Here is a 72,089-nt window from a genome sequence, read left to right as displayed (position 1 = left end):
ATGGTGGTTGTCAATCCTAAAAGGTCCAGTAAGCTACATAAGTATTTTGATGTACCTTCCATGGTGGAAGTTTTTCCTGTACCAGATTGAGCTACTGAGATTATTGCTAAAGAATGGGAGAGACTGGGTATCCCTTTTCTTTCATGTAATTAGCAAGAGTCCATGAGCTAGTGACGTATGGGATATACATTCCTACCAGGAGGGGCAAAGTTTCCCAAACCTCAAAATGCCTATAAATACACCCCTCATCACACCCACAAATCAGTTTTACAAACTTTGCCTCCCATGGAGGTGGTGAAGTAAGTTTGTGCTAGATTCTACGTTGATATGCACTCCGCAGCAGGTTGGAGCCCGGTTTTCCTCTCAGTGTGCAGTGAATGTCAGAGGGATGTAAAGAGAGTATTGCCTATTTGAATTCAATGATCTCCTACGGGGTCTATTTCATAGGTTCTCTGTTATAGGTCGTAGAGATTCATCTCTTACCTCCCTTTTCAGATCGACGATGTACTCTTATATATACCATTACCTCTACTGATTCTCGTTTCAGTACTGGTTTGGCTTTCTACTACATGTAGATGAGTGTCCTGGGGTAAGTAAGTCTTATTTTCTGTTACACTCTAAGCTATGGTTGGGCTATGGTTGGGCACTTTTATATAAAGTTCTAAATATATGTGTTTAAACATTTATTTGCCTTGATTCAGGATGTTCAACGTTCCTTATTTTCAGACAGTCAGTTTCATATTTGGGATAATGCATATGAATAATTGAAATTTTCTCTTACCTTAAAATTTGACTTTTTTTCCTGTGGGCTGTTAGGCTCGCGGGGGCTGAAAATGCTTAATTTTATTGCGTCATTCTTGGCGTGGACTTTCTTGGCGCAAACATTTTCTTGTCATTTTCGGCGTCATACGTGTCGCCGGAAGTTGCGTCATTTTTTTGACGTTTTTGCGCCAAAAAATGGCGGCTTTTTTGGCGCTAAAAAATTTGAGCGTCATTGTTGTCTCCACAATATTTAAGTCTCATTATTTATTGCTTCTGGTTGCTAGAAGCTTGTTCATTGGCATTTTTTTCCCATTCCTGAAACTGTCATTTAAGGAATTTGATCAATTTTGCTTTATATGTTGTTTTTTCTATTACATATTGCAAGATGTCTCAGATTGACTCTGAATCAGAAGCCACTTCTGGAAAAACGCTTAACTGAGTTTCAGTTCTACCAAAGCTAAGTTCATTTATTTTAAATGTTATAAATGTTTATCTTTAGCTATGGTTTGTAATAAGTTATTATGTTATACTTTTACATGCGGAATCCATTAGTATTTATGCTTTATATATTTCCTTTCTTACAAGAAATATTTAGAAGATTTTTAAGAAATATTTTTCTGATTCTATTTTAAAGGCTTTGTCTGACTTCGTGCCTTCTAATAAAAATTTTTAGGTCTTTTTTCACTTCTTTTTTAATTATTGAAGTTTCAAATGACCAACATACTGATTTATCCTTCTCTGATGATATTTTTTTCTTTTTCAGAAATTTTCTTCATCAGATATTGACACTAACAAATCTACTTTTTTATTATTTTTCCATTATTAAAGTACATTTGTTCTTTGTTGAAAAGGTGTTGATTATTTTGGATATTAAGGTAACTAGTTCTTTAAGACTAGCTGACATTATTTCTGCCTATTTATTTCTTCTGTGTTTTCAGAGGTTTTCTTTCCAATTCCCCATACTAGGGAATGGAATAGGCTGAGAATTTTCTTTTATTTCCTCTTCAAAGGTTTTAAACTATATTCTTTGCCAGCAGTTAAACTCAATTTGGAGGGTTCTCCAATTTATTGGGGCTATCTCTAATTCTACTAATTATGCTATTGTTTCTATAGCAAAATAGTATTTATTTTCCTTTAGATAGTTGTATCTTATTTATGGAAAATTATTTAGTTTCAGGTACTTTTCTTGGTCCTGTGATTTATTTGGATATTGCAATTGCTTCATTTTCTCTGTTTACTTTAAGATCAAGTATCAGATTATGATTTATTTTAGCATTGTTAAAGGGACAACATTTACTAGACTAGGTGCTGTTGCATTTGTCTTGTTGTTTTGCATTTATTGATTATGCAAGTCCACTGTATTGGCTGATCCTTTAAACTGGACTATCATGCTAATAATTTCATTTGTGTCTTCATTTTATTGAATATTTTCGCAAATGAGGGTTAATCTATGTCTTTAGCTTTTTTTTAGCTAGAAGAATTTTGTGATTTAAAAAAAAAATAAAAAAATCCATATTTCTTTTTTTCTAAGATAATCAGTTATTTGTTTTATAATTGGATTCAATTCTTAACTGTTACTCTGGGCTTCAAGATTGAGTTCTAAGACTAAAACTTTATGCTTATACTGGTTTGGTTGTTTTTATTAAGGAACGTATTCCTGAATTCTTTCCCAAGTAACATGTCTATAATTGGAGTTCGAAATCAGCTCCCTAATATTGCGATGTACGTGCCGTATTCCAGCTTGGCTGGTAAGGGGCAGGTTAAGGTTTCTTTGAAATTTATTTTGTCCAAATTTCTTTGATTTTATTCCAGTAAGGCTAACACTTTCTTTAACTGTGTTTTTGTCCTATATATTTTGGGTACTGTTGAAGCATGGCTGGGCACCCATGGGGTTCAAGCGCTGCTCAGACCTGGAATCTTCTGGGGTATTTCTTCCAGTTCCTTTTTGAGGAACCGGGTTTTGGAGTTTTATTCAAACTATTTTGCCTTTTTATGGTCATTGATAGCATTATTTGTTTTCATTAGATACAATAAATGCATATTTTCATTTTTCTGTTTTCATTCAGATTATTTTCTGAGGATGCGGAATCTCATATGATTTACTTGCTCTTCAGGTCATAGTTAGAGGATCTTTTTTTCAAAAGCTCTTGATTCCTCACACAAGGGTCACCTTTTTTAGGTTTCCAGATAGTTTGTGTCACTGTCCTTGTCTCTATCAGACAAGGGATAATTTTATAGGGTTCCGTCTATCGGTTCCTTTAGTCTCTATTATTTCCTTCAGTTGCTATATATGCATAGAAGTTTTAGGTCTTATGGCCACAGCATTGGATTCAATTCCCTTTGCTCATTTTCACTAGAAAGAACCTTTCCAGTCTTTTATAAGTGTTGTTTCTTCAAGAACATGGTTGGAGGTTCAATTTACCAAAAAGTTCGTTTGATTCCTCAGACAAGGGTAACCTTTTTAGGTTTCCTGATAGATTCAGTGTCCTTGATTCTGTCTCTGACGGACAAGAGGCGTCTGAAATTGGTTTCAGCTTGTCGAAACCTTCAGTCTCAATCTTTCCCTTCGGTAGCCTTATGCATGGAAATTTTAGGTCTTATGACTGCTGCATTGGACGCGATCCCCTTTGCTCGTTTTCACATGCGACCTCTTCAGCTCTGTATGCCGAACCAGTGGTGCAGGGATTATACAAAGATATCTCAATTAATATCTTTAAAACCGATTGTTCGACACTCTCTGATGTGGTGGACAGACCACCATCGTTTAGTTCAGGGGGCTTCTTTTGTTCTTCCGACCTAGACTGTGATCTCAACAGATGCAAGTCTGACAGGTTGGGGAGCTGTATGGGGGTTTCTGACAGCACAAGGGGTTTGGGAATCTCAGGAGGTGAGATTACCAATCAACATTTTGGAACTCCGTGCAATTTTCAGAGCTCTTCAGTCGTGGCCTCTTCTAAAGAGAGAGTCGTTCATTTGTTTCCAGACGGACAATGTCACAACCGTGGCATATGTCAATCATCAAGGAGGAACTCACAGTCCTCTGACTATGAAAGAAGTCTCTCGAATACTTGTATGGGCGGAATCCAGCTCCTGTCTAATTTCTGCGGTTCGTATCCCAGGTATAGACAATTGGGAAGCGGATTATCTCAGTCGCCAAACGCTACATCCGGGCGAATGGTTTCTTCACCCAGAGGTATTTCTTCAGATTGTTCAAATATGGGGACTTCCAGAAATAGATCTGATGGCTTCTCATCTAAACAAGAAGCTTCCCAGGTATCTGTCCAGATCCAGGGATCCTCAGGCGGAAGCAGTGGATGCATTGTCACTTCCTTGGAAGTATCATCCTGCTTATATCTTTCCGCCTCTAGTTCTTTTTCCAAGATTCTAAAGGAGCGTTCGTTTATTCTGCTGGTGGCTCCAGCATGGCCTCTCAGGTTTTGGTATGCGGATCTTGTCCGGATGGCCACTTGCCAACCGTGGACTCTTCCGTTAAGACCAGACCTTCTATCGCAAGGTCCTTTTTTTTTTTCCATCAGGTTTCTCAAATCCTTAAATTTGAAGGCATGGAGATTGAACGCTTGATTCTCAGTCATAGAGGTTTCTCTGACTCTGTGATTAATAATATGTTACAGGCTCGTAAAACTGTATCTAGGAAGATATATTATCGAGTCTGGAAGATTTACATTTCTTGGTGTTTTTCTCATAATTTTTTCTTGGCATTCTTTTAGAATTCCTAGAATTTTACAGTTTCTTCAGGATGGTTTGGATAAGGTTTGTCTGCAAGTTCCTTGGAAGGTCAAATCTCTGCTCTTTCTGTTCTTTTTCCCAGAAAGATTGCTAGTCTTCCTGATATTCATTGTTTTGTACAAGCTTTGGCTCGTATAAAACCCGTTATTAAGTCAATTTCTCCTCCTTGGAGTTTGAATTTGGTTCTGGGGGCTCTTCAAGCTCCTCCGTTTGAACCTATGCATTCGCTGGACATTAAATGACTTTCTTGGAAAGTTTTGTTTCTTTTGGCCATCTCTTCTGCTAGAAGAGTTTCTGAATTATCTGCTTTTTCTTGTGAGTCTCCTTTTCTGATTTTTCATCAGGATAAGGCGGTGTTGCGAACTTCTTTTAAATTTTTTCCTAAGGTTGTGAATTCTAACAACATTAGTAGAGAAATTGTGGTTCCTTCATTGTGTCCTAATCCTAAGAATTCTAAGGAAAAGTCGTTGCATTCTTTGGATGTAGTTAGAGCTTTGAAATATTATGTTGAAGCTACTAAGGATTTCCGAAAGACTTCTAGTCTATTTGTTATCTTTTCCGGTTCTAGGAAAGGTCAGAAGGCTTCTGCCATTTCTTTGGCATCTTGGTTAAAATTTTTGTTTCATCATGCCTATGTCGAGTTGGGTAAAACTCCGCCTCAAAGGATTACAGCTCATTCTACCAGGTCAGTTTCTACTTCCTGGGCGTATATAGGAATGAAGCTTCAGTTGATCAGATTTACAAAGTTGGTCTTCTTTGCATACTTTTACTAAATTCTACCATTTTGATGTGTTTTCTTCTTCTGTAGCAGTTTTTGGTAGAAAAGTACTTCAGGCAGCTGTTTCAGTTTGATTCTTCTGCTTATAATTTCAGTTTTTTTCATTATAAGATTTAAACTTTATTTTGGGTGTGGATTTTTTTCAGCGGAATTGGCTGTCTTTATTTTATCCCTCCCTCTCTAGTGACTCTTGCGTGGAAGATCCACATCTTGGGTAGTCATTATCCCATACGTCACTAGCTCATGGACTCTTGCTAATTACATGAAAGAAAACATAATTTATGTAAGAACTTACCTGATAAATTCATTTCTTTCATATTAGCAAGAGTCCATGAGGCCCACCCTTTTTTGTGGTGGTTATGATTTTTTTGTATAAAGCACAATTATTCCAATTCCTTATTTTTTATGCTTTCGCACTTTTTTCTTATCACCCCACTTCTTGGCTATACGTTAAACTGATTTGTGGGTGTGGTGAGGGGTGTATTTATAGGCATTTTGAGGTTTTGGAAACTTTGCCCCTCCTGGTAGGAATGTATATCCCATACGTCACTAGCTCATGGACTGATAAATTCATTTCTTGCTAATATGAAAGAAATGAATTTATCAGGTAAGTTCTTACATAAATTATGTTTTTCTCCATCCCCTGTATTTAAAAGGTTTCCTATAGCAGATTCTATCATGGAATCTTGGCAGACGGTATCCAAGGTGGAATTTCCATGCTGGCCAAGAAAACTACTATTCCTATAGAGTATAGTTGCTTCTTTAAGGATCCTATGGATAAGAAGTTACAGGATATGTACACCATGGTTTACAATGACATCCCGCAGTTTGTATGGCTTCTGTCACTACTGCGGTAGCATACTGTTTGATGCCTTTTCTGAATCTATTAAAAACAGACTCTTCCCTTGAAGAAATCCAGGGTAGGATAAAGGCCCTTAAGTTGGCCAACTCCTTTACCACGGATGCTTCCCTTCAGGTTATTAAGCTGGTAGCTACAATTTTGTTTTTTTCCATACTGGCCCGCTGATCTTGGTCTGCGGATGTGTCATCTAAGTCTAAACTTTTGGCGATTCCTTACAAAGGAAAGACTTTGTTTGGGCCGTGGTTGATGGAAATAATTGCTGACATCACGGGAGGAAAGGGACTTTTCCTCCTTCAGGATAAGATAAATAATCAATAGGGATGTCAGAGTAATTTTCGTTCCTTTCGAAATTTAAATGGAAATCCTTTCACTTCCTCCTCCAAGAAGGAGCAGTCCAAGCCTTCCTGGAGTCCCGATCAGTCTTGGAACATGGGAAAACAATCCAAAAAGCCTGCTATTGCATCAAAAGCAGCATGAGGGGTCTTGTAGGAATGCAGACTTTCATTTTTCGTTCAGGCTTGGGTATGAGATGTTCAGGATCCCTGGGCGGTGGACATCGTGCCCCAGGGATACAAACTAGAGTCAAGACCTTTCCTCCCGGGGCAGTTTTCTGCTTTCAAGATTATCTGTAGACCAGACACAGAGAGAGGCATTCTTACACTGTGTTCGGGACCTCTCCGACCTGGGAGTAATGGTTCCTGTTACAACGCACGAACAAGGTCTGGGGTTCTATTCCAATCTGTTCGTGGTTCCCAAAAACTGGAACCTTCAGACCGATTTTAGATCTTAAGAGTCTAAACAAATTCCTCAGAGTGCCATCCTTCAAGATGGAAACTATTCGTTCCATTCTTCCTTTGGTCCAGGAGGGTCAATTTATGACAATGGTGGATTTAAAGGACGCGTACCTGCATGTTCCCCGACACAGGGACCATCACAAGTTTCAAAGGTTTGCTTTTTCTAGTTAAACACTTTCAGTTTGTGGCTCTTCCATTTGGTCTTACCACAGTTACCAGAATTTTCTCAAAGGTCCTGGGATCCCTGCTAGCGGTGCTCCGATTGTGGGGCATTGCAGTGGCACCTTATCTGACCGACATTCTAGTTCAGACGTCTTCCTTTCAACAAGCAAGATCTCACACGGAAATGTTGTTCTCTTTCCTGCGGGCTCACGGATGGAAGGTGAATTTGGAAGAGAGTTCCTTAGTTCCAAATACAAAGGTGTTTTTCTTGGGAACCATAATAGATTCCTTATCAATGAAGATTTTCGATTCTTGCTTAGCACTTCAGTCCTCTCCTCAGCCATCAGTGACTCAGTGTATGGAGGTAATCGGGCTGATGGTAGCAGTGTTAATTTCGTTGACTAAAACTAGACTAAAATGACTATAAAACTAAAGAAATTCTGATGACTAAAATACGACTAAAACTAAAATGACATTTTAGTCAAAAGACTGACTAAAACTAAATCAAAATTACATTTTAGTCAAAAGACTATGACTAAAACTAAATCAAAATTTGCTGACAAAAACATTTTATGCAAGGTGTTATAATCAATCCATATCCAATTACTTCTCTTTTGTAAAATTTACGAAACTTAATTTTATTAAATTTTAAGATAAATAAAGACATGTTATATACCACAACAGTTAAATCTGTTATATCTGTATTGCATGTTGAAACCTTAATACCATAAAAAAACAGGTTAATAAACCTTTACTCCAGGAGTATATAATGAGTTTGGAAGTTCTAGAGCAGTGCTAATATCTTTGCCGAAAATTTTACGAATCTGTAAACAATCAATTGATTCTTCCTATAGAAATAAGCATAACCCACGAATATGGGTTTGTTATGCTGTGCCTGTGCTAGCTGCAGAAACTTTTTGTTGTGTTGAGTTACTTGATACTTGTTTTAATTATTAACAGAGAACTGTTAACGTTTTTATATTAGGTAATATGTGCAATACAGCCAATACAGTTCAGTTTTGTTTTTTTTATATTTTAAAGTTGCACTTCTGTTTGTTTATGAAACTTGGTTTTATTTAATTTTAAGTTTAATAAAGATGTTACATATCACAACGGCTAAATCTGTTTCTGTATTGCATGTTTAAACCTTAATACCATAAATATTAACAGGTGTTATGTTTACTCCTGGAGTATGTCATCAGTTTGCAAATGATAGAGAAATGCTTAAATAATGCATTACACTTTAACTAAAATCTACTGGAGATTCAGTCGACTAAAACTAGACTAAAACTAAAACAATTCAGATGACTAAAATACGACTAAAACTAAAATGGCATTTTAGTCAAAAGACTAAAACTAAGACTAAATTGAAATTTGCCGTCAAAATTAACACTGGATGGTAGCGGCAATGGACATCATCCCGGTCGTCCGTTTCCATCTCAGACCACTGCAGTTAAGGTGCAGGCAGTGGAACAGAGATTAGGCAGATCTGTCTCCGTGATTACTGCTGGAGCATGAGGCAAGGGATTCTCTATTTTTGGTGGTTGTCTCTGGATCATCTTTCCCAGGGAACCTGCTTTCGCAGAACCTCTTGGGTGATTGTGACAACAGATGCCAGCCTTCTGGGAGGCTCTCTAAAGGCTCAGAGAACAGGGACTCAGTCGGAGTGTGTTCTTCCCATAAACATTCTGGAACTGAGAGCAATCTTCAATGCTCTCCTGGCCTGGTCTGTTAACTTCGGCCCGGTTCTTCAGGTTCCAGTTGGACAATTTAGCCTCAGTGGTTTTCATCAACCATCAGGGAGGAGCTAGGAGTTCCTTGGCCATGATAGAGGTAGCAAAGATCATTCAGTGGGCAGAGACCTACAATTGCTGTGGCGGACTTCCTGAGCAGGCAGACCCTTCACCCGGGGGAGTGGGAGCTCCATCCGGAAGTGTTTTCCAGCCTGATTCTTAAATGGGGTCAGCTGGAATTGGATCTCATGGCATCTCAGCAGAATGCCAAGCTCCCGAGGTACAGTACTGAGAGACGCTCTAGCGGTACCTTGGAATTTCAGTCTCGCATATCTATTGTCTCTGTTCGCTTTTTTTCATCAAGTCATTGCTCGAATCAAGCAGGAGAGGGCGTTGGTGTCCCTCATTGCACCGGTGTGGCCTCACAGGATTTGCTATGCAGACCTGGTGGACATGTCATCTCTTCCACCTTGGAGACTTCATTTGGGGAAGGACCTTCTATTTCAAGGGGCCTTCCTTCATACTAATTTAGTTTCTCAGAGTCTGACTGATTGGAGATTGAACGCTTAAATTTATCCAAGTGTGGATTTTGGACTCAGTCATTGAGACCTTGATTCACGTAAACCTGTGACTAGAAAGATTTACCATAAGATATCTATATCGGTGTGAATCCAAAGGATACTCTTGGAGTAAAGTTGGGATTCCTAGAATTCTGTTTTTTTCTCCAAGAAGGTTTGGAGAAGGGTTTATTGGCAAGTTCCCTAAAGGGTCAAATATCTGCCTTCTCTATTTTGTTACTTAAGTGTCTGGGGATATCCCAGACATGCAATCTTTTTGTTAGGCCTTGGTCAGGCTCAGACCTGTGTTTAAACCAGTTACGCCTTCCTGGAGTCTTATTTTAGTTCTTAAGGTTCTTTAAGGGGCTCCATTGGAGCCTAGGCATTCCTTAGATATTAAGTTGTTATCTTGGGAAGTTTTGTTTCTTGTTGCTATTCTTCTGCTCGTAGAGTGTCAGAGCTCTCGGCATTACAGTATGAGTTCCCTTACCTTATTTTTCATCAGATAAGGTGGCTTTTTGTACTAAATTAGGGTTTCTCCCTAAAGTAGTTGCAGATTGGAACATTAATCAGGAGATTGCTGTTCCTTCCTTGTGTCCTAATCCTCCTTCTCAGGAGGAACGGCTTCTACACAATCTGGACGTGGTATGTGCACTAAAATTCTATTTACAGGCGACTAAGGATTTTCGTCAGTCTTCTGTTTAACGTAAGGGACAGGAAGCTACGGCTGCTTCTCTTTCTTTGTGGCTGAAGAGTATCATTTGCTTTGCCTATGAATCTGCTGGACAGCAGCCTCCTGAGGGAGTAACGGCTCTTTCTACGAGGGTTGTTTCCTCTTCCTGGGCATTCAAAGATGAAGCCTCTATGGAACAGATTTGCAAGGCTGCAACTTGGTCCTCTTTTCACACTTTTTCAAACTTCTATAAATTTGACTATTTTGCCTCGGCTGAGGCCACTTTTGGGAGAAAGGTTCTTCAAGCAGTGGTGCCTTCCGTTTAGGTTTCCTGTCTTATCCCTCCCTTATCATCTGTGTACTCTAGCTTGGGTATTGATTCTCAACAGTAATTAATGATGATCCGTGGACTCGTGTCATTAGAAAGAAAACAAAATTTATGCTTACCTGATAAATGTATTTATTTCTTGACACGAGTCCACGGCCCGCCCTGTTATTTAGACAGGTTGTTAGTATTTTATAAACTTCAGATACCTCTGCACCTTGTTGCTTCCTTTCTCTCCTTTACTTTGGTCGAATGACTGGGGTGGGAGGGAAGGGAGGTGAAATTTAACAGCTTTGCTGTGGTGCTTTTTGCCGCCTCCTGCTGGGCAGGAGTGATATTCCCAACAGTAATTAATGATGATCTGTGGACTCATCGTGTCAAGAAAGAAATACATTTATCAGGTAAGCATAAATTTTGTTTTTGGACTAGATTGTCCCTTTAATATAACAATAGTTAGTAAAGGTGTTACTATGTCAGCCAATAGGAATGAGAGCTTCTTAAAGGGACAGTCAAGTCCAAAAAAAACCTCATGTTTCAAATAGGGCATGCAATTTTAAACAACTTTCCAATTTACTTTTATCACCAATTTTGCTTTATTCTCTTGGTATTCTTAAAAGCTAAACCTTGGAAGTTCATATGCTAATTTCTTAGATCTTGAAGGCCGCCTCTAATCTAAATGCATTTTAATAGTTTTTCACCACTAGAGGGCATTAGTTCACGTGTTTCATAGATAACATTGGCTAAAATGCAAGTCTGTCAAAAGAACTGAAATAAGGGGGCAGTCTGCTGAGGCTTAGATACAAGGTATTTACAGAGGTAAAACGTGTATAATTATAACTGTGTTGGTTATGCGAAACTGGGGAATTGGTAATTAAGGGATTATCTATCTTTTAAAACAACAAAAATTCAATACAATTTTTTTACAGACAAATACAGGGGGAATTGAGGGCCCTATTCCCGTGGGAACTTACAATCTAGATGGGTAGGAGGATGGGAAACAGGAGGTGGGGACTGCAAAGGTGAGAATGATATTAGTGAGGAGATAGATGAGGGCAACTGTTAGTTAAGTGAAGTTAGTTTGTTAATAAGTTGGGGCGATAAGCTTCCCTAAACAGAAAGGGTCTTTAGGGAACGTTTGAAAGAGGAGAGGTTAGGGGCAAGTCGAGGAAGTGCGTTCCAGAGGGTTGGTATTATAGATTTGGGTGTTTTTATTTTAGGGTGTTTTTTGTTTGTTTTTTATTTAAACGGGGTATTAGAATAGGAATATTTTTTTTATTTTTTTGGATAATTTCGTTTGTTATTTTTTGTAATGGTAATTTTTTTATTTTTAGTAATGTTAGGTTTTATTAGTGTAAGCTTAGGTTTTTAACTAGGTAGTTAGTAAATAGTTATATTGTAGCTAGCTTAGGTTTTATTTTTATTTCACAGGTAAATTTGTATTTATTTTTGAATAGGTAGTTAGTTAATAATTGTTACTTTAATTTAGGTCTATTTTAATTATGTTAAAATTAGGGGGTGTTAGGTTTAGGGGTTAATATAGTTTAATTTATGTTGTTGCAATGTGGGGGCCGGCGGTTTAGGGTTTATTAGGTTTAGTTAGTGTTGGCGATGTGGGTGTATGGCGGTTTAGGGGTTAATAACTTCAGTTAGTGTCGGTGAACTGCGGTTTAGGGGTTAAAGGGACATTATACACTCAAAAAAATATGCGCTAGTTAAATAAAGCATTAAAAGAAAATAAAGTTTTTAATTAACTTGTATTATCAATTTTGCTGCTTAAGGTCCTAAAAATGATGTTAAAGTTTGAAGTCCTCTGACTTCATGAGAATACGTTCGTAATACCCAGTAGCTACAGAACAAGGCTTTTTTCCACACTCTCTAAATAGTGTTTACAGACAGCCCTCCTGCTGGAATGGTCTGTGTAATGTGCTTTGTGCTATGTTCAAAGGCAGAAACAATGCAGATATACACAGAAGCTGCAGAATTCCACTTCCCTTTCCCCCTCCCAGTTACCACAGATCTCCTCCAGTCTCTGCACAACCTAATTAAATGCTGTGGTAACCAGGAGAGAGGAAGGGAAGTGGAATTCCTGCAGTGTTAGAACGGACAGAAAGGAAAATATGCTGCTGAGTTTAGCAACTTCTGTGTATATCTGCAGCTGCTGGTTTCACACACACAGAAAGGGTTCTGCTGAAATGGGGGCACCTTCACATCCTTTGCCCAGTAAGGTCCATCCAATTCCCTTCCCCTCTCCCGGTTACCACGGCATTGCAGAGACCGGGGGGGAGATCTGTGGTAACCGGGAGGGGGGAAGGGAAGTGGAATTCCTGCAGAGTTAGAAGGGACAGAAGGGAAAATAAGCTGTTGAGTTTAGCAGCTTCTGTGTATATCTGCATCGTTTCTGCCTTTGAACATAGTACTGCACAAAGCACATTACACAGACCGTTCCAGCAGGAGGGCTGTCTGTAAACACCATTTAGGGAGTGTGGAAAAAAACCTTGTTCTGTAGCTACTGGGTATTACGAACGTATTCTCATGAAGTCAGAGGACTACAAACTTTAACATCATTTTTAGGACCTTAAGCAGCAAAATTGATAATACATCTTAAATAAAAACTATTTTCTTTTAATGCTTTATTTAATTAGCGCATATTTTTTGAGTGTATAATGTCCCTTTAATATGTTTAGTTAGTGTTGGCGATGTCGGCGAACTGCGGTTTAGGGGTTAATAGGGGTTTAGTTAGTGTCGGGGGAACTGCGGTTTAGGGGTTAATAGGTTTAGTTTGTGTTGGCGATGTCGAAACTGCGGTTTAGGGGTTAATAGGTTTAGCTAATGTTGACTATGAGGGGGGGAAAGCAGTTTAGGGGTTAATAGCTTTATTTAGTGTCGGCGATGTGGGTGGTGGCGGTTTTAGATAATTTTGTTTCCGGCAATTGCCGACATATTAGTTATGTTAAGTTAAATCGTTTTTTCCAATCTTTTTGTTTTTTAAATTTCAGAATAGAATAATGAATATAAATAAAGAATGGATCCGAGAAAACAAACGGATTCGAAAAAATACAGATTAACAGCTCACCATACACTTATACGCATGTTTGTCAACATTAGCGATTGGGTTTAGGCTTTGTCCGCCGCAGGAGTGACGTCTTGCTCCTCCAGATTAATCCACAGCACATCCAGATATTACTCGATTATACCACTCACTGGACCATTAAGATTAACATCAGGGTGACTCCAAAGGATCATACAGCACACCGCCACACTCACGGAGCTCCAGTGGGCGTGGTTAACAATGCTACACGTGTTTCACTCAACAACCAATCAGATTGGGCTTTCTCAGGCATATGATGCAATAGTCCAATCCTATGCCTTTATATATTCAACCCAGGTGAAACAAATATTCTTGAAGTTTAACACAACCTCAATAATTTACATGAAACTTCTTTTTAAAGGGAGATCAAAGTATAGAGTACAAGCATGCCATAAGTATACTTTTTAATTATTAACATGAATAGGTTAAGCTTTTAATAAGATTATTAATGTTATATACACTGACAATTTAGAGGTAATGCACGTCAAATTTGTATATTAATGAAAGCCCTTAAAAGAAATCCTTTTGGCCTTGATATTAAAATCCAAATTAAAGGAAAACCTTTATGTCATTCACACCCTATCTTCTCTTAAAGGGGCAGTGTTGAAGTACACAAAGAACATATATCTACTTATAATAAGGGGGCATAATTCAATTCCTTGTTTCAACCACCTGGTTAGACTGTCTAAATTGAAAATCCATTTGCACTCTGCTTTAAGGAGTGTCTTATCACAATCACCACCTCTCTCTCACTGATATATTCAGCACCCATAAAGCGTAGATCTTTGTTACTGCTAGACTGATAATCAAAGAAGTGGTGAGCAATACCACTTGTTTTAATCCGTTTATTTACAATATCCCTTCTATGTGCTTTATCCTTTCTTTAAACTCCTGATACGTTTTCCCAACATATTGTATGGGGCAAGAGCAGGAAAGAACAGACCACCCCCAAGCTTTTACAGGTAATATATCCTTTCCCATTATGAGTGCCACCTTTGACATCTTCAATTTTGTAGACAACACAAAAGAACAGAAGCACCACATGGCTTAATATTGTTTGACAAATGAAAACAAGTATCAGTGTAATGACACACTCACATTTGGTGAGCCACCCCTAGTGGTGTAGAGGAAGCAGCCTGGGATCACATACAGTCACCCAGCAGACTGATCTCCAATGGCTGATCAATGCCCTGTGGAAGGTATAAACAAATACAGCGCCAATATGGCCTAGTATTGTATGGACAAATAATAGCAGCAGTATGTGGTAATGGATATACCCACATTTAGAAAAGCACCTCCCTTGGTGCACTAGAGGCAAACTGGGATCAAACAGTCACCCAGTAGACTGATATCTGGTAAGACAGGAACTCCCAGTAATCCAGAAAGGAGCCAATGTGAAGTAAAAAGGTCTGGCAGCAAGTGGTAAGTATAATCAAAAACTTACTTTATTAAAATATTTAAAAAATACTAGCAACGTGTTTCTCATCCAACGCGTTTTTAACTCAGATCTAACTCGCCACCCCTGCTCTCTCTCCTTCTGTCCTTTCTCACATCAGCGACTGCTTATCTGGCATTTCTTCCTGGATAGCCTCTAACCAGTTAAAAATTAACATGTCCAAGACTGAGCTCCAAATCCTTCCCCCTATAACTCTGCTCCGGTTTCTAACTTTTCTATCACTGTTGGTGGCAACACTATCTCCCCATAACCCCAGGTCCACTGCCTCAGAGTTGCACTTGACTCCAATCTGTCCTTAATACCTCCCATCCAATTACTTTCTTCATCCTCCACAACCACCTACACAGTATCTCCAAAATATGTCCATCTATGAGTGCTGCCACCACTAAGCTGCTAATCCACTCCCTGGTAATTTCCTGACTTCACTACTCAACCTTCTAAGTAGCCTAGCTTCCCCCCTTCAATCCATCCTAAATGCCTCTGCCAGGCTAATCCACATTTCCCGACGCTCTGTATCTGCTGCACCTCTCTGTGAGTCCCTTTACTGGCTCTTTAGTCACAGCAGAATTCAATTAAAAATTCTCACCCTGACCTACAACGCCCTTGCCAACATTGCCCCCCACCCATACTAGACTGCAGGACTGCTCTCGTGTGGGTCCAAACCTCTAGCACTTACTCACAGTGCCAGACTTTCCCCTAATGTGTCCTCCTTTAAACACTCCCTAAAGACATTTTTGTACAGGGAAACCTATTACCCAATTCAGTAACAAATTAATTTCACTTGCCTAATAGTTGCCCTCATCTAACCGCACTAACATCATTCTCACCTTTGTAGTCCCCACCTCCTGTTTCTCACCCTCCTACCTGTGTAGCTTGTAAATTCCCACAGGAATAGTGCCCTCAATTCCTCCTGTATTCATTGTTGAACTTTTATCTTTTGTACCCATGGACAGCACTGCAGAATTTGTTGGCGCTTTATAAATAAAGAAAAGAATAATAATAATAAAACGACATCATGTTGCCTTCTGACCCCAGTCACAAGGATCCAATGACCAGTCAGCTAATGGATTGACAGAAGGTGTAGTGCTCTGAAATCAAGGGTTCCAAAGAAGAAGAGAAAGCCAGGGTAGAAGAGCCGAGGTTGAGTGGACACAACTGTAGTGTGAATATTTACTTTTGCTCATAATGTGATGAATGACTGTATCTGCACATCAGACTTTGTGTGACCACACAGGTTAAATTTAATGGCTGCAAAACTACTTGAATACACTATAACGCAGCACAATGTTGCCTGTAAATAGTTTTAAACATTAAACCACTGTGAGTTGTGGATTTTTGGGAAATTTAGGCAGATGCCTTTGAGTGATACTAGTGTTCTGGGACTAAATTCAATGGCTGCAAAACTACTTGAATCCACTATATAATTCTGTAGTGAACTGGCATGTCTAAATTGCACATCAACCAATTTTTGGTGACATGTTTTGGCTACTTTGTCCTTTTAATTTGCTGGCTAAATTGTTTGAACTCTAGAAATGGCACTGTGTCACTTTTATTACTGTAAACCTATCAGAATATGCCTGAGCAAATATTTAGATATTAAACTGTTTGTAGAAAATATTGATGTTGTTTTCTGCAGTGAACTGGCATGTGTAACTTGCACCCATTTTTTTTTTTTGGTGCTACTATGACCTGTTAACCCTTTAAGGACACAGCTCTCAGTTTGCTCAATTGTTTTATGACGGAAAAATTCCGTCATATGTCCTTAAGAGGTTAAATTGAACTCTAGTAGTGGCAAATCTGTTTATAGAACACATTTTTCAATGTAAACCTGGCAGCATGGAGTATGTATTAAACTGTAGAAATTGTTATGTTTGTTTACTGCCGTGAACATGTGTACAAGAGTGTTCCATTAACCAATACTTGTTGATTGGTGTTGTCTTAGGATTTTTTTTTTTTTTTTTTATTTTAAATTCTTTTATTGAGGTTTCAAAAGGAAAATTACAAAATGGAAAAAAGAAAAGCAGTATACACAATTAGTCATTGCAGAGAATGTCAAGTACAATACAGCGTTAAATGCATACAGACAATCGAGAGAGGACAAGCATCAATGAACAACTGTAGTTTGTAATTAAAATTTGCCAGTTTAAATATAAACCTTCTAATGAACTCTAAGGGCCTCTTTTGGGCCTCAAACATAAACAAAATAAGACAGCTAGTGAAGGTTGGTATGGGGTAACAGAGACCACATATGGGCCACAAAACAAACCTCTTTTTCTATATCAATTATAGGGTTGGGTATGAATCTATGGATGTATCACTTCTAGTAAGATATGTTGTATAGATGGTTACTGTAGTAAGGTATGCGAGAATGCACCGCTGAATAGTGTAACTTAGCAAGTGGTATAAATAGATATTATGGTAGGAGTGATATAAATAGTAATTATATCAATTATAGGATTGGGTGCAAATCTGTGGGTATATTTCTTCTAGCAAGATATGTTATGTGGGAGGTTATTGAAGTTAGATATGCGAGAATGCACCACTGAATAGTATAACTCAACGAGTGATATAAATAAATGTTATGATAGAAGTGATATAAATAGTATGGTAAAATATGTGGGAACGAATAGGTAGGTTACGGCATAAGCGAGATAAGCCGTGTAGTTAACCCTCCTACCGAAGGAGGTGTGGTGTAGAGGGGGGGGGGGGGGAGGAGGTGGTAAATTAACTAATGGACTTATTGACACTTAGGCACTGCTTCCAACAAATATATACTGATTTGGAACATAAATATGTCTCTTATGTGCAACCTGGACTCTGGCCTATAGGAGATGAGAACATATAAACTGACATGCAATAATAAAAATCTCAAAGTGCTGGTTATCTGAGCAGTATTCTAAACAAGGACCAGCCTCATGTTGTGTATGGAAGCCTAACAGCTTCTAAAATATGAATAGGGATTCTAGGAGGAAATGAAGATTGCCAACGGGCAAGGGCCCTTTGCCCATCGGCAGTAGATGTAAGACTACTTAATCCTATTCAGACACTATGTATAAGCAGTAGGCATATAAGTTACTTAGCCCTAAGCATGCAATTGCTATTCGCATTTGGTAAGACTCTAATTAAATGGTATCCTATAGGAAGAGTGTGTTAGAGAGGTGATGCTACTGTTGGTGTGTACCCCCATCTTAGTATCATGTCAAATACTATGGTTAGGCTTTACGCGTTAGTTACAGAGCTTCTGGGATTTCTGCCAGTATCTATGTGTCTATTTCTTTAAACTATTAAGGTACTTTGCAGTCTCAAGTGAACAGTGCAAAGAAGCTGTGCTTCAGTGGGGGATTCAATATGCCAGGGTGCAAGCAGTGTACAAGATTAAGAAGATGCAAGGCTTTATAAAGCTATATTAAGGAAAACAGCCATGTGTGGTTACAGGCAGCAGTCTGGCAGACACATTGTCACATCTCAATGATCAGATATGGTGTACAAGCTAGGGTAACAAGCCTATAGGAGCTTTTTATACATCAAACTAAAGAACTTCACTTTTGCAGAGTGAGAGAGGAGTGAATAAGTTGTATCTAAATTACATCTTTAAACCAACATAAAGGCCAGGACCATTGGTATTAAGCAGAACAGGTTATGTTAAATAAACAAAGATCCAGCCTCTATCCCTCTAACAAGGCATACTGTGGCTAAAACTCATTTTCATTGATAACCTTAAATTAATACTATGCACTACAGTATAACTTATTTTCGTGTATAGCTCTCAAGCGCCATATATTTATAATAGTTAATGGGGCGCGCAAAATTCCATAACTGTGCAGAAGGGAAGAGTGAGTACTTAAGCATAGGGGACAGAGAAAAAATAGACAACAACATCAACTGTTAAACGCAAAAGGAAGGACATAATCAATATAGTCTGTCTTAAACTGTAATTTTTAAACTTACAAACTGGGGTAATTACGCATAGGGGACAGCAAGACAGTGTATTAGTGTCCAGTATATTATGCAGCTCCTTGAAGCGCAAAACCTTCTAATGACCATTTCATCCCATTTCATAGTAGTTCAGATTCACATCAGAGCTAGACCCTTCCCATACATGCTGCGTGAAACTCCACAGAGTGAAAGCCGGTGCTACTTTGGGCAAGGACCGCTTTGTAAGGGAGTCCCCTCTGTCCAACCAATCTCTCAGATTATCTCCAGGCAGATCGGATATAATTAGGGAGTCAGCAGGTCCGTCAAGGTAGTCTGCAGGTCGTTCTGCTGTGTGAGAAGGCTTGGTAACCCGACATACCCGTGAGTCATTCTGCGGCAGTTGAGGCTTTAGCTGGGATATACCTCCCGACTCATAAGGCAGGATCACCGCTGTCTTAGCCTCATGATCTCCTCTATCCAGAGTCCGCTCCAACCTGTGATATTTGTTAAGCAGTACCCTCTTGTCAGCTGTGGCCATTCGTTGCGTAACTGGTGTCACTGTCCCCAGGGGCTTAGTGTTAAGATCACATAGAGGTGCGTGCGCTGGAGACTGCCCCGTAGTTTGCAGTGAAGCTAACACAGAGGAGTGTTCAGACGCTGATCGGCAGTATTCAAGAAAGCAAAAGATCTTGTCCATGATGCGATCCGGAGTCTCCATAGTTAAGCAGCGTGGTTTGTTTGAGGGTAGAGCGGCAGCCTTTAGGTAGTTTCGTTCCGTGCTCCAGATTGTACAAAGGCCGCAAGATGGCTGCTCCCGGGATGTGTCTGCAGTCGCAGATACTTCAAGGCCTTGGCGACTCAGCAAGCATGAATCTCTCTAAAAAGCAGGCTTTATGAGACCTCTAGGCTTTCTGGCACACAAAATTATTAAGGTTACTAGGCGAAAATGGTCGGTAGTTTTACAGATAGTTATCTCATGATCAGAGCTGTAAAGATGTACGGCCGCTCAGCTTTAGAGTTGGCTCCTCCCCCGGATTTTTTTTTTTTTTTTTTTTAACCATAGGCATGAGAGCTTTTAAGAAAAATCTAAACATTGCAAGAATCAAGAAGAGTACTTGTTGCTATTGACTGGAAGCAGGCTTACGGTGAATGAAAATTAAAACTAAAATAAAAGAAGGGGAGGGGAGGAAAGTGAAACTAAGAGGAAAAAAAATAGGAGTGTATTATTTTGAAGATCACTCTTTTATTCAATTAGTCCTGACTAACTTTGGAGGACAATACTTGTATTTAATCTGGAAACATCTCATTCCACAGAGTCCAGATTTTATAATAAAGGTGTAGCCTATCTTTGAATCTAAAGATGTATTCTTCAATTTTCTTGATATATTTCATATGGCTTAGTACTGCCTGGAGTGTATGTGGTATTGACTGTTTAAACTGTCTGGCTATAATCAATTTGTCTGACGTAAAAAAATAGGTGAGAAACATTTTTCTAGTCAATGCCATTTTGGGGGAGAAACAGGTGTAACGGGTCTAATTCTGGAGTACGTGGTAAGTTAAAGTTCATGTCTTCCAGTAGTCTAAAGCACTCTCTCCAAAAAGGTCTGATCATAGTGCAATCCCACCAGATGTGTACCCAGCTACATAATTTTCCACAATTTCTCAAGCATAAAGGCGACACATTTTGAAATATCTTATATGAAGATGTGTTGGTACTAAGTGCCATCTGACATCTACCTTGTAGTGTAATTCCCATAATGTGGCACTGTGCAGAGTCTTCCTAGCAAAAACTAGTTCCCTATTCCAAATGTTAGTGTCCACTGATAGGCCAAGGTCTTTTTCTTATGCTCTTTGAGGATTGGAAATAAGTTCAGCTTGTACGTCTGTAATGGTGTAATAATTAGAAGAAAGAATACCCACAGTCCTGTGAGCCAGTAATTTTCCCATCTCATTGTCGTGAGTGAGCTTGTCTCAGGTGCAGTAATAAAGAGGTCCAGACCAGATATTTATCAAATAAGGGCTCACCTCAGGAGAGGTAATCTTTATTACACTGTTGCAACAGTGTCCCAGCACAAAACACAGCAATGCAAGACTAATACATTTTCATCTACATGCATTTTTATACTATTACAGTTCCTTACAAAGCAGAGAGCTAATTGGCTGATAATAATTGGCTAATAAATCTCATGTGATTAGTGGTTGCTAAAAAAAAACAGGTTCTCGATGTTAGAATTAGTATGATATGCTTTCTTGGAATTAGGCCAGAGGCTAATTGGGTTGGAAAAATAATACTAGACAAAGAGGCCTTGAGCTTAAGATATTTAGAAAACAATCTATGAGAAAAAGCCAAAACAAAGTTATTTGTCGGTGTAACTTATTAGGTTAGAAGAAAGTTGTTAGAAAAATGCAGATACGTAGCTTATTAGGTTATAAGTGAATTGCTGGAAAATACAGAAGTAATATTTCTGCAGTTTCAGAGAAGAGTTCAGTAAAAGAAAAGGAAAAGTTTGGTTAAACATATAAAATAAAGAAAATTGAATAAGCAGCTCATAACATTCCCCCCTTTGAGGGATAATGTCAAAGTGCCGCAATCACAAAAAGTCAATGCGACTCATGGCGGTTTGACAATCACAATGCTATTAGCACATGGATTCTCCCTTGCAAGATGGTTCACAGGACTACAAGAGGGTAACCAAAAGCAAGGTAGGAGTGAAGTTAGGTAGTAGACGATTCCGCTATTACCGGACGCTAAGCGCCGGCGGGTGGAGTAGGCAACTACCTAAACATTCCTATATATATATATATATATATATATATATATATATATATATATATATATATATATATATATATATATATATATATATATATATATGCGGTGTGACATGACATAGTGCAGAAACATCCCCTCCCAGATTCATTAACAACAATTAACAATCCCCATCATTCTTGCAGAGTTGATGGCGAATAGTGCCATGATACTGTCAGGCAGTATCATTTCATGTTTGGGAGGTGAAGGAATTCTGCACCTGTGAAGGAAATATAGAGAGTGTAAGTATAAGGTAATGCAATATGAAAGCAAAAATTAAAACAACACAGAAAGACAGAAGAGATAGGGACCACCAGGGAGCAAAAAAGGAGTGGGGTATGGGTATACAGGTTATGACCGGGGTGGCCATCAAGGTAGATAATGCTCCATGGTCTGTCAAGTGGCCAGTTTCCCAATGTATGAAAGTTCTAGACGATCCTAGGGACGTAGTGCATCCTGCATAGGGATAAGACAGGGACATTTAGGGCACAGCTGGTGGTTAGGCAATAACATTGTAAGATCAAGAGGTCAAAAGAGACATAGAGCAGGAGAGAAGTAGGTGAACTCAGAACAAGTCAGGGTCAAGAGAGATTTAAGTATTTGGGGGAAGAATGAGACACAGAGAAAACACTCTTGCATGTAGAAATTAAACCAAGTACACATTGTATACAGCAACACATCAGGATAAGGCATACTATAATAACAATGCCATACAGAAAAAGGGAGCGTAACCATCCCAAATTAGTTAGCCAATAAAAGAGATGGTCAAAAATACCTCCAAGGCAAAATTTGTCATCAATCACATCTTGTGTGATTGGCTATAGTTTGGAGTAGGACCACATGTAATTTTAGTCCCTATTCACCTAAGGGACCGTTCTCTGAGGACAATTGGGCATTAGGTAAATTATCATTACGGGGAAAAGAATAATGGGGGTAAAATGGATTGTGGCAAAGGTAGTTATATGGGAACACAAAGAAAGGAGGGGTGACTTTTGTTTCTCAGCTACCCACTCCATATTTTTCAAACCACATTCAGTAGTGGGGGCTATGCAAATAGACTGGATAACAAAACCCTTAGGACTTTTATTGTGAACTTTGAGTATAATTGCTTGTTGGGGCAGCTAGTAGTGGGAGGGAAAACTGCCACAGATACAAGGTTACCAGAACAAGATTATTTAGTAAAGGGGTTAGAACAAACACACTGACCAGGAGACACATATTGGGAAATAGAGTAAGAGAGCATGGTCAAAAGTGTGACACAAAACAAAGGAGACATATTGAGGAATGTTACTCAAGATATCAACAGAGGAGTGAGACAATGAAAATAAGAGTAAGGAAGACAAATCTTTCAGTTTCACTCATTCAGTTAGTGAGATCTCACTATTTCTGGTTAGTTGGAGTTTCAAACCAGCAAGGGTCTTAATTAACCACTCGTTGTTAGGGGTCTTGGTTACCCCTTCTTCAGAGGCCTTGGTTGCCCCAGCTTCTTCTTTCTTTGGTCCGTTGCATGCTGCTTCTTTGTCTGGGCTGTATCATTTACACCTGGAGTAATGGATCCAAGAGTTGACCTCGGCAACTTTGATAATTGTTGGAGTAGTCAGCAAAACCAGTAAGGACCTGTAAGGACCAGAGAGGCTGCAGTGGCTTCTTTTGATAGGTCTTGACTAAAATAAAGTCACCTGACTGGAAGGGATGTGCAGTCACATCCAATGGCAAAGGCTGAGAGAGAGAGGCCTGTCTGTGGAGAGAATGTAATTGCTTTTGCAGTTGCAAAAGATAGGCAGTTAGTTGTACATCACCCACCACAAGGTCAGGCAGGTGTAAGGTGTTGGCACTATACACTATACAAAAGAGGTGGCCTACCAAACAACAGTTCATATGGTGAAAGTTTGAGGGTCCCCCTATAGTTTGTGCGAGTGCTAGGGGCAAAGCATCTACACATTTAAGGCTTGCTTGAGAACAAATTTTAGCAATAGTCTGTTTTAGGGTCTGGTTCTTTCTTTCCACTTGGCCTGAGCTTTCTGGATGCCAAGGGATATGGAGATGCCAAGTAAAGCCTAAGGCTAATGTCAGTTGCTGAGTAATATTACTTGTAAAATGTGTTCCTCTGTCAGATTCAATTTTCTGGGGAGGCCAAACCTGGGTATAAGTTCTTTTAGCATCCACTTGGCAACTTCTTGGGCTTTCACAGTTATAGTAGGAAAGGCCTCAACCCATCCAGTAAGTTGGTCCACAATCACAAGTAAATGTTTGAAACCCCTACAGGGAGGTATGTCAGAAAAGTCAATTTGTAAACGTTCAAAAGGTTGAAATGTCCATGGGCGTCCGCCTGGTGGGCCTTTAGGTTCCCCCCTTGGATTGAATTGAGCACAAGTCACACAATTCAATACAACTCATTTTGCAGCTTGATGGATACTGGGGGGCAAACTAGTATCTGTTAAGGGTTTCAGCAAGTTGTGTGGTACCTCAGTTTATGCAGAAAGGATAGCATAAGAGAGAGGTGTGGTTGAGGTAGAGCAGGGCGTCCATCTGGAGTGAACCAGATACCAAAAGAGTCACAGGTAAGACCAAGACTAGTCCAGAGGTGAACAATTTGTTCAGTAAGGTAAGTGTCAAGAGAACACAATGTATTGTCAAGAGGGTGAGGTTTGTGAGTGGGGGTGACTGAGAGAAGGATAAGTGGCAGAGAATCTGCATGCTAAGCAATTCGATCAGCATAATTATTACAAAGTGAAATGGGGTCCTATGAGTAGGTGTGTGCTTTGTAATGCATGATAGAGATGGAAGTGGGTAAATGGATTGAGACAAGGAGTGCATAAACTTGTAGTGCATTGGCAATTTGGATACCAGCAGAAGTTAGAAAACCCCTTAATTTCCATAATTGACCAGTGGTGTGTACAATCCCAAAGGCATATTTACAATCAGTGTAAATGTTTACTAACCTGTCCTTTGAGAGTTGACAAGCATGTGTGAGTGCATGTAGCTCAGCCGCTTGGGCACTGTAGTGAGATGGGAGGGGCTCGGCCTCTATAACAGAATCTGTCAAAACTACAGCATAGCCAGATTGACGAGAACCATTCACCATCCTTGAATTTCCATCACAGAACAGTGTCTGATCCAAGCCAGGTAGAGGTACATCAGAGAAGTCATCCCTTGGTTTGGAGGAAAAGAGAGATACAGATAAACATGGTGTGGGGGAACCATCATCGAGCAGAGGTAACAAAGTTGCTGGGTTGAGAGAGATACAGCAGAGGATAGTGATATTAGAAGTTACAAGGAGCAATGTCTCATACCTAGTGAGACGTTGATTTGAGAAATGTTGTGTAATTTTCTGATTGTGTAAGAGGTGTACTGTGTGTGGCACATAAATGTGTAAAGGATGTCCCTGTACAAGCTCCTTTCCTCTATTTTGGCATTTGAAATAGCTGATTTAGTCTGTGGCATACCCACCTATAGTAAAAGTTTTATACTGGAGTCTCAGCTATCAATCAGCCTAAGTAAACAAGCCAGCATAAGAAACCACAATCACAGTGGGGTGCAGAATAGTTAAAGGGACAGTTTACCCAAATTAAAAATATTTTTAATTGAAACTGCTGACATAGTTAAATATACTAGTGCTGAGCATACAATAAACTTCATTTTCTTTCTTTGTAAATATTTTTTTTAAATCTCAGATTTCTCTTGTTAAGTGTATCCAGTCCACGGATCATCCATTACTTATGGAATATATTCTCCTTCCCAACAGGAAGCTGCAAGAGTCCACCCACAGCAAAGCTGCTATATAGCTCCTCCCCTAACTGCCATATTCAGTCATTCTCTTGCAAGCCTCAACATAGGGATTCTGTCGAGGGGAAAGTTATGCCGACTAACTCTCCCCACGTGTCAGACCCTTCGACTCCCGCTTCAGGGACTCACGCTCAAATGGCGCCAAGTACATCAAGGGCGCCCATAGCGTTTATTTTACAAGACATGGCAAAGGTGGTGAATAATATTCTGGCAGCAGTATTAGTCAGACTACCTGAAATTAAAGGAAAGCAGTTAGCTCTGGGGGTAGATACAGAGCATACAGACGCTTTAAGAACCATGTATGATACTACCTCACAATATGCTTAGTCTGTGGGTGATTTTTTTTTTTGACTCAGGGAAGATGATTTAACCTGATTCTGATATTTCTACATTTAAAATTTATGCTTGAGAACCTCCACTTGTTGCTCAGGGAGGCTTTGGCTGCTCTGAATGAATGTGTACAATCGCAGGGCCAGAGAAATTGTGTAGACTGGATAAATAATATGCAGTGCCGGTGTGTACTGATGTTTTTCCAATACCTAAAGAGGTTTACTAAAATTTTTTTTAATAAGGAATGGGATAGACCAGGTGTGCCGTTCTCTTCCCCTCCTATTTTTTAGAAGAATGTTTTCTAATAGTTACCACCACACGGGACTTCTGGCAGACAGTTCCTAAGGTGGAGAGAAGAGTTTCTACTCTAGCTAAGCGTACCACTACCTCTGACGAGGACAGTTGTGCTTTTTAGATCCAATGGATAAAAAATGTTTATTCAACAGGGTTTTATCCTGCAGCCCCTTGCATACATTGCTTCTGTCACTGCTGCTGCGGCGTTCTGGGTTGAGTCTCTTGATGAGGCTTTACAGTTAAGCGACTCCATTGGATGAATATATTTGACAAGCTTATGCTAGCCAATTCCTTTGTTTTCTGATGCCTTGTTCATTTGACTAGACTAACGGCTAAGAATTCTGTTTTTTACTATACTGGCGCGCAGAGCGCTATGGCTTATATCATGGTCAGCTGTCGTGACTTTAATAAATAAGCTACTTAACTTCCCTTCAAGGGGCAGACCCTATTCGGGCCTGGTTTGAAGGAGATTATTGCTTATATCACTGGAGGAAAAGGTCATGCCCTTCCTCAGGATAGGTCTAAATCAAGGGCAAAAAAAAAAAAAAAAAAAAAAGTCTAATTTTCGTACCTTTTAAAAACTTCAGGGCAGGTGTGGCATCCTCTTCCTCTAAGGCAAAACAAGAGGGAATTTTTGCTCAGTCCAAGGCGGTCTGGAGACAATCGGACCTGGAACAAAGATAAGCAGGCCAAGGAGCCTGCTGCTGCCTCTAAGGCAGCATGAAGGAACGGACCCCTATCCGGTAGCGGATCCTATAGGGGGCAGACTTTCATTCTTTGCCCAGACGTGGGCAAGAGATGCCCAGGATTCCTAGGCATTGGAATTTATATCCCAGAGATATCTTCTGGATTTCAAAGATTCCCCCCCCAAAAAAAGGGGAGATTTCGCCTTTCACAATTATCTGCAAACCAGATAAAGAAGGAGGCATTCTTACATTGTGTACGAGATCCATCCAGTTCCAAGAGAGGAACAGGGACAGAGTTTTTACTCAAATCTGTTTGTGGTTCCCAAGGAAAGGGAACCTTCAGACCTATTTTGGATCTAAAGATCTTAAACAAATTCCTCAGAATTCCGTCATTTAAGATGGAAACTATTCGTACCATCTTAACTATGATCCAGGAGAGTCAATAGAGGACTACAATGGATTTGAAGGATGCTTATCCTCACATTGTGATGCATAAAGATCACCATCGTTTTTCAGGTTTGCCTTTCTAGACAGGCATTACCAGTTTGTAGCTCTTTCCTTTGGGATATCTACAGCCCCAAGAATCTTTATGGAGGTTCTGGGGTCGCTTTGGCGGTCCTTAGACCGCGGGGCATAGAAGTGGCCCCTTATTTAGACGACATCCTGATACAGGCGTCAAACATCCAAATTGCCCAGTCTCATACGGACGTAGTACTGGCATTTCTGAGATCACATGGGTGGAAAGTGAACAAGGAAAGAGTTCTCTATCCCCAATCTCAAGGGTTTCCCTCCTAGGGACTCTGATAGATTCTGTAGAAATGAAAATTTACCTGACGGAGTCCAGGTTGTCAAAGTTTCTAAATTTCTGCCGTGTTTTTTTCATCCCATCCGCGCCCTTCGGTGGCTCAGTACATGAATTAAATCGGCTTAATGGTAGCGGCAAGGGACATAGTACCGTTTGCACGTCTACATTTCAGACCGCTGCAACTATGCATGCTCAGTCAGAGGAACGGGGATTACACAGATTTGTCCCCCTGTTAAACCTGGACCAAGAGACCAGAGATTCTCTTCTCTGGTGACTATGTCGGGTCCATCTGTCCAAGGGTATGACCTTCCGCAGGTCAGATGGGACAATTGTTACAATAGATGCCAGCCTTTTAGGTTGGGATGCAGTCTGGAACTCCCTGAAGGCTCAGGGATAGTGGACTTAGGAGGAGACCCTCCTTCTAATAAATATTCTGGAACTGGGAGTGATATTCCATGCTCTTCAGACTTGGCCTCAGTTAGCAACTCTGAGGTACATCATACTCAGTCGGACAATATACACGACTGTGGCTTACATCAGCCATCAAGGGGGAACAGAAGTTCCCTAGCGATGTTAGAAGTCTTACAATAATTCACTGGACAGAGACTCACTCTTGTCTATCAGCTATCCATATCCCAGGTGTTGAGAACTGGGAGGTGGATTTTCTAAGTCGTCAGACTTTTCTTCCGGGGGAGTGGGATTTCCTCCGGAGGTCAAGACCAAGCAGGAGAGGGCTTTGGTGTTTTTGACAGCGCCTGCGTAGCCACGCAGGACCTGGTATGCAGATCTGGTGGACATGTCATCCTTTCCATCACGGTCTCTGCTTCAGAGACAGGTCCCTCTACCTCAGGGTCCTTTCAACCATCTAAATAGAATCAATCTGAGATGGACTGCCTGGAGACTGAACGCTTGATGTTATCAAAGCATGGCTTCTCCGAGTCAGTCATTGATACCTTAATACAGACATGAAAGCCTGTCTCTAGGAAAATTGAACATAGATATGGTGTAAATATCTGATTGTTATGAATCCAAGGGTTACTCATGGAGTAAAGTCTGGATTCCCAGGATATTATCTTTTCTCCAAGATGTTTTTGAGAAAAGGGTTGTCCGCTAATTCCTTAAAAGGGGACAGATTTTTACTCTGTCTATTTTTTTTGCACAAGCGTCTGGCAGGTATTCTAGACGTTCAGGCATTTGGTCAGGCTTTGGTTAGATCCAAGCCTGTGTTTAAAACTGTTGCTCCGCCATGGAGCTTAAACCTTATTCTTAAGGTTCTTCAAGAAGTTCCGTTTGAACCTTTTTTGTTCCATAGATATCAATCTTTATCTTGGAAAGTTCCTTTTGGGTAGCTAATTCCTCGACTCGTAGAGTCTCCAAGTTATCTGTGTTACAATGTGATTCTCCTTATCTGGTCCTTCGTACGGATAAGGTAGTCCTGCGTACCAACCTGGGTTTTTTCCTAAGGTGGTATCTAACAAGTACATCACTCAAGAGATAGTTGTTCCATGCTTGTATCCTAATCCTTCCTCAAAGAAGGAACGTCTATTACACAATATTGGACGTGGTTTGTGCTTTAAAGTTTTACTTACAAGCTACTACAATTTTCATCAAACGTTCACCTTGTTTGTTGTCTATTCTGGACAGAGGAGAGGTCAAAAGACTTCAGCAGCCTCTCTGTCTTTTTGGTTAAAAAGCATAATTCATTTAGCTTATGAGACTGCTGGACAGCAGCCTCCTGAAGGGATTACAGCTCATTCTACTAGAGCTGTGGTTTTCACTTGGGCCTTTTTTAAATGTGGCTTCTGTTGAACAGATTTACAAGACGGAGTCTTGGTCTGCGCTTCATACTTTTCAAATTTAACAAATTTGATACCTTGCTTCTTCGGAGGCTATTTTTGGGAGAAAGGGTTTTTTACAGGCAGTGGTAACTTCCGTTTAAGTACCTGCCTTGTCCCTCCCATCATCCGTGTACTTTAGCTTTGGTATTGGTATTCCATAAGTAATGGATGATCCGTGGACTGGATACACTTAACAAGAGAAAACATAATTTATGCTTACCTGATAAATTTATTTCTCTTGTAGTGTATCCAGTCCACGGCCCGCCCTGTCACTTTAAGGCAGGTAATTTTTTCATTTGAACTACAGTCACCACTGCACCCTATGGTTTTTCCTTTCTCTGCATGTTTTCGGTCGAATGACTGAATATGGCAGTTAGGGGAGGAGCTATATAGCAGCTTTGCTGTGGGTGGACTCTTGCAGCTTCCTGTTGGGAAGGAGAATATATTCCATAAGTAATGGATGATCCGTGGACTGGATACACTACAAGAGAAATAAATTTATCAGGTAAGCATAAATTATGTTTTTATATCAGTTTGCCTGTACCCCTTTAAATATTTTTTTGGTTTCCCTGCCTTCAGTGCATAGCACATGCTCCACCCCCTGACTCCGTGTTGAGCAGCGAGCAGTTTTTATTTAGAGCTTGAATACATTCAGGTCAGTGATATCTCTCAGTTTGTGACTTATTTGAAGAGAAAAAAAACAAAACGTTTGCAACATGCAATTCCACTCTTGTATTAGAACACACTTTTACACAAACCTGTATCTATTCAACTCAGAAGTCAAATCCACATCGGCATGAAGCCTCAATCAGCTGGAAAGCAAATGTAACTTTTCCCCCACTGCTAGTCTCACAGATCGCAGCACAAAGACTGCAGGCAGCTGTCATTAGTTCAGTTTGCATTACAGAGAGGATTGATTTACACTGCCTAAATGTCTGCTATCTAAACGGCAGGTTTTATATTATTTATATATATATATATATATATATATATATATATATATATATATATATATATATATATACATACAAGGAAGGATCTGTGCACAAGGTGGTTATGTAACCAAACTATTGTAAAACAAACTAAAAAAAATATATAAAAAAATCATCCAGGTCTTATGCAATTATTATGCTTTCAGGGAAAGTTAAATGTAAAGTGTGGGGAGTGATATTTTAATTTTTTTTTGTTAGCTGCTGATTGTGTGTGCACATTGGAGGTTTACTGTCTTTAGCATATCATTTACTAAAGCACTTTGAATGGCCATGGGGCAGGGTAATAGAGCATTATAGCACTGCCCTTTTATCAGGGCATTCCAGGGACATTTAGCTGAACTGCAAAGAAGACAAAAAATGTAAAAAATATATAAATTTTACAAACTACTACATTTATGTATTATCTCCTTTACTTGTTAATACAGTATTATTGCTGCTCATGAACCCCTTTCCCATGAGTGAACTGGTCCTTTAAAGTGAATGTAAATTTTGATGCTAAAGTGAATTTGATTAAAAACAGGGGCACTTTAATTCATCAAAATTTACATTTCACTCCTGTTGTGAAAAAAAACCTTACCTTTAAAACTTGACAGCAGCTCCAGCTTCCTCCACCCGTCGCAAAGCCTCTTCCTGGGTCTAAAATGATGAATCCGGCTTCCTCCAATCACGGCATTGAATCAGACACTGATTCCCCCGGTGGGGGGAGGGGAGCCGTGATTGGAGGATGACCCATCCATCATTTTTGACATCAGAAATGGCTTGCGACGACCGGAGGAAGCTGGAGCTGCTGTCAAATTTAAAAGGAAAGTATTTCTTCACAACGAGTGAAATGTAAATTTTGATGAATTAAAGTGCCCCTGTTTTTAATCAAATTTTTAAAAACCGGGCACTTTAGCATTAAAATTTACATTCACTTTAAGTAATAAAATGACAATTTTCCATTGCTCTGTCTAAGCACTGAGCTCCGGTTTTACAGACAAATATAAGATAAGGAACACAATGAGATATGCTTATTATCTGAAATTCAACCCATTACAATAACTGTGTTTTGAAAGCACAAAACCAGCTACTTCATATATACAAATAAACTTGCAAATTAAATTTCTCCTACATTTTATACTATGCAGCTTGTATAAAAAGTCATTGAAAATACATTAATATAAAAAACAATTTTACAGTGTACTGTCCCCATAAGGGCTTACCATTTATCATGCGTATATTACATATATAACCTAGCTATGATTAGAAAACTTGTCCAATTTACCATCACAACAACCTGTATATACTTAAAAATGTATTGCAAAAGAAACAGACCCACATACTTTAGATATATTTAATGATATACAGTCCACAATACAGCAAAGAAGCAGAATTCCAATGGCAAACAAGACACAGTTTTTACCTTATTTTATCTTTTCCACAAACTCTTGCAAATACAACATCAACCTATTCACATGCCAGAAAAACTCTCATATTTACTAGAGTGTGACCGAAAATCACACACACCATCGCACTTACAAAGTCCTTAGTTACTTCACTTGCAAAAACAATATATTTTATATGCCGCAAACAGGTGAAAACACATTAAATCTCTCATCAGCCCATGCATAAAACAAATATCACTTAAAACTAAAAAAAAAAAATCTATTATTGGCACAAAAAATTAAGAACATACATATGACTTTAAAACCAAGTTACAGCAATGGATGAAGGAACAATGGATGTTCTAGAGCCGGTTTTAAAACTATTTAATTCTGGGAAATATGCAATATCCCTATTCTATAAGATAGTTATATCTTCATTGAGGAGGGAGAGGATATATATATTGAGGAGGGAGAGGATATATATATTTTTTTCTTCTTTTTTTTTTTGTTTGTTTTATTTTGTTTTGTGCTTTTGTGTTTGTTCGGTTTTACAAAATCTAATAAAATAGTCAACAGTATAAGAATGTATCAAGAGTAGAGGGTCTAGTGCCCGACAAGTCTTAAGTTCAGTACTTGAAGAGTGTGTCTTAAACTAAGATCCTTTGTTGTGAGTTTTCTCTACTATATGTTTATTCTCGTGGAAACTTTCTTAAGGGAAAATTTATGGTATTATTTTGTATATGTAATTCCATGATGTTAGTGGAACAGAAATATTTGATTTCAATGTAACTTACGAATGCTGTAAGAATTTGTTCTGTTTTTGTTTTGACAATCTTGTTATACTGTTGAATTATAAATAAAAATATGAAAAAAAAAACAAAACAAGTTACAGCAATAACAAGCAGATCATTACAGCGTCAAATTTCTTAACTAAGAATCCCTGATACACACACACACACAGCTCTAGCCTGCATCAAACATCAAGACCAGCTTTGTTTTGCAGCGATTGTATACAAAAATCATATCATCTCACATACCGCAAATATTTCACTCCCAGCATTTATTCTAAAGCAATTTTAACATACATGAAACTTTTAGTGACACAGAAAACACATTTTCATTTGGGTTTTGATGTCCGCAACCCTACTATTCTCAAAAAGATAATAGTAGTCCATCTGGCCAGTGCATATATCAACCAGAAGATTGCAGAGGGCAATTAATTTAGAGAGCTCAAAGGACCCAAATCTCGGCCACCTTAATTCAGGATCAAGGCCGAGAGTATAGGAGACCCAGAGCTCTGTGCACAAAGTATAAAGTCTATTTTTTTTTTTATAACCAAGCAGTACTGAGTTTTTCCTAATTTTCATATACTTTAGCAAGGGAAGAGTCTTTGTCTACTTTAGACAGCCGGGATCCCATTATTATATCCCTGTTCCTTAAAGTGAATGTAAATTTTGATGACAAAGTGCCCAGTCTTCAAAAATTTGATCAAAAACAGGGGCACTTCAACCCATCAAAATCCACACCCCACTTTAATCCCTAATCAAGTCCCTGCAGTTACCGGACGGACACTTCCTCAACGTCCCTGCCTAGCGGGAGGGATTAGCACTATAGTCTCAAGTCACAATATGTCTTGGATCACTATTTCTGGCTCTGTAAAAATCCCTATCACCTGAAACATTATTTTATAGTGGGCTCGCACCCTAAGGGTGTTTAACTGCCAGACAGGTGTCCCATTGAATTTAATAGTGATCCAGTATATAAAAACAGGGTAAAAGACCCACAACATATATTACACATACATGAACACAAAAGACAAGAAGAAAGACACTCACAGACTGGTCCAAGGGGTAGATTGTGTCCTTTGTTTGTGGTCTGTTCCTCAGGACGTACTCCCTTATCGCCCCCCAGGACTCCCAAGCCAACAAGACAAAATCTCCAACAAGTAATCAGATGGGTGCGCGCAGATGTTGGTTTCCAGCCAGGGAGGCACGGAAGGTCGACCTGAAACACATCCCACCAGAGTCACCAAGTTACTGTCGTGAGTGAGCTCATCTCAAGTGCAGTAATAAAGAGGGCCTGACCAGATATTTATCAAACAAGGGCTCACCTCAGGAGAGGTAATCTTTATTACACTGTTGCAACAGTGTCCCAGCACAAAACACAGCAACGCAAGACTAATACATTTTCATCTACATGCATTTTATACTATTACAGTTCCTTACAAAGCAGAGAGCTAATTGGCTTATAATAATTGGCTAATAAATCTCACGTGATTAGTGGTTGCTAAAAAAAACAGGTTCTCTATGTTAGAATTAGTATGATATGCTTTCTTGGAATTTGGCCAGAGGCTAATTGGGTTGGAAAAATAATACTAGACAAAGAGGCCTTGAGTTTAAGATATTTAGAAAACATTCTATGAGAAAAAGCCAAAACAGTTATATGTCGGTGTAACTTATCAGTTAAACACATGCGTAAAGTAGTGTGCGCTGAGTAAAACACCAAACTCCCCAAAACCTATGTGTCCCTCACAATAGGCAAAGACAAGTAGTAACAAGAGATATAACTATAGAGGTGTAACTTATTAGGTTAGAAGCAAGTTGTTAGACAAATACAGATACGTAGCTTATTAGGTTATAAGTGAATTGCTGGAAAATACAGAAGTAATATATCTGCAGTTTCAGAGAAGAGTTCAGTAAAAGAAAAGGAAAAGTTTGGTTAAACATAAAATAGTTTAAATAGAATAAGCAGCTCATAACATTGTCAACTCTCTCTGGAATCCCCAATGTCTTGCAAGACTAAAGAATCTAAAAGTCTTGAATTGGAATTTTGGGGGTACTGTATACTTTTCAATAAAGGTGGTGCGAGTCTCTTGTAGACATCCTACTATACTCCTGACTGATTGGCGTGGTGAAGGGTGGGGAGCTAAAGTATGGGGATGTTTTATTCTGTCCCAAAAATTCAAGTTGTCTAATAGTATAGGGTGTTCAATTCCTAAACGCTTTCTATAATAAGATGGGGTCCATATAAAGTCTGGCAGCTGTATAGTTTCCAGAATTAGAGCCCGTTCCACATATTGCCATCGTGGAGGGTTTGAGGTATTACCCCACCCTAGGTTGTGGGAGAGTTGTGCTGCTTTGTGGTATAATATTATGTTAGGTAGGGCTAGTCCACCTTTTCTAGTTAATTTCTTTAGTATAAGCCTAGATGTGCATGGTTTCTTACCCTTCCATATGTAAGTAGTAATAATACCTTGCAGTTTGTTAAGAATTGTTCTTGGGATTTGTACTGATTACAGCTAAACAAGTAAGTGAGCTTTGGGAGAAATTACATCTTAATTGCTGCAATCCTCCCTGTCCAAGATATTTCTGAAAACTTCCAGGATTCTATTAGGGATCTAAACTAGACTTGTGCAGGTTCGGAACTATTCGAATTCGGAAAAATTTGAATGAATTCGTTTCGGATTCATTTGGATTCATTCGGATTCGGAAAAAATTTGGTTCGGTTCGAATCGATTCGGAAATTTGGAATTTCGGTAAGTGTTAGGTGGGATGTGCTGTGTATTACACTAGTATTATGTACTGTATATTAGGTTTAACCCATAGCAGAGTGATAAAACCTAATATACTGTACAATACTAGTGTAATGCACGGCCATCCGAATCTACCGAATACATCCAAATCGATTCGGATGTATTCGAATCGATTCGGATGTATTCGATTCGGATTTATTCGGTAGATTGGGCAGTATTTTAATTCGGAAATTCGAATCGATCCGAATTTTCCGAATTTCCAAATCGATCCGAAACGAATCGCACATGTCTAATCTAAACTCAGGGAGCCTATCTAAGAAGAGAAGGAGATACTCCAGATCTTCTTTTATGATATTAAAGGGACAGTCAAGTCCAAAAAAATCTTTCATGATTCAAACAGGGCATGTTATTTTAAACAACTTTCCAATTTACTTTTATCACTAATTTTGCTTTGTTCTTTTGGTATTCTTAGTTGAAAGATAAACCTAGGAGGTTCATATGCTATTGCCTTAGACCTTGAAGGCTGACTCTAATCTGAAAGCACTTTGACAGTTTTTCACCACTAGAGGGCATTAGTTCCTGTGTTTCACATAGATAACATTGCGCTCACGCACGTGAATTTACCGAGGAGTGAGCACTGATTGGCTAAAATACAAGTCTGTCAAAAGAACTGAAATAAGGGGGCAGTCTGCAGAGGCTTAAATAAAAGGTAATTACAGAAGTAAAATGTGTATTATTATAACTTTGTTTGTTATGCAAAACTAGGGGATGGGTAATAAAGGGATTATCTTTCTTTTTAAACAACAACAATTCTGGTGTTGACTGTCCCTTTAATGTACATGACTTCCGTCTTGGTCTCATTTAATTTTTTAATGCCTAATATCTCCAAAAAATGTAAGGAGTTCCATTACAGCTGGTATAGAGGTTCTAGGGGACGTAAATAATAGAGGGATGTCATCCGCAAACAGGGCTATTTTGTACTGGGATTTGCCTATCTCAATTCTTTTGAAATTGTCTGCTTTCCTTATGGCCTGCGCCAAGGGTTTTAACAGCAAGAGCAAAAAGCAGAGGAGATAGGGGACATTTGTTATTGTGAACTTGTCTGATGTGAAGCCTATTCCTCTCACTCTAGCTGTGGGGCATGAGTATAGGGCCTGTACTGCTACCAAGAATGACCTAGGGAACTGAAATACCCCCATAGTCTCCCACAAGTACTTGCACTTCACCCTGTCAAAGGACTTCTCGGCGTCTAACAACAGGGCGAGGAGGGGGATCTCCCTTCTCTTAGCCTCAGTGAATATGTGAAGTAACCTCCTGGTGTTATCAGGACCCAGGATAAAACCTACTTGGTCTCCATGTATTAGTGAAGGAATAACTTTAGCTAAACTATTTGCCCATATTTTTGAATACATTTTTGTGTCAATGTTTATAAAGGGAGATTGGTCTCCACCTAGCTCCATTAGAATCCATAATGAATGCCTCTGCCAGACTCATCTTCCTTACACGTCGCTCTTCATCTGCTGCTCCTCTCTGCCAACCCCTTCACTGGCTTCCTCTTGCCTCTAGGATCAAACACAAAATTCTCACTCTGACATACAAAGCCCTCAACTGTACTGCTCCCCCCTATATCTCAGACCTCGTCTCTAGATACTCTCCCTCCCGTCCCCTTCGCTCTGCTCATGACCTCCTACTCTCCTCCTCTCTGGTTACCTCATCGCACTCCCGTTTACAGGACTAAGCACCACCACATTCGATATTTCTTGTTTCCGGTGATGTCCTATGCTGTAGGCAGTTGAAGGTCCTGGGGTAATACTTTAAACCCTTTGTTTAGTTGCAATTTAGCCACTTTGAGACCTAACTTGTTCAGGAGCTCTTAGTTTTCATGTCTGTTCTCTTCCTCAGTTAGCTCCCACAGCATACATGTTTTAAACAACTTTTCATTTTATTTCTGTTATATAATTTGTTTTCTTATCTTGGTTTCATTTGTTGAAAAACATATCTAGGTAGCATCAGGAGCAGTATTGCACTACTGGGAGCTAACTGTTGATTGGTGGATACACATGTATTCCTCTTGTCATTGGCTTCCCAATGTGTTTAGCTAGCTCACAGGAGGGCATTGCTGCTCTGTCAACCAAGAATACCAATAGAATGCAGCAATTTTTTTAATAGAAATAAACTGGAAAGTTGTTTAAAATTGTATACTTTATCTTAATATGAAAGAAACAAAAACAGTTTCATGTCGTTTTAAGGGTCACATTATTATTTTTAACTTTTTTTTTCCAAGATTGGGGGATTATGTTTTGCAATAGTGGATAGGTGTCAAGGGTAGTATTTGTGATGGGGGGTTATATAGAGGGGTTACCAAGGGGAGCATTATGTAGAATAGTGTGTTTTCAATAGGCAGGATTGTGTAGATAGGGATGATTGCAGAGGTGGGGTACATTGAGTGTTATGGAGCAGGTCATGCATACAGTTAATGGTGCTCAGAAACAAAAGTTATATTGAATTCCAGTGAGAACTGCGTCGATGCTGGAGAGTTTGTAGCAAAGTGTCAGATTCATGGCTAAGGTTAATTGTAGTGGGAGAAGCACAGTTTTCCTTTATTTGATGTGCTAACTCAATAAGGAGTGTGAATTCTCGTTTGATTCTCCATATTTTATCTGCTTAAATGTTGTAATAAAATTACTAAAAATAATTGCCCAACAGCCAACATGTTGTGAAAAATGGGTTTAGGTAGTATTGTAAGTTACCCCATATAACAGCAGAAGTCATACAATACTGACACTAATGTGATAGTGGCTTCTATAGAAAATAACAGCTCTTGTTGTTTCTTAGGAACTGATGCAGAGTTTCAGCCTCTCAACTTTTTAAAGAACAAAAAAAGAATATGCAAGTGCATATTGAAAAGGCTGATAAAGAACTAGCTGATTGTAAGAGTAAAAAATATGTCAGAGACAAAGAGGACTATGATAATAATCAGGTTTATCACTGGCCGAATCATCAAATGAGATTTAGGAGACAAGGACACATAACTCCAAATAAGGGGACAGGCTGATACCCAACCTAAGCCAATTCTCATAAATAAAAAGAAGAATTAACAGGACAGAAAAGTGGGTTTTTCATCCACTGAACCTGAATCTTCCGATCAAGGATAACCTGATGACCAAGATGATTCCTCTCCCTCGGCCACCTATTCCCCTCTTTTGTCTTCACAGGTTGCCTCAAAGGATGATTCAAGAGGAGCAAGACCCAAAATGAAGACTGGCAAGGCTGTCCCTTTAGGAAAAGAACCCTGAGGGCAGGCCAGTGAAGAAGAAAGAAGATCCACAAGGCACCACAGAGTGCAAAAGAGGGACTAACGTTATCTGTTATAAATCTATCTGATTTTTCTTTCACTGATGATCAAATTTCTGTATTACAAAGGGGTATGGGATTTGCTCTGCTTTATGTGAACAAATTTGTTTGCAAGCTTACATTAAAGCGTTATTTTGCATCTGCAAAAAATTAGTCACATGCTTCTTCTTCAGTTACAATGAATACATTACCAAGTGTAACTCACTATGTTGATGACAAATTAGAATTTAAAGATTTTTGTGCAATTGAAGCTTTGAGAGGCCTGGATAACTGTATGGATGACAATGATGGTGACTGGGCATCGATAATCCCATCACCCGGAAAAAAACATTCTGATTTTTATGCCATACAGTATCGTGGTCCCTTAATTAACTCTTTCCAGAAAAAAAGTTGAGGAAAATTTGTTATCCATGGAAAAAAACTTGGATAAAACCTCATATCATGATAACCTTTCACACTCTAAGAGGACAGCATTGCGCCAATTACAAACTATTAAAGATATTGTCATAAGGGCTTCTGACAAGGGGGGCAATGTTGTCATTTCTTTCATGTAATTGGCAAGAGTCCATGGGTTAGTGACGTATGGGATATACAATCCTACCAGGAGGGGCAAAGTTTCCCAAACCTAAAAATACCTATAAATACACCCCTCACCACACCCACAATTCAGTTTTACAAACTTTGCCTCCTATGGAGGTGGTGAAGTAAGTTTGTGCTTGATTTTCTTCGATGATATGTGCTTCTCAGCATTTTGAAGCCCGATTCCTCTCAGAGTACAGTGTTTGTCAGAGGGATGTGAAGGCAGTATCACCTATTGATTCTATGTTATGTGTTATCGGTCGTAGAGATTCATCTCCTACCTCCCTTTTCAGATCAACGATATACTCTCATATTCCATTACCTCTACTGATACTGTTTCAATACTGGTTTGGCTATCTGTAATATGTGGATGGGTGTCTTTCGGTAAGTATGTTTTCATTACTTAAGACACTCACAGCTATGGTTTGGCACTTTATGTATTAATATAAAGTTTTAAATATATGTATTGTACTTATATTTGCCATGAGTCAGGTTTATGTATATTTTCTTTTGCACACTATCAGTTTCAAAATTGGGAAACATATTTAGGAAGTAATTTTTTCTTACCTGGGGTATAGTCTTTTCTTCAAATTGACTGCTTTTTCATGAATTTTTGTGGGCAAAATTAGGCTCGCGAGGTCGCAAAATGCTGATATTTATTGCGTTATTCTTGGCGCGAGAATTTTTTAGCGCGAAGGTACGTGCGATGATGCAATTCGTCATTTCTGGCATCTTAGTTGACGCCAGGTTTCCTTGCACAAGGTTGTGTCTGCCATGACGTGAGTTGCGTCATTTCTGGATGTTGTTATCGCCAAAAAAATTTCATTTTGCGTTACGCATCATACTTGGCGCCAAATAATTTAATTATTTAAACCCCACTTCCTATATGCCTCTTGACTCTTTTTATGCTCAGAGGGCTATGCTGTTAAAATTTTTTCCCCATTCCTGAAACTGCCATATAAGGAAATTGAATTTTGCTTTATATGTTGTTTTTTTCTCTTACATTTGCAAGATGTCTCAATCTGATCCTGTCTCAAAAACCACTGTTGGAACCCTGCTGCCTGATAACAGTTCTACCAAAGCTAAGTGTATCTGTTGTTAGTTATCGGAGATTATATCTCCAGCTGTAGTATGTACCAGTTGTCATGATAAGCATTTACATGCAGAGAATGTATCCATCAGTACTAGTACAATGCCTATTGTTCCTTCAACATCTAATGTACATGATATCCCTGTGAATATAAAAGATTTTATTGCTGCTGCAATACAGAAGGCTTTGTCTGCTATTCTGCCTTCTAATAAACGTAAAAGGTATTTTAAAGGGGCGGATGGCTGGTTGCTGAAAGAGCTCCTAATCCTGAAAGTGGATAACGCAATCTAAAGACACAACTAGACCCCTATAAGTTCCCAAAACCTTCATAAAGTAATGGTGAATGACCTGGCTAAATAAGACACCGGATCGCAAACAGCCTCACGCAGGTTTACCTGCTACACGGATATGAGTCACGCTGAGAGCGGCCTGAGACATTGATAGGCGCCGGGAAGACTGACAGCCACTCTACTGGAAGAACACTGAAGCGCATCTTCACGGGACCGGACACACGATAAATGCCCAGCTGGTAATAGAAAACCCCACACCAAACACGCTGCGGTCGGCTGTATACCCTGCACGGTCTGCACATCTAAGCCACAAAAAACTACACACCAGAGCGGCAGGCCACGCGGTGACATCACCATCTAACCGGAGATCCTCGGGAGGGTAAGAGGGGAGCTGATGCGCCAGCAGGCTCTGGCAAATAAGTATAAAAAACACCTATACACTGTGGTTTTCACGCTCACACTATTATCTGATCCCCAATACTGACTAAGGCTATCACGCAGCGCATCGCAGACCCCCTGTTGGGCCTGTCACACTGCCCTAGTTGCACGCAGTGTAGCAGTGAGCCTTACAAACTTAATTCAGGCTAATGGCGGAAAGTGGACATAAAGCTGAATAAAAGGGAATACATTTACAAATATTAACAAACAGAAGAGTTACACAGAAAGGAAGAGGCGCTAATATAATAAGGCACCTCAGATATTACAGAGACTATAAAGTTTTAGGTGACAATATACACATGCCTGAACAGACACTCCCTCTGCAGTGGGGATGCCTAATAAAAAAGTCAACAAAACTGACAAAAACAAAGCTACCAGACCACTAAGCAGATATCTTAAACAGTTAGACACCAGCCCTGACACACAAACAGGAGAAATGGCCAGTAGCCAACATACACAAGCCAGCAGGGAGCAAACCCCACAAACTGAAGGGCAGTCACAACCTTTAACTAAAGGGGATCTTCGCTACCTGTCTTCAAAAGAGGACATAAAGGGAGTGCTCCAAGAAATGAGGAGCCTTTTTGGAGATTTGAAAAAAGATATTGTAGCTCTGGAAAATAGAGTGGCCAAAACAGAAGCAGAACAGGTAACAATAGCTAATACAGTGCAACATAACAGCACAGATATACAGCAACAGCAGGCTGACATGCAGGCCCTCTCTGACAAACTAGAGGACCTTGAAAATCGATGTAGCAGAAATAACATAAGAGTCAGAGGGGTCTCTGAATCAATACACCCTCCGGCAATCGAAGGTTATCTGCAGAGTCTTTTCTGCACGATAAAGGGTACACCTAGCTCCCCTGAAGTTGTAATGGAGCGGGCACATAGGGCCCTGCGACCTAAGCCACTGCCTAAAGGTCCACCCAGGGACATAATAATCAAGTTCCTGAATTTCAGGTATAAAGAGGAAATCCTTAAATGTGCCAGGGTCAAACAATCTATACTGCATGCGGGAGAAAAAAATCCAGCTTTTCTCGGATCTATCGCCTGTAACACTCCAAAAAAGAAAAGAGCTCAGTCACATCACTCTGACTCTTAGAGAACATAAAGTACAATATCGTTGGGGCTTCCCAGTCTCATTGGTGGCGACACATAACAACAAGACGGCGGTCTACAGGCCTGGTGGGGACCCGCAGGCCTTCTATGCAGCCCTAGCAATTAGCAGAGAGGAGACCACTTCAACACAACGGGAGAGCTCAGAGGACATAAACATAACATAGCAGGGTTAATAAGTACCCAAGAACTTGCTCTGCCTTTTCTCATGCTAATCAGTAGGAGACAAAGAGGTCTCATTTGAACTAGAGGACTATTGGAAGATGCGGCACGTAAAGGGACTGGACTTAGATGCCCTCTAAGGCCAATGATCATCTCAGACAAACCCAATTTGTGCTAGGGTTGAAGATGTGTCCGCTCACACTCTTTCTCTGTATCCTCTAAACTATAGAAGGTTTTGTGCTAAAATATTGTTTGGTTTTAGTCTTATAATGAGTTTAATGATCTAGCTATGTAATCGCAAGCTACTCATCCCCTCCGCAACTCCTCCCTTGCCCTCCATCTCATACCCATCCCATTTTTGCTCCTCCTTTCCCGTTCTATCCTCACCTACCAACTCTCACATTCCCTCCCTTCCCATCCCATCCCTACAATTCACAACTAGATACTGCTGTGGGTTTCGCAAGTAGATATAACTAGCCACAAAAGAACCCACCATGTGGAAGCGCAAGTCAGCCCCCAGAGCCCATTGCGGACTCTGAAGCATGTATAGCCCTGCAAAGACATGCTCTCGCTTCTTCTTTACTATACTAACCCCCCACCCTCTCCTCATACATAGCTTGATCCTGATTGCTATAAAATAATTCTCCACCTAGCAGCAGACTAAACCATTAGGGTTTATACATATTGTTTAAAAAGTTATCCACTTTAGGGTTACTACCCCAACAGACACTAGTTTGATTGTCTTGTTTTTTCTGTCTCATTTACTTTGAAGTTTAAACAGTATCTTTTTGACAGGGAAAGCTGTACTTAAACAAACACAGTATACTCATTTTGCCCTTGGTGTCGGGCAATTGTTTACCTAAGAAAAATCTTGGTTACTTCTCTTCCTAATCACTAACTTCGTTCCTTCTCCTTTGTACATTATATAGTTCTTCTTTTCTTTCTACTCTTCTTAACCTCCCTTCCTTCCCTTTTTTTTTCTTCTCATCAGTATGGACCTAAAGAAAAGCAGATTCCAGTCCCACAGCCTCACATTTACCTCAATAAATGCGAAGGGATTAAACAACCCAGGTAAGAGGTCGATTGCCCTAAAAGAATTTAAATGCTTAAATAGCCAAATAATCTTTATACAAGAAACGCATTTCCGTAAGGGAAAAGAACCAAAATGGTTCGACAACACATACACTACAGCCATTTTTTCATCAGGTTCTGAAAAGAAAGGAGGGGTGGGAATATTGCTCCACAAAACAGTACCAATTAAGATAGTACATGTCGAGAAAGATCCAGAAGGACGATATTTACTAGCGCAAGGTACACTGTACAGTCACCCAATCACACTAGTCTGCATATATGCCCCAAATACAGCACAACATCAATATGTAAAACGAGTAATTAGGGTATTACTGGACCACTCCAAAGGTCCAATATTTCTGGCCGGAGATCTAAATCTCCCCTTAGACCCACATCTTGATACTTCTAATGGGGTGTCTAATGTTCCTTACAGGACTATCAAAAGTGCAAGAGCCTCCTTCGCTGGCATCCAGCTTCACGATATATGGAGAACATTGCACCCGACGGATCGTGACTATACATATTTCTCTCCCCCGCATGACAAATACTCACGTATAGACTACTTTTTTACAGACTCTATAGGACTAGACATGACAGTTGACTGTAAGTTAGGCTCCATTACATAGTCCGATCATGCGCCTGTGACCTGTACAGTGGTATGGCCTGACATCCCTCCCACAATGTACATCTGGAGACTAGATGACTCCATGTTAGAATCACCCCCTATAGCTGAGGACATTAGTAAATCTTTGACAGAATATTTTTCGATCAATGACCCTTCAAATACTTCACTAACAAACACATGGGAAGCACATAAGTGTGTTATACGTGGAATCTTCCTCAAACATAAGGCCAGGCAGGTCAGATCGTATAGGGAGAAACATACACAACTACTGAAGACAATCTCTGACCTTGAAGCTAAACACAAGCAAAATCCGACCCAAAGAACAATCAAAGCTTTCATCACTAAGGCCAGGAATGATCTTAAAAACCATCTACTGACAGCCTACCAAAGACGACTGTTTTGGACCAAACAGCAATACTATGAGGGGGGCAATAAGCCCGGCAGATTGCTAGCTAGATCGATCCGAAGGTCGCAGCTCAAAACATATATACATCACCTAAAAATGGGATGGCACCAAATTTAAAAGCTGCGGACAGATAGCGGACGCCTTCCACACATACTATAGTAAACTATATAACTTGTCCAACACAACTGACATGACACACACTGAAGATTCACTGTCTAGCAAAGAGGAACAAATCGACGCATACTTGTCGGGTTTAGAGTTACCCCGGCTAGATGACGCAGACGTAGATGTGCTGGACGCTCATATTACCCTAGAGGAACTGACTGATGCAATTAGAGATCTTCCTAAAGGGAAATGCCCGGGTCCCGATGGACTTACACCCAGATACTACAAGACATTTCTTCCCCTACTAGCCCCACACATGCTCCAATTATTCAATAGCTTAAGGGATTGTCCTAGGATGCTGGAGTCCATGCTAGAGGCACACATATCAATTATTCCCAAACCGGGAAAAGAACCCACTGCTCCGGAAAATTTTAGACCTATATCTTTATTAAACACAGACATCAAACTGTTGGCTAAAATTTTAGCAAAACGACTAAATAAATTTCTCCCGAATTTGATTTCCCAGGAGCAAGTGGGCTTCATCCCGGGCAGAGAGGCACGGGACAACACCCCTAAAGTCCTACAATTGGTCAACTATGCAAGAGTTGAAGGAGTGCCGTTGGCCCTCTTCTCGACCGACGTGGAGAAGGCCTTCGGCCGCGTCGGCTGGCCTTTTCTGCGCCGGTTGATGAAATCGATGAACTTTGGAGAGAGTTTCCTAAATATGGTGTTTGCTCTGTACTCGAACCCGGGAGCCCGTGTTAGAGTGAACGGCTTGCTTTCAGAGCCGTTTAGAATAACAAACGGAACCAGACAGGTGTGCCCCCTGTCCCCGCTTTTGTTTGCCTTAACTATAGAGGCCTTAGCACAAAAGATTCGACATAACGACAAGATCACAGGGATCACACTGGGTGACACAGTACATAAACAGGCACTATACGCAGACGACATCCTGTATACTCTGACGAATATAAACACATCGGTACCCAAGCTTCTTAGGGAAATAGATCTATACGGTGTAGTCTCAAACTTTCACTTAAACTTAGGGAAATCTGAACTTCTGAACATTAATGCTCCTCAGGAACACGTAGATATGCTCCGAGACAAGTACCGGGTCCCAGTTTCAACATCGAAACTCCGATACTTGGGCATTTATATACCACAAAAACACCAAGATATATTTAAAGACAATTACTTAAAGTTAAAACATGAAATCATTAGTGATCTTTCGTCGTGGAAAAATAAACCGCTGTCGTGGCTCGGCAAAATAGGGGTTATCAAGATGAACATATTACCGCGAATCCTGTACATTATGCAAACTATCCCGATCTCCTTGCCGGGGGATTATCTCCCCCAGTTACAGAGAATATTAGAACAATTTGTATGGACGGGTACTAAACCCAGAATTCCACGGAAGACCATGTACCTTCCTAGAGATAAGGGAGGGTTGGGTTTCCCAGACTTGAAAACATACAAACAAGCTATAGCTCTACAACACATTGTGGAATGGTCACAAAACACGAGCCACAAACTGTGGGTTAGAGTGGACAGCCAGATCCTGGGATTCAACAATGTGGGCACACTGGCTTGGATACCCGCAGCACAACGCCCCAAGGTCCTAAACAAATATCTTATTTTAAAAGATGTGTTGACTGAGTGGGACAGGACAGCCTCCTCCTATGTCCATATTACATATGGACTTTCACTGTTGTTACCAATATTAGAAAACCCTGCATTACCCTACTACAAATTAGGAACCAGACTACACATACCATACTCCCTTAAAGAGGGATGTCTTTATAGCGCTGTAGAAAATGGGGGATTTAAATCACAACCTCAAATGATAGAGCTGAGTGACTCTATCTTCTCCTTATGGTTGAGATACAATCAATTGTTGCACTACATAACACACCTCAGATGCAGAGATCAATTAGCCAGAGACCCCACTCCATTTGAGCGACTATGCATTGCGAGTAAGCCACAAAGACGACTGATATCCCTTATCTATAAACTTTTATTGGACAATCCTGACACGCCCCTCCCCACATATATATAGACTTGGCACAGAGAACTTAGCAGAGAATACGACCAGGAGGAGTGGTTCAGAGCATTCTCCCTGGTCAGACGATCCTCAATATCAGCCACCGTACAAGAAATTCAACTAAAACTACAATGTAGATGGTATCTCACACAGGCCAGGTTGCATCGCCTTTTTCCCGCTGCCAGCCCTCTGTGCTGGAGAGGATGTGGTGAACTTGGCACACTTTCACATATATGGTGGTCGTACCCGAAGTTGGGGAATTTTTGGGCGGTAATAATCAGGAAAATCTCGGAAATCTTACAAATAGAGATACCTGAAGCCCCAGAAACTGTACTTTTCCTAAACCTTCCTAAACTTAAAAGCGTGTGCGCTCGATCTCTTTTGTTACTAATGCTCACAGGAGCAAAACGACTGATCCCTAAAAACTGGAAATCGCCTGATGTCCCTTCATTTGACGATTGGCAATCCTCAGTAACTGACCTCCTTGCCTTAGAAAGACTGCACTTCCTTAAAACAAGCCAAATAACAATCTATGTGTCATGTCTCCAGGAAAATAAAAATAGAATTGTAGCTTTTTTCCAATATTTAACAAATATAGCTTTGAATAAGTTAAACTCATGGAATAAAGCAACTTAATATTAGTAATTGATAAGTGATTTGTGTAAATAAAAAATAATACAGAGTGGAAAATCTGAGGAATAAGATCCTTAAAGTAAACTCACTCAGAAATAAGATTTGTCTTACCAGAGACAGGCTGTATTAATGACAAAAAATAATACACTCTGTGCGCACAAGAGAAAAATAGGAGACAAAAATGGTGAGCAAAAAGATAGAAAAAAATATGTATCCGATAATAATAATATGTAAACTTGAATTGACAAAAATATAGTTTGTAAGTTATAAGATAATCTTAGTTGAGGCAAAAACAGTTTATGAGCTTGAGGATGTTTGTACCTTATCGGAGACTGAAAAGTATCGAAGACACAGCTGGGAAGCAGCGTTAATGATTAGGCAGCGTTCACTGAACAGGTCAGAGAGGAGGAGGCTGCAAGATGTGAGAGCTGTACGATCCTGTGATACAGCGTGTGAGATGACGTCACAGATTCAGGCTATAGATTACGGCAAGGGATAAATACCTTGGAGAAGTAAGTTTTGTAAGATATAATCAGTAGAGATACTCTTTGAAAGAGAAAACTTGATCCAATGTAGATGATTCTCAGAAATTAGTTAAAGGCTTGAGAGAGTAGAAACGGAGGAACAGGAAGTTCTTCAGAAACACAACTTCAATAATCAAGCATTAGACAGGTGTGTCTGGTATCCTTTTATAGGTGAATAGTAAAGGTGGACAAAGGGATTTAAGGTGGAATCATGACAGATCCCCCGTCTCCAGGCGGACCTCCTGGGAGCAGAGACCCAGGTTTGGAAGGGTTGCGAAGATGAAATTCACGTAAGAGCTCTGGAGCCTGAATATCACGTAAGGGAATCCAAGAGTCATCTTCAGGACCATATCCCAACCAACGGACCAGATATTCAACTCGTCTCCAACGGTTGCGGGAATCCAAGATCTTTTCCACCTCGAAGTCAGACTGATCTGCACACAAATCCGTATCAGAGGAATCAGTCCCGGGTAGTGAGTCTAATGTACCAGAATAAGGTTTCAAGAAAGACACATGGAAGGAAGGATGAATCCGTAGATGAGCTGGCAAATGGAGAACGACTGCATTAGGATTTAGGATTTTCTTAATTTTGAAGGGACCTATAAATTGGGTCGCCAATTTTTTGCAGGGAACTTTCAGTTTTATATTTTTCGTGGATAACCATACACGATCTCCAGGTTTATATGAAGGGGGTGGTATATGTTTCTTGTCAAAATAAAACTTTTGTTTATCTTTTGCATTCTCCAGATGTTTTTTCAATAAAGGTATAGAGTTTTTCAGTTCAGTAATATATTCGACAGCATAGGGAGAAGATGAGGTAAAGTTAGAAGTGGGTATTGTTCTCGGATGATAACCATAAGAAGCAAAAAATGGTGTCATTTTAGTAGAAGTGTTAATCGAATTATTATAAGCGAATTCCGCCATTGGTAGCCAGTCTGACCAATCATCTTGAACTTGAGATATATAACACCGAAGATACTGCTCTAACGTTTGATTTAGTCGTTCTGTCAAACCGTTAGATTGCGGATGAAAAGCTGTTGTGAATCTGGGGGTGATCTTCAATAGACGACACAATTCCCTCCAGAATCTGGAGGTGAACTGAGTCCCCCTATCTGTAACTATTGAAAGTGGTAGACCATGTAATTTTACGATATGGTTGATGAAACAGGTAGCAGTGGTTGTTGCAGAGGGTATCTTCTTAAGTGGAATGAAATGTCCCATACGAGTAAGGTGATCAACGACTACTAGGATACAGGTATAGTTCTTCGAAGGTGGTAACTCTACAATGAAATCCATTGAAATCATATGCCAAGGAGTGTCAGGTATTGGTAGAGGAGTCAACAAACCGAATGGTTTATGCGAAGGTCGTTTGGTTCGGGAACAAACTTGGCAGTCAGTGATATGGCTACAAATATCTTGTTTCATTTTCGGCCACCAATATTCTCTATTCAACAATTCATGGGTTTTAGTAATACCCGGATGTCCTGCTAATGGAAGATTATGGAAATGATGAAGTAATTGTTTTCTTAATGTTGGTGGTACATACAGAAGTTTGTGATAATGATATAAACCAGTCTTAGAATCCTTAATACAGATTGAAGGGATTGTGGAATCTTTGAGTTGAGCATTTAGTAGATCAGAATGGAATGAGGTAATGGAGGCTAAGAATCTGTGAGTGGGTATGATATTTTGTGCCCCTTCCTTTTCAGGTACATTCTGAAAAGTTCTGGATAGAGAGTCTGCTTGAGTGTTTTTTGATCCTGGACGGTAGTGGATGAGATAGTTAAAGCGATCTAGAAAAAGGGACCATCGGACCTGACGTGAAGATAAAGTTTTGTTTTTCTTTAGGTACTGTAGATTCTTGTGATCTGTAAGTACTAAAAAAGGTTTGGATGTGCCTTCAAGAATATGCCTCCAATGTTCCATGGCAACTTTTATTGCTAAAAGTTCTAGGTCACCCACAGAGTAATTCCTTTCTGCTGGAGTCAAGAGTCGGGAATAAAAGGCAACAGGATGGTTAACTTGTGAACCAATGCGTCGTTGAGACAAAATTGCCCCAACACCAACATTTGAGGCATCAACTTCTAAGGTAAAATCTGCTTCTGGATCAGGAAGCTGTAAGATGGGAGCTGAAGTAAAACATTTTTTCAAATGTTCGAAAGCTTCTTGTGCTTCAGTAGTCCAACAGAATTTAATTTTTCCTGTCAATTTAGTTAAGGGTTGGACTATGGAAGAATACCCCTGAATAAATCTTCTGTAAAAATTAGAAAAACTAAGGAACTTTTGGAGAGATTTTAAATTGGTAGGGACAGGCCAATCCAAAACAACCTTTATTTTGTCAGGATCCATTTCTATGCCAGTTGGGGAGATGATGTAACCCAGAAATTTGATTGTCTTTACATGGAATTGACATTTTTCTAATTTAGCATATAGATGATGCTCTCTTAACCTCATTAAAACCCATCGTACGTGTTTGATGTGATCAGTTATGTTCTTAGAATAAATTAAAATGTCATCTAGATATATCACTACGCAGATATCTAATAAATCCTTGAATATCTCATTTATAAAAAACTGAAAAGTTGCTGGAGCATTTGTCAAGCCAAAAGGCATGACATTGTACTGATATAAGCCATAACGAGTTTTAAAAGCTGTTTTCCACTCATCCCCTTTTCTTATGCATATGAGATTATACGCACCTTTCAAATCTAGTTTGGTAAAGATTTGAGCATCAGTTAATCTTTCTAAGAGTTCAGGGATGAGTGGAAGTGGGTAGCGATTCTTTACTGTAATTTCATTTAAACCCCTGTAATCTATAATAGGACGTATAGTACCGTCTTTATTGGTCACAAAAAACATTCCAGCTGCTGCTGGAGAAGTGGAAGTGGATATAAACCCTTTTCTTAAATTTTCATCGAGATATTCTCTAAGGTATTGTTTTTTTTTTTTTTTTTTTTTTTTTTTATTGAGGTTATGCGAAACATTACAGCTTATTTTGAGTAACATGTCATAAGTCAAACTGAAGATGGTACAATACAATTCAATGATTACATTATAGATATACAAGATTCGCATTATAATACATGCTATACAGAATGCTGAAACCTCTTTTTCTTTTTAACATGGACTAAACAAAGTCTGTTCCCTCACCTGATATTATAGGCAACTATTGTGCTTTGAAAAACGTGTAATACATTCTAGAGAGGGGAATTTAAGTTACTGTAACGGTCCCTGCAGGACCTGTAATCTTAGATTAGGTTATTATATAGATATACATATATAGTAGTCAGGGTTACAGTATATTTCCCAATGGGAACAACAGGTAATGTATAGTTATAACTTATGAAATAAAAATTTTTAAGATGCGGTATATGCAAGATTAACCGCTTAATTCGACCTCCAGATCAAGGAGGTATATTAGTCATAAGTGGGGGGGGGGGGAGGTTGTTATTTAGATACAGTATGAGAAACAGCTTATGTTCAAGGATAATAATAATAATAGGTTCTATGCTTGTAGTGAGGGGCAGGACAGTTATGGTATGATGCCTCAAAATACTAATGTTGAAATGTTGCTAGACTATTAGTCTATATAGGGAGACTCACAGGGGACCATTTTTGCTGTTGGTGGTACAGGACCAGCCTGCATTGAGAAACCTGACTAGTATTTTAATGTGCTTATATAAGGCTGTAAAATTGTCTTCTGCTCAAACTAGTTATCCCTTAGGGTATATTAAGAAGGCAGGCACAGTAAATAATAACCACAGTCTCATAAACTTTTAGAAAAACCTGAAAATAGGTATGTATCCTGTCGCCTGGGCACGGGCCCTATGCCCATCGGCAGGAGAACATCTAGAGATGTATATACTAGGTAACCATGTCAAAGGGAATAACACAGTAATCTCTATTTATTATAGCAAAGTCAGAGACAATATCAGTGGGAGATACAGTAAGGTCTTATGACTATCTGGCAATAGATGATAAGGGTGTTCTGCATGCAAGTCAGATAGGGTGCATCAGGGCAATACAAGGGCGGTTATAATACAGCTTTACATTTGCCAACTAAATAGTTAGTTAAGCGCCTAGGGAGCCAGTACAGTGAGGGAATTCAATTAACTATATGCAGAATATAATATCAAAAACAGGTTTGCACAGAATTAGGGCACACAACATATACAAATGAAACATATGCATGCTAACTAAGAGCTTGAATATATATTAAGTACAGGAACAATGTGAGTAACATTGGGAGCACAAGGCATCTGGCGGGAAAACAAACTATCTGAACCATGAACCTGTATCGATAAAGGTCTATCTTCACTGTGCGAAATGTTACAAACAAGACAGATAGTGCTATATGCTAATTCAAAAATAAGTGTTATCTATCCTTAACAATAACTATCTCGAATATCACATAGACATATAGTTGTATGGTTAAATTACAGTAATTCCCTATAGACATATAGATCAATCACCTTATGCTGTAATATCAATATGTGTATGATCACCATAAAAGCATAACTGTAGCAGGGCCAAATATCTGATGCAGCTATAGCTTTAGCCAACATATGAGCTTCATGGGGAGTGAGCAAGATAACTAGATTGTTTGGGGGGCTGCAAACAACTATGAAGCCAAAAATTAGCCAACTCTAAACTATGTACAAAATTTTATGGGGAGCTACTATTTGTCAGATGTAGAACCTTGGAGGCGTTGGAAGATAGTAAGTTCTATGCCTTGCAACTTAAATAGGATACAGTCAGCATAAGTAGATAGAGTTCTAAGAGCAGTCCCAATTGTAAGCGAGGACCCACTCCATAGCCATGACAAAGTGAAGTATCTTATAGCTCAAGTTCATAGAGATGCCCCTGCAACCGCTAACACCTCACCTGTTATGGGCACTGGGGCTGCGGGCAGATATTATTTTGTTATGACAAGCGTGCCTTTTACAGGAATATACACACATTCAAGCAGGACCCAGATGTGCAGATATATATATATGTATATGAATCGCTCCAGTGCACAATAGAGACCTATGTAGCTGTAGATTAGCTATGGAAAAATGCACATTTAAAAGCTAAATTGACAGAGTCACGGCATATAGTCTTAAACTTCAATAAGTAAGATAAAAAGTCCTGTGTCATGCTTTGTTTCCTTTTTCTTTTAGAGTTGCCAACACAAACCAAACAAAACAAACTATGCAATCAGGCAGTGTAGGTGTAGCGTGGTTACCTAATATTCTTCTAACATGCAAAACAAACCTAAAGCTAGAAAACCTCACTCGCAGGCATTCAGCATTAGTCCCAGAGGAGACCGCATTGTTGCTGTAAGTCCCATAACGAATCAGCTAGAGTTGGGCACCTGCGGTAGTGAAGCAGTTAATCTAGGTTTACCCCACTCCAACTCGAAGTCCGTCTGGTACATAGATCTTCAAATTCGGCAAAGTGTATGGGTAGGTATTTTCACCCCACGCAGAGATAGTTGCGGTTGTATGGAGTAACTGACCTCCATGCCTCAGACTGTTTCCCCAGGTATCCTCGCAGTTTCCACATTCAGGAGCAGTCTCTTGGAGCGGGGCCGGGAGATCATAAGGTGCTGCTATGACTGTAGGTGTTGATTTGCCTTGTGCGTGGGAGATTCCAGAAAGCAACACCTCCCCAGCCTCCAGCTCTACTGTTATAGTCGGCACCAGGTAAAGATCCGATGTTCGGTCCAATCTGCAATTCCGGCGGTTTAGTGAGTATCCGTTAGGTGGGATCTCTGTGGTTTCCAAGGTCTTGAGTGCCGGTACAGAGCAGTCGCCAGTAGCCGTTGTCGGGTCAATGTACCGAAGATTATAAGCTGGCAGCGGTGTTAGAGATAGCAATAACAGTGCTAGATCATCTTTAAGACTCTGAAAGTGTCTATCCAGAAGGTGATGGGTGCGCTGTTCCCAAGCTGCCAGGGCCTCCATTCCGGTAATGTCTTTTTAATGATAGATACTCTCCAGTATCTCCACGTGGCACCGCTGAGGATGTTTTATCAAAAACTCATCCCGGAATTATGTGCTTTTCGTTTCTTGTAGTGGAGGGTAGATGTTGGTTACATTCTTTTCTATTATAGCTGAATTTTGAGCTCTGTATATACAAATAAATCCATATATTTATGTCTGAAGGTCCGGAGCTTCATAGAAACACTTCTAGCTGCTTTAGTAGTTGGCTCCGCCCCCCTTCTCTAAGGTATTGTAATTCTTTATTAGACATAGGATATATTTTACCAAAAGGTATGGTGGTATTAGGTTTAGTGTCTATAGGACAATCGAATGGCCTATGTGGTGGTAGATTTTCTGCCTCTTTAAGATTAAACACATCTGAAAACTCAAGGTATTCAGGGGGTAGTTGAGGTTGTATGTGGTTTATAGAGATTGTAGGATAACAAGTATTGGTACAGTACTGAGATGTATATTGTATATTATTGGTTACCCAATCAATACTTGGATTATGCAGCTGCAACCAAGGGTATCCTAAAATGATAGGATGGATAGAGTTAGGTAGTATATCGAATGTGATATATTCAGTATGTCCATTACCTGTAGTAGTGAGTAGTGGAATAGTGTGGTGTGTTATTGGACCTTTTAAATGAGTGGAACCATCAATAACTTTGACAAGAATAGGGAATTGCTTTAACACTCTGGGTATTTTATTTTTTGTAACATAAGTTTGATCCATGAACATGCCAAACGCCCCTGAATCGATCATGGCCTCATTCAGCAGAAGATGTTGATCCCACTGCAAAGACAATGAAATGGTTAAGTGTGATAATATTTTAGAATTAATTTGAGGGTTAACTATCAATATCTTACCCCTCTTCTGGCGTATTAGAGTTGGACAAGTGGACACTGTGTGGTCTTTGTTTCCACAATACATACAAAGATTTAAACTTCTTCTTCTTTGTTTTTCTTCGTATGTTAGAGGACCCTTAATTGTGCCAATTTCCATAGGTACAGGACTTGAAGAAGGTTGTTGTACATGTGGTTGATGGTACTTCTTTGGAAATGGTTCAGGTGGTACCTTTTCAGCACGGCGTTCCCTGAATCTCCTATCCATTGAAATAGAGATCTTTATGAGAGACTCAAGCGTGTCTGGGAACTCAATACGAGATAACTCATCTTTTAAATGTTCTGATAGTCCCAGACGAAACTGGTTGCGTAGAGAGACTGAGTTCCACTGAGACTCCGTAGCCCATAGTTGAAACTCAGCGACGTAGTCCTCAACTGGCCGTTTGCCCTGCTTAAGTGTTCTTAAATTATTTTCAGCAGTGAGTTGGGTGTTGCGGTCCTCATATAATAAAGCCATTGCATTAAAGAAATCTTCCAGTGAACCTAAAATGGGATCATTAGCCTCAAAAAATTTGTCAGCCCATAATCTGGGTTCCCCACTTAAATATGAGATCACAGTACATACTTTTAATCTATCAGAATAATATGTTTTAGGTTTCATAGAGAACATGAGTAAACATGCATTGCGAAATTCACGGAAGCGAGTGCGTACACCAGCAAACACACTTGGTGGGTTAATCTTTGGTTCAGGGTGTTCAGCTGCCTTTTGTGTAATAAAGTCATTCAAAATACTTTTCAAAGTGTTATTTTCATTTTTTAACTCTGTTAAACCCTGAGCTAATATCTCCACCTTTTGATTTAAACTGGTTATTTCATTTGCCATTGCTGCAGGATCCATATTTAAGAATAACTTTATATATTTTTTAGGCTTGATTATTCTGTCATGTCTCCAGGAAAATAAAAATAGAATTGTAGCTTTTTTCCAATATTTAACAAATATAGCTTTGAATAAGTTAAACTCATGGAATAAAGCAACTTAATATTAGTAATTGATAAGTGATTTGTGTAAATAAAAAATAATACAGAGTGGAAAATCTGAGGAATAAGATCCTTAAAGTAAACTCACTCAGAAATAAGATTTGTCTTACCAGAGACAGGCTGTATTAATGACAAAAAATAATACACTCTGTGCGCACAAGAGAAAAATAGGAGACAAAAATGGTGAGCAAAAAGATAGAAAAAAATATGTATCCGATAATAATAATATGTAAACTTGAATTGACAAAAATATAGTTTGTAAGTTATAAGATAATCTTAGTTGAGGCAAAAACAGTTTATGAGCTTGAGGATGTTTGTACCTTATCGGAGACTGAAAAGTATCGAAGACACAGCTGGGAAGCAGCGTTAATGATTAGGCAGCGTTCACTGAACAGGTCAGAGAGGAGGAGGCTGCAAGATGTGAGAGCTGTACGATCCTGTGATACAGCGTGTGAGATGACGTCACAGATTCAGGCTATAGATTACGGCAAGGGATAAATACCTTGGAGAAGTAAGTTTTGTAAGATATAATCAGTAGAGATACTCTTTGAAAGAGAAAACTTGATCCAATGTAGATGATTCTCAGAAATTAGTTAAAGGCTTGAGAGAGTAGAAACGGAGGAACAGGAAGTTCTTCAGAAACACAACTTCAATAATCAAGCATTAGACAGGTGTGTCTGGTATCCTTTTATAGGTGAATAGTAAAGGTGGACAAAGGGATTTAAGGTGGAATCATGACACTATGAAACAATAATGGAGCAATGGAAATGCTCCATTACTTAAATGAGCCCACCTACTACAGACTGTTGGCCCTAGAGGCGTAATTTACTTTTTTTTTTTTTCTCCCTTTTTGCTCACCTTCCCTTCTGCCCCACTCCTTATCTTTTCTCTTCATCTTTCTCTACTCCTTAACTTCTTCCACTCAGAAATAGTTACCTCCTAAATACAAAGGGCAAGAGGAAGAAGATAATCTGAAGAACCAGGACTATGTTCAATGTTATTATCAGTTTATTTGTTTGAAAAATATTAGATAAAACATCAAGCTTTTGTAGGACCGTCATTAATGATTAGTTCTGAACTTTGATACCACATGTGTATTAACTGTCATATTTGACATACCTAACATATGTGTTACTGTTTATTATTGAATAATAAAGCTTGTTTATAATAATAAAAAAAAAAAGTATTTTAAAACTTCTCATAAAGTTGATGAAATTTCAAATGACCGTCAACATGCTGATTTATCCTCCTCTGATGAGGATCTATCTGGTTCAGAAGATCCTACCTCAGATACTGACACTGACAAATCTACTTATCTTTTTAAGATGGAGTATATTCGTTCCTTGTTAAAAGAGGTGTTGATTACTTTGGATATTGAGGAAACTAGTCCTCTTGATACTAAAACTAGTAAACATTTAAATTCTGTTTATAAACCTCCTGTGGTTACTCCAGAGGTTTTTCCAGTTCCTAATGCTATTTCTGATATGATTTCAAAGGAATGGAATAGGCCTGGTACTTATTTTATTCCTTCTTCTAGGTTTAAAAAGTTGTATCCTTTGCCAGCAGTTAGGTTGGAGTTTTGGGAAAAAGTCCCCAAGGTTGATCGGGCTATTTCTACTCTTGCCAAGTGTACTACTATTCCTATGGAAGATATTACTTCTTTTAAGGATTCTTTAGATAGGAAACTTAAATTTTATCTAAGGAAAGCTTATTTATTTTCTGGCTACATTCTTAGGCCTGCTATATCCATGGCTGATGTTGCAGCTGCATCAACGTTTTTGTTGGAAAGCTTAGCACAACAGGAAACAGATCCTGATTCGTCTAGCATTGTTCGCTTGCTTCAACATGCTAATCATTTTATCTGTGATGCTATTTTTGATATAATCAATATTGATGTTAAATCTATGTCTTTAGCTATTTTAGCTAGAAGAGCTTTGTTGCTCAAATATTGGAATGCTGACATGGTATCTAAGTCGAGATTACTATCTCTTTCTTTCCAAGGTAACAATTTATTTGGTTCTCAGTTGGATTCAATTATTGCAACTGTCACTGGGGGGAAGGGAGTTTTTTTTTACCTCAGGATAAAAAATCTAAGGGTAAATCTAAAGCTTCTAATCGTTTTCGTTCTTTTCAACAGATCTGAATACTCCCTTAGCATGTAAGCCTAAGAGTCCAACTGTTTGCAGATCACCTTCATAAGAGCTGACTGAATCAGTGCGACTCGGCAGCGCCCTCTACCCACTTATCCCTATTAATGTTACCTTATATACCGCCTATGTTTATAGCCCTGCGGAATCTGTTGGCGCTCTACAAATAACCGATAATAGTAATAATGGATACAGAAAAGTTATGTAAACAAGAAGGAGCTACACTTCTGTTGATTCCATCCTTTTTAAAATTTACTTCCAAAATATTGTATTAAATTTATATTACTTTAATTTTATTCTGTAATTGTCATTGCTCAACACTACTGGAATTCACACAAGTTTTAAAATCATAGCACATATATTATTGCGTGACATATAAAAACATATAAACCTAAGCCGTAAGTATAGGGATCTATGCTGTTTCTATAATGTAATTTTTTTTTATCCTAACACAGATATTACTATGGCACATAAACCAATATAATGCAACCAACATTGCATTACACATTTTTTTTGCTCTCCATTGAAGTCTATGGGGGAAATGTTAACGTGGTTACGATATTCCAAGTTCGTTTTTTTGCACGTTAGGTAAACACTTATGCAAAAACGTTTTACTATCAACTTGTAATAGGGGCACTACCGGAAAACAATAAATAGCGCTCAACTTGTAATCTAGCCCGCAGTGTGTAAAGCAAATTTCCATTCACTATTGTCTTATTGGGAAAGCTCTGAGAGATAATGATTGAACACCACCTTTGGTAAAAAATCAATAGAGAATCATTTAGCCCTATTGAAACAATCAGCTACCCTTCTAGTTGAAGTAACAGAAAAGAGAAAACCTCAATGTGAGATTCCAGTGAGATGCTACCTACAATCATTCTATAAAAAAAAGACTATTAAACCCCAAATGACCAAAAGTAAATCCCATGTAGACAATACAAACATATGTCTGGGGTGAATATGTGCCAAGGCTTGAAGAAAATAATAGACAAGGGAGTTCTTGACCTATTTGACCTTAGCAATGGTTACCATAGGTATTACCAAGGGCAATTTTCCTACGAGACTCGTGCAAACTTGGACTAATTATATTATTATTCGGCTGCTATAAGAATGGTGTATGATGACAGAGTAATATTTACAATGCAATTACATGAATACTAAAAGAGTAGATGGCCCTGGCTGTGAGTTACCATCCAACAATGTACATCATTTATTACAACTGATCAGATGAATCAGAAAAAAGGAACATAGATAATATAACTTCCTGATTGTTTATTTTAGGTGAACTGCTGCCAGATATGCCAGTGGAATCATGCTGATTACAGTTAACACCAACTCCATCTTTAGTCTGCACAAAACTACCATGAGCCTCCCTTCTTGGCATAGAAACCTGTTTAGCACTGTAGATGAGGAACATTCTGGATGATTTTGAGACTTTTGTAGCAAAAGATACCTTTGTATGCAAAATATCATACTTTCCATTTAAGCAGCACATTACCTTTAGAGCCAGGTTTTGCCACTGCTTCAGCTAGAAAAGAAAATACAATAGGATCATAAAAGGGACACGAAACCCCAACGTTTTCTTTTGTGATTCACAGAGCATGCAATTTAAAAAAATAATAATTCAGATTTACTTCTATTATCAAATGAGAATACAAGCAAAACATATACACAATGTAAATAAATATACAATGTAAATAAATAGACAAATTTGTTAACAAACTAAGAACTAAGAGCTTTCTTACAGTCTCTCCCCTGGGACTGTAGATATAACGTTGTAGATAGATAGATGGCGCTGGTCTGTATACTGATTTTTTCTCTAATGATGAAGAGAAAAAAAGGAAGGGGGATCTACAGTCATTACAAGAGTTCATTACTCATCTTAATAATAACGATATGAATATCATTCTCACTCCAGACATACACAAAACAGAAGCTACTTTTTTAGATCTATCTATTTCAGTGAAAGAAGGAGATATTTACACCAAAACCTTTTTTAAAAAATGTGATACCAACACATTTATTAGACATGACAGCCAACACCACCCCACGTGGCTTCGAGCTATCCCAAAAGGTCAATTCCAACGCATTAGGCGTAATTGTAATACATTGGAAGACTATGAAGAACAATCTACCATGCTCAAAACTAGATTTTTACAAAAAGGCTATAAGTGTGAACAACTAGAAAGGGATAGACAACAAATTAAAAATCTCAATCGAGAATTGACACTAAAAGGCCAAGCACACAAATCCAGACAAGACAACACTTTTCCCCGTTTTATAACTACTTACAATTCAGGTCATCATCAAGTCAAGAATATCATAAATAAGCATTGGCATGTCCTTAAAAGTGATGACATTTTAAATGAGATCTTACCATCTAGACCACAAATCACCTTTAGGAAAGGCCATAATTTAAAACAAAAACTAGCTCCCTCATTAATAAAAGGAATGAACCCAGAAGCCCCCCTAACTATCGCGAACCTCCAAGGCTTTTATAGTTGCGGCCACTGTAAGGGTTGCAACTATACTAAGCGAGTAAATAAAACCTTCACCTCCTCTGTGACAGGGAAAACCTTTACAATCAAACATTTTATAACCTGTAAAACTACCAATGTGATCTATCTTTTACAGTGCAATTGTAAAATTCAATATTTGGGACAAACTACCAGATTTTTAAAAACACGAATTTTAGAACATCTTAACAAAATAGAAAAAAAACATGAAAATCATGGGGTACCCATTCATTGCAATTCTTGCAAAGATTTCAAAAAAGAGAATTTTCTTTGGTTAGGGATTGAAAAAGTATCCACACATTGGAGAGGGGGTACAATTGAAACACAAATGGACAAACGAGAATTATGGTGGATTCACACCATGAAGACATACAACAATTGGGGTTTAAATAAGGATATTAAGATAGCAGCATTTATATAACACATGTTTCCTCTTTCCTATTCACTTTTCACTATTTCTTAATTTTATATCTATTTCATTGATCCTTCGTATTTTATTTTTATTTTCTATTCTTTAATTTTTTTTTTATTATTTTTTTTTTTATTTTATAATTTTATTATTATTTTTATTATTAATGCTTTTTTATTTTTTTATTAATAATGTTTTTTATTATCAATATTTTATTTTTTATTTTCATTTATTTTTTATTTTTATTTTTATTCCTTTTTACTTTATCATATTTTATATTTTACTTTATCATATTTTATCTTATTTTATCTTAATTGTTCATGGCTGGGTGGTTAACCTATATATTCAGTAAATAGCTATAGGACTGGATACATCTGAGACAGATCAGTTTGACTATTTAAAAGCTTTCTGGCTTTTCTTAATTTACCTTAATTATTTTTAGCAGTAGAAGAAATATTTAGCACTTCAGGAACCAGAATTTTCAGAGAATAAGTTGCCCAAAGTGACTTTTTAGCATTTTTGCCATCACTCAATTTAATTATAAACAATTAAATTTGTGTTTAGTAGACAACACAAGGTATTGATCTAGACCCTGTTTGGAATATTTCATGCCACCATTTTGATCCATATGATCTTTAATTTCTAAGATCTATTAATTTTACGTTTGAGTCGTCTAGCTAGAAGTCTACTTCATTTATTTTCACCATCATAGTATCTTTGTTTTAAAATTAGAGCTTCTCATTTATGTTCTTTATCTATCACCTAGATTACGAGTTTTGCGTTAGGCTTAAAAAGCAGTGTTGGCCAGTCCCAACGCTGCTTTTAAACGCCCGCTGGTATTACGAGTCTTGCAGGTACAGGTGTAGCGCTAACTTTTTTGGCCAGACTTGGAAATACCGCAAATCCACTTACGTAAATTGTGTATCCTCTTTTTTCAATGGGACTTGCATAGCGCCGGTATTACGAGTCTGCCAAAAAGTGAGCGGTAGACCCTCTCCTGTCAAGACTGGTACTGCATTTTAAAGTCAGTAGTTAAGAGTTTTACACTACAACGCTGTAACATAAAACTCTTAACTAAAGTGCTAAAAAGTACACTAACACCCATACACTACCTATTAACCCCTAAACCGAGGCCCTCCCACATTGCAAACACTAAAAGAAAAATTTTAACCCCTAATCTGCTGAACCGGACATCGCCGCCACTATAATAAATATATTAACCCCTAAACCGCCGCACTCCCGCCTCGCAAACATTAGTTAAATATTATTAACCCCTAATCTGCCATCCCTAACATCGCCAACACCTACCTACATTTATTAACCCCTAATCTGACGCCCCCAACGTCGCCGCCACTATACTAAAGTTATTAACCCCTAACTCTAAGTCTAACCCCCCTAACTTAAATATAATTTAAATAAATCTAAATAAAATTACTATAATTAACTAAATTATTCCTATTTAAAACTAAATACCTGTAAAATAAACCTTAAGCTAGCTACAATATAACTAATAGTTACATTGTAGCTAGCTTAGGGTTTATTTTTATTTTACAGGCAAGTTTGTATTTATTTTAACTAGGTAGAATAGTTAGTAAATAGTTATTAACCATTTAATAACTACCTAGCTAAAATAAATACAAATTGACCTGTAAAATAAAACCTAACTTAAGTTACACTAACACCTAACACTACACTGTAATTAAATTAATTCCCTAAATTAAATACAATTAAATACAATTAAATAAAATTAGCTAAAGTACAAAAAAATCACTAAATTACAGAAAATAATAAACAAATTTCAAGATTTTTAAACTAATTACACCTAATCTAATCCCCCTAACAAAATAAAAATGCCCCCCCAAAATAAAAAAAAACCCTACCCTACACTAAATTACAAATAGCCCTTATAAGGGCCTTTTGCGGGGCATTGCCCCAAAGTAATCAGCTCTTTTACCAGCAAAAAAAATTACAAATCCCCCCCAACATTAAAACCCACCACCCACACAAGCAACCCTACTCTAAAACCCACCCAATACCCCCTTAAAAAACCTAACACTAACCCCTTGAAGATCACCTTACTGGGAGAAGTCTTCATCCAAGCGGGCCGAAGTCCTCAACGAATCCGGCAGAAGTGGTCCTCCAGACGGGCAGAAGTGGTCCTCCAGACGGGCAGAAGTCTTCATCCAGACGGCATCTTCTATCTTCATTCATCCAGCGCGGATCGGGTCCATCTTCAAGACATCCGACGCGGAGCATCCTCTTCTTTCCAGGGCGACTGAATAATGAAGGTTCCTTTAAGTGACGTCATCCAAGATGGCGTCCCTTAGATTCCGATTGGATGATAGAATTCTATCAGCCAATCGGAATTAAGGTAGGAAAAATCCTATTGGCTGATGCAATTAGGCAATAGGATTGAACGTCAATCCTATTGGCTGATGCAATCAGCTAATAGGATTGAGCTGGCATTCTATTGGCTGTTCCAATCAGCCAATAGAATGCCAGCTCAATCCTATTGGCTGATTGCATCAGCCAATAGGATTTTTTCTACCTTAATTCCGATTGGCTGATAGAATTCTATCAGCCAATCGGAATCTAAGGGACACCATCTTGGATGACGTCACTTAAAGGAACCTTCATTCTTCAGTCGCCGTGGAAAGAAGAGGATGCTCCGTGTCCGATGTCTTCAAGATGGACCCGCTCCGCGCCGGATGGATGAAGATAGAAGATGTAGTCTGGATGAAGACTTCTGCCCGTCTGGAGGACCACTTCTGCCCATCTGGAGGACCACTTCTGCCGGATTCGTTGAGGACTTCGGCCTGGTTGGATGAAGACTTCTCCCGGTAAGGTGATCTTCAAGGGGTTAGTGTTAGGTTTTTTTAAGGGGGTATTGGCTGGGTTTTAGAGTAGGGTTGGTTGTGTGGGTGGTGGGTTTTAATGTTGGGGTGGGGGGTTGTATTTTTTTTTACAGGTAAAAGAGCTGATTACTTTGGGGCAATGCTCCGCAAATGGCCCTTTTAAGGGCTATTTGTAATTTAGTGTAGGGTAGGGTTTTTTTATTTTGGGGGGCTTTTTTATTTTGTTAGGGGGTTAGGGTTAGGGGTGTAATTTGTTAATTATTTTCTGTAATTTAGTGTGTTTTTTTTGTACTTTAGCTAATTTTATTTAATTGTATATAATTGTATTTAATTTAGGGAATTAATTTAATTATAGTGTAGTGTTATGTGTTATTGTAACTTAGGTTAGGTTTTATTTTACTGGTACTTTTGTATTTATTTTAGCTAGGTAGTTTATTAAATAGTTAATAACTATTTAGTAACTATACTACCTAGTTAAAATAAATACAAACTTGCCTGTAAAATAAAAATAAACCCTAATCTAGATACAATGTAATTATTAGTTATATTGTAGCTAGCTTAGGGTTTATTTTATAGGTAAGTATTTAGTTTTAAATAGGAATAATTTAGTAAATTATAGTACTTTTATTTAAATTATATTTAAGTTAGGGGGGGTTAGGGTTAGATTTAGGTTTAGGGGTTAATATGTTTATTATAGTGGGGACGGCAGATTAGGGGTTAATAAGTGTAGGTAGGTTGCGTCGACATTTGGGGGCGGCAGATTAGGGGTTAATAAATATAATGTAGGTGTCGGCGATGTTGGGGGCAGCAGATTAGGGGTTCATATGTATAATGTAGGTGGCGGCGGTATCCGGAGTGGCAGATTAGGGGTTAATAAATTTAGGTAGATTGTGGCGACATTGTGGCGGCAGATTAGGGGTTAATAAATATAATGTAGGTGGCGGCGGTGTCCGGAGTGGCAGATTATGGGTTAATAATATAAATGTAGGTGTCGGGGGCGGCAAATTAGGGGTTAATAAGTGTAAGATTAGGGGTGTTTAGACTCTGGGTTCATGTTAGGGTGTTAGGTGTAGACATAAAAAAAAATTCACCATAGGAATCAATGGGGCTGCGTTAGGGGCTAAACGCTGCTTTTTTGCAGGTGTTAGACTTTTTTTCAGCCGGCTCTCCCCGTTGATTCCTATGGGGAAATCGTGCACGAGCACGTTACACCAGCTCACCGCTGACTTAAGCAGCGCTGGTATTGGAGTGCGGTAATGAGCAAAATTTTGCTCAACGCTCACTTCTTGTCTTTTAACGACGGGTTTGTAAAAACCCATAATACCAGCGCTGCATGTAAGTGAGCGGTGAGGGAAAACTGCTCGTTAGCACCGCATAGCCTCTAACGCAAAACTCGTAATCTAGCCGATTGTATTTAAGTTCTTTCTTTGGGAGTCTAATTTGTGAAATATTTTATTGTCTGAAGGGTCTTGTGTGCTAATTCTAGGTCTGCTATTTTAGTGAGGGTCTATTGCATTAAATGATATTTTTGTCTTAAGGTGTAAGCTTTGAGTTTCATTATTAGACAACATCTTCCCATAGGATTCAGAGGTATAAGACTGTACCTGTATTAAGAGCAAAATATTCTTTAACCATATTATCAATTTTTTTTAAATGTCGGGGATCTTCTATAAGATAGTCATTTAGAAGCCAGATATATTTTAGGCCATATTATTTTACAGCTGATAACAGTAACGCTTAGAGGGTCCATTTTACTTCCCTAAACCAGACCCCTAAGAAACCAGCCCCCCATGGCCTGCCCATCATGAATACCTGAAATAAATACACAACACCAATTTTGCCAATAAAAAATGGAAAGGTCACTTTTATTTATATAGATTTTGCTATTGTAGCCAAAATCAGATAAGAGAGCCATAAATCAATTCCAGCAATTTCAACACCACAAATCAACATAATGCCCAAGCATTTCAATTGAACATGAGCCCACGTATTTCGGGGGGGTGACCACAATAAAACCCCCCGTGGCGAGACCCGAGGAATTGGCCGAGAGAACCCGCTGCACAATCTGCCCAGCAGCTAGACCACCGGATCACGGCCCCAAGCCGAGTGCGCAGTGGGATCCTCCTGCCTCCTCGATGCCACGCCCACGTGCTAGGCTCATTTCACCGCCACCAAAAGCCTCCCTTTCCGCCAACCCAGCTTAGTGACCTTTCCTTACCTTAACCATTTCCACCACTATCATCCTTATGTCCTCCAAGAACTGGTCATTCCCGACCTCATTCAAGTGCACTCCATCGCCCCAAAATAGCTCTTCCCTTTTTGCCACAATCAGGGGATGCTCCATCACTCACCCCCCAGTCTCACTATTCGCCCTGCTATTTGATTAACTCTTCTGCGTGACCTATATCCTGCCCTCTGTGTATCTGTATCACGCCAGTGTATTCTAGATATTATATTGGACCATATGACTCGCACCTGCGGCCAAGCCACCCTTAACCATCTGATCACTTCCTTTATCTTATCTTCCAGTTCCTTTAACGGAATTGCGCCTATATCATTGCCTCCTAGGTGTATTATCAGCGCATCTGGGGGGGCCCCACCTTCTCCTTGCCTGCTGTATAGTCCCGACTAACTCATCCCAGCGCATACCCCTTTTTCCTAGCCATCTTATACTCGCTTCCTTGTGTGAGCAACCCAGATGCAACCCTAAACCTGTTGCGATTGCCCTTGTCCGGGCCCAATGTACATATGAATGCCCTACTACCCATGCACGTAACGCTCTTCCTGAAATGAAAAAAGCAAATGTTCAATGAAACTCACGAATTGATAAACATTTTTCCAGTTATTATGAACGATCCGACTACTTGTACTGTTAACATTCGTTTACTCCCCCTTCATTCTCCTTTTATTCTACTGTAGGATCTGAATGCCTGGGATTTCCATCTCCCCAAATTTTTTATCCTGTCTTCTGAATACCCTTTCTCTGCAGCGCTAGTCGCAGCCCCTATTCGAAATGAATGCGGCGCAAACCGCATGTGATCCCATCCCAACTTTTTTGTCACCATTTCCGACACCTTTTTAAACTGATACTTTGTCAGATTGGACCCGTCCCTGTGTCTTAAAAACAGCCTACCCTCCTCGCGCTTTATTCGTAACATCTCTGTCACCCTTGCTACTGGGCATGTGAGGCTCCCTGTCTCCCTCATTGATACCCACGCCCCTTTTCCTTCTCTGTCTGTTTTTTATTTCCTTACTAAGACCATTATGTTGTACCCTTATACCCTTGCATCGGTAGTTTCCACTCCGTTTTTTGCGTCCCCCTTACTTGCTGCTATTAGCTCTCCCATCCTAAATGCTCCCCAAAAGGCCATAACAAACTAGCTTCCGTCCTATCTCTGCACACCTCCTCCAGTACCATTATCATTCTTCCCAACCTTTCTTCTGTGATTGGTCCCCTGTCATCTGACTTTTTAACTTCACCCACTTGCCATGCTCTTAATACCTTTCTGACCACAAATGATTTTGTCATGTCCTCCATGTCTCTTAATTTTGAAAAGAAAGAAACACCCGCTAATGCAATGCTGACCTGATCTTTCTTCATGCCTTTTACTTTTAGCGACCAAAGCCATTCCAGGAACCTACTTCGCTCGCCCCCTATCACGTTACCCTTACATCGCAACCACTGCTTCCAATAGGAATCGTATGCCCTCCAGGTTCTTGGGGCCAAAGATTTTCCAACCAGTTCTCTTATACCTTCTAAGCGTTCCCAATCTGCCAAAGAAAGATGGGACAGCATTCACCTTCTTTTCTAGCGGCCGGCGCAGCCCTCCTAAACACCCCCCAATTAAACCTCGACAAAGTGTCGGATATTACATTTTTATAGCCTGCAATGTGTTTCGCTTTAAAACAGATGTTCAGCTGCAAGCATTTTAGCACTAAGTATCTCAAATACTTTATTACCGGCATTGAAGATGCTGAAAGGTTGTTAATCACGTCTACTATTCCCTGATTATCCGACCCAAACGTAATGTTTTTATTTTTCAGTGTTTCTCCCCACAGCTCTACTGCTAGCACAATGGGGACTAATTCCAATAAAACCAGGTTCCTCACCCATCCGCTCCTTTCCCAATCTGCTGGCCACTTGCCCGCATACCATCTCCCCTGTAGATATGCACCGAAACCTGCGCTCCCTACTGCATTTGTGTAAAGCTCTAACTCATTTGCTGCTGCTGCTCTTGGCCATATTCTGATTCCTTCTTGCAAGAAATTGTCCCATACTTTCAAATCCTCACTTGTCTCCCCTGACACCCTAATCATGTGTTCTGGTCTTTTTGCGCCCTTTGTGCTTAGCTACAAATGCCTTTTAAAAATCCTCCCTACTGGTATGACTTTAAATGCAAAGTCAGTAGAAAGAAAAAAGGTTAGTGATCCTTGCTTTCCATCTCAGCTGCCCTTTATGCCTTCCCCCAGCCCCCCTCCTGAGCGATATTTTTCTCCTCCCTACAGTTTCCCTTATCAGATCTCTGGCCTTTTTCCCCTTCTCCATTGTTAACCCACATTGGCCCTTCATGGAGTCTATGACTATCCCTAAAAAAGGCTAGGCTGGTACAAGTCCCCTCTCTCTTCTCCTTAACTACCGGTACCCCTAAGTATTCCCACATTCCCAACAAATTCACCTTTAACTTTTCACAATCGTTAACTCCTGCTAATCCCATCAAAAAAAAATCATCTAAATAGTGAACAACATTGTCCATACCAGACTTCTTAACGCTTAACTAATGCAAAGAAGAGCTAAATTTTTCAAACACAACACGAAATTGAACACCCCATGGGTAAACTTTTATCAACCTAATAGTTACCATTGAACTTGCAACCCATTAAATAAAAACTCTCTGGATTAAGGGGCAATAACTGAAATGCTGATATTATGACAATTTTTTATAACAAAGCTCCCTTACCCAAGGCATGCACCATATTGCACTGCCCTGTCAAAAGACTGGTATTCCACCTATGAATAATTTTTAGCTATTGCATCATTTACTGACCCTCCCCTAGGGTACGATAGGTGTTGGATCATCCTGTACTTGCCCTGCTCCTTCTTTGGGACTAAACCTTAGGGAGACACTTCTAAATCCTCAATCAGTTTTTCTTTAAATGGGCCTGCCATCCTCCCTAATTTTACCTCCTTGTCCAATTTCTCTTGCAGCACCTCTGGGAACTCTATGGCTGATTTTAAATTTCTCGCCTTACCTGCCCCTTTCATCTCAAATTGAACTGGTACCACAAAACCCTCAGACAAACCATGCTCTAGATTTTTTTTCCTCTATCTTCTCATATGCCTGTAATTCCTGTAACAACCTATCTATTTTCAGCGGTGTTTTGGCCAACCCCCAATCCAACTCCACTGCTGGACTGCTGGTATTATCCTGCCCTCGAAAGGAATACCTGGGCCCATTCACATTGCCCCTTTTACAATCCACGCCAGGGTGACTTCCATTACAATATCTACACCCATGCCTATATTTACAGGAATTCCCACCTCTTATCGTCCCCTATGCAACCCCTCCTCCTAGTGACATCACGCATATTAATTAATCAATCCAGGAGAAGCATGACCAGCTGAAACTGTAAACCTGGCTTACTCCCCCACTCCTTATCTGGTTACTATAGCATCTAAATACTGACCAAGCTTAAAGCAACAAACCACTCCTTACTTCCCTTTGCTAACAAAGTAAATTCCTTAAAGGACCGTCAATACAGCAGATTTGCTAAATCAACAAATGCATGATAAAAAGACAATGCACTAGCACTTAGTCTGAACTTCAAATAAGCATTAGATTTTTTTCTAACAAATTTTAAAGTTATGTACATTTCCACTCCCCCTGTATCATGTGACAGCCATCAGCCAATCACAAATGGATATACGTATATTCTGTGAATTTTTACACATGCTCAGTAGGAGCTGGTGACTCAAAAAGTGTAAATATAAAAAGACTTTGCACATTTTTTTTAATGGATGTAAATTGGAAAGTTGTTTATAATTGCATGTTCTATCTGAATCATTAAAGTTTAATTTGACCTGAGTGTCCCTTTAAGCTGTTCTCTTGGTATTCTATCAGTACACTGTACTAAGGAATTTAAACTTTAGTTTTCCATTCCCTGTACTCACATTAATTTATAATGTTCCCTTCTCCCGACTTATTTTCTTTATTTAATAATAATAAAGACTGACACAAACGTTTGGCGTTCTCTCCCCTCCATTAAATATTTTGTTTGTTAGAATATCTCAGCTGTGTATTCAATAAATATTAGTACAGTTAAGGAGTGCCCTCCTAATGAGATTATTTATGGATTATAAATATTAATAACAATACAATTTTCATTGTCAATACCTGCAATTCATATAGTAGAATCTTAGCAGTGCACCCCAGAAAAATGTTATATAATCTTAGTAGCGCTCTCCAAAATAACACTATTGAGATATTTAGCAATTAATGACAATAAGATTATTATCAAATATTAATATTTAATCCCAAATTAAATATTTCCTAATTTCTGAACAGGTTATTTTTTATAAACACAGTGATTATATTTATGCAGTAAATAGAATATTGATTATGACCAGATATATATAAATAGATTATTACCATATTAAAATTATAATATAAAGCAAGGTATAGAAATATTTAGCTTAATTTATATTAAATTAAATCACCTGTATCCTGGATATGGTCAATATTATTAGGAATTAACTTTAAATCAAATTGAATTAACTATCAGATATCACAATTTAATGTTACTAGATAGAACAATTTATAATTAGCCATAATGCTTATTTAACAACGTTTTGCTAGCAAATACCAAACCTAACCTGATAGGTATAATATAGCTATCTAACCAAAATAGTCTTATATGACTTAAATAATCAACCAGAGCAATTTATACCTTATTAACAATTAAATATATCAACCTGTACAGCCTTAATAAGTCTGATCAGCTGCAATACAATTTCTAAAATATTTACCAGTAACTAAAAATTAACTTATGAGTATAAAATCCTAAAATCCCATTTTCTACAGTGATAAATTTACTAATGCTAGTATAATTATTATATAGGATACACTAATATAGTTAATATTAATTTATATATCTAAAATTACCCCTTTAAATCACAGCTTCCGCATATTCCTTGGAGCCCTTTCTGCAACAAAGAAAAAAATGCTCTGCTCTGAAACAAGAAAAATTTATTAGTGTGCTTCACTTCCTGCTACTCTGATTTATACTACCTGTTGTTAAGTGCCGCCCCCTTTTCCCCTAACAGCCCATACCTTTGTTCCTTATCTTTCCTCCCCCTAACCTCCTATTCTCCTTTTTCAGCTTCCCCCCTCTCTACTCCTAATCCTAAAATTAACCCTTTTATGTCCAGCATAGGAGCCCCCAGCCTTAGTGACGTTCCAGTCATATTCATTCCTTCCTCTTATTGAATGATCTGACCATGTTCTAGGGAAAATTTCAGAATTAATTGCTAGGGAGAGACTGTTCACTTAAAGCATAAAATAGTCAATCCTAGAATATCTATTGTGTGGATAGGTGTAAAAAGTATAATCCCTTGTATCTTGATTTAATATTCTCCATACACTAAAGAGTCTTGAAGCCCTGATTTTACTCTTTGAATTACGTTGCAGGGTACAGATGATTTATTATTGGAATTATCTAATATAGGATCCATCGTGATATTGAAGTCTTCCGCTATTATTAATATACCTTTTTGGTTTTCTAATAAGGTATTAAAAAGTTATGAAAAATATATCTTATTTAATATTTGGAGCATGTTCATTGGCAAACGTAATAAATGTATTGTAAAGTAATCCAATAATAATAAGACATCTACCTTCTTTATGCTTAATAATAGTAAGACGAGAAAAGGGGATATTTTTCGTAATTATTATTCAAACACCAATAGTTTTTTTTAGATTTGGATGCGTAGAAGCAGGAGCCAAATTTATATTAAAATGTTTTCAGTTCTTTACCATTAATAAAATGGGTCTCCTCTTGAATGACAATTATATCGCCCAGTTTTGTTTTTAGGTCTTTTAAAACAGTAGAACATTTGAAAGGACTATTCAGCCCTTTAACACTGATAGATAACAAAGTAAGATGTAACTGAACATGTGACGCCATATGTGAAGTATAGGGTTGTTAAAGTATTTATCCCATAAGAATATAAAATGATCGAAAGATGTCGAATATTGTTATGGGTGTGGTGGCTAATCAAATTTATGGAAAAAAAAAGTTTGCTTATATTATATGAGTATCATCTATTTGAATAGAGAATGAGTAAATATTGAACATATTACAACATAACACATATAAACAGGAACAAAAAAGGAAGGAATCGCAAGCGATCATTTCCAATTTAAAAGGGTGAATTGCAGTATGGAAACACCACAATAAAGTATCATTGAGATAATCACTGAAGAACCGGAGAGTTCTGTAATAGTGCTTATTAAGATTAACACAATAGTGTAATAATAGAACAAAACACTGTCAACAAGAATATATAAACAAATTATGTAAATGAACATTAATAGAA

At 38.9% G+C, this 72,089-nt stretch overlaps 1 long non-coding RNA gene across 2 annotated transcripts; it reads right to left on the bottom strand.

Annotated features, from left to right (window-relative positions):
• Window positions 1-21,738: 21,738 nt before the first annotated feature.
• Window positions 21,739-70,716, bottom strand: LOC128652105 (uncharacterized). Of its 2 annotated transcripts, XR_008401269.1 has the most exons (4): window positions 70,657-70,716; window positions 33,592-33,760; window positions 24,604-24,813; window positions 21,739-23,278 (listed from the first exon to the last, which is right to left on the bottom strand). It is a non-coding gene; the product is annotated as an uncharacterized LOC128652105 (long non-coding RNA). The 2 variants fall into 2 exon arrangements; XR_008401268.1 differs by having other exon boundaries at window positions 21,739-24,813.
• Between the last annotated feature and the right edge of the window lie 1,373 nt (window positions 70,717-72,089).

This window comes from Bombina bombina, chromosome 3 (genome assembly GCF_027579735.1).
Source record: "Bombina bombina isolate aBomBom1 chromosome 3, aBomBom1.pri, whole genome shotgun sequence".
NCBI lineage: Eukaryota > Metazoa > Chordata > Amphibia > Anura > Bombinatoridae > Bombina > Bombina bombina.
This window is presented reverse-complemented; position numbering and strand designations above follow the sequence as displayed.